The 72089-nt window shown below is 46.1% G+C and overlaps 1 protein-coding gene and 1 pseudogene across 1 annotated transcript; one reads left to right on the forward strand and one right to left on the reverse strand.

Annotated features, from left to right (window-relative positions):
* Positions 1 to 3563: 3563 nt before the first annotated feature.
* LOC100981146 (cytokine receptor like factor 2) lies at positions 3564 to 29485 on the forward strand. The gene is made up of 8 exons (XM_055107089.2): positions 3564 to 3992; positions 8036 to 8135; positions 10340 to 10506; positions 15135 to 15268; positions 19279 to 19441; positions 21211 to 21331; positions 26536 to 26620; positions 28521 to 29485. Exons 1-8 carry the CDS (start codon positions 3914 to 3916, stop codon positions 28782 to 28784), a joined length of 1113 nt encoding a protein of 370 aa, XP_054963064.1. The 5' UTR covers positions 3564 to 3913; the 3' UTR covers positions 28785 to 29485.
* A 15287-nt stretch (positions 29486 to 44772) lies between these two features.
* LOC100986759 (large ribosomal subunit protein eL6-like) lies at positions 44773 to 45900 on the reverse strand (annotated as a pseudogene).
* Between the last annotated feature and the right edge of the window lie 26189 nt (positions 45901 to 72089).

The raw sequence follows: 72089 nt of genomic DNA on the forward strand, positions 1-72089 counted from the left end.
ATTTTTGTATTTTTAGTAGAGACGGGGTTTCTCCATGTTGGCCAGGCTGGTCTTGAACTCCTGACCTCAGGTGATCCTCCCGCCTCGGCCTCGCAAAATGCTGGGATGACAGGCGTGAACCACTGAGCCCGGCAGGAGATGGTTCTTGAGGCTCACACTTCCTTCTTGTCCCCTACTCTCTACAGGGTTCCATGAGACATGGTATTCTGGTCAACGTTGTCATCTAACCTTTCATGCTGTATCATTATTTGGATTATTTTATCTCTTCCATGATGAACCATGGAGCTCAGAGCTCTCAATAATGAAAGCATTGGGCCGGGCGCAGTGGCTCATGCCCGTCATCCCAGCACTTTGGGAGGCCGAGGCGGGCGGATCACGAGGTCAGGAGATCGAGACCATCCTGGCTAATATGGTGAAACCCTGTCTGTACTAAAAATACAAAAATAAGCTGGGCGTGGTGGTAGGCGCCTGTAGTCCCAGCTACTCGGGAGGCTGAGGCAGGAGAATGGCATGAACCCTGAAGGTGGAGCTTGCAGTGAGCAGAGATCACACCACTGCACTCCAGCCTGGGTGACAGAGCAAGACTCCGTCTCAAAAAAACAAAAAACAAAAAAACAGAAAAACAAAAAAGTAGCCAGGTGTGGTGGCAGGTGCCTGTAATCCCAGCTACTCGGCAGGCTGAGGCAGGAGAACTGCTTGAACCAGAGAGGCAGAAGTTGCACTGAGCTGAGATTGCACCATTACACTCCAGCCTGGGCAGCAAGAGAAACTCCGTCTCAAAAAATAACCCCTCAAAAACAGAAAAACAAAAAATCAGCCAGGTGTGGTGGCAGGTGCCTGTTGCTTGAACCCAAGAGGCAGAAGTTGCAGTGAGCTGAGATTGCACCATTGCACTCTAGCCTGGGTGACAGAGGGAGACTCTCCACCTCAAAAATACATAAAACAAATGTTAGCGGTCTCAAACTGGTCACTCACGGTTAATCCGATCTTCCTGCCGTCAAGCAAAAGAACACCTAAAATTCTTTCAGTCACGTACTGGAGAAAGATCCTGCATTTGTGCTCTGAAAGTCCCCAAACCGCAACTCTAAACAGATCCCACAATCACTTCTGCTTTGCTTGTACGAAGGAGTGGTGGCAGCCAACAGGAATCACCTGCTCTGCCTGGCACACTTGTGTTTTGACCGCAAGGAATCTCCAGGCATGAGCCGAGATCTTTTAAGATGACATGTCTGTTCCAACCAGCTCTCTCCAGACTTTTATTTTATTTATTTATTTATTTATTTATATATTTTGAGACGGAGTCTCACTCTGTCACCCAGGCTGGAGTGCAGTGGCGCGTTCTCGGCTCACTGCAACCTCCGCCTCCTGGGTTCACGCCATTCTCCCGCCTCAGCCTCCTGAGTAGCTGGGAGTAGCTGGGACTACAGGTGCCCACCACCACGCCCGGCTAATTTTTTTTTTGTATTTTTAGTAGAGACGGGGTTTCACCGTGTTGGCCAGGATGGTCTCGATCTCCTGACCTCATCCGCCCGCCTCGGCCTCCCAAAGTGCTGGGATGACAAGCGTGAGCCACCGTGCCCGGCCCAGACTTTTATTTTTTTTGAGACGGAGTCTTGCTCTGTCGCCCAGGCTGGAGTGCCGTGGCGCGATCTCGGCTCACTGCCAACTCCGCCTCCCGTGTTCACGCCATTCTCCTGCCTCAGCTTCCTGAGTAGTTGGCATAACAGGCACCCACCACCACGCCCGGCTAATTTTTGTATTTTTAGCAGAGACGGGGTTTCACCGTGTTGGCCAGGCTGGTCTCGAACTCCTGACCTCAGGGGATCCTCTGGCCTCGGCCTCCCAGAGTGCTGGGATGACAGGCGTGAGCCACCGCGCCTGGCCCTCTACAGTCTTAAACTGGGGCCCCATCTACCCAGCATATGCTACCATCACAGTGTTTGTGGTGTTACGAGGAGAATGCCTACAAGCTTGAGTCCCTTGGTCTGGGAAGCTGGTCAGCGGCGAAGGTGAACTCTGCGTTTGTCTGAAGACAGATGAACTATGAAATCTCTGGATGTCCAGCCCAGCTTGGGTGCAGAGTATATCACAGAACACTGACCACACAACTGCACACTCATCCACGAGTCTCATCGTTTAGCAGAGAGCAAGAATTCCGGGCTTAGAAAGTTAGCATGTCATTTATTTTTTTTTTTTTGAGACAGAGTCTCGCTCTGTCAACAAGGCTGGAGTGCAATGGCGTGACCTTGGCTCGCTGTAACCTCTGCCTCCTGGGTTCAAGCGATTCTCCCCATCTCAGCCTCCCGAGTAGCTGGGATTACAGGTGCCCACCACCACGCCCGGCTAATTTTTGTATTTTTTTTTTTTAGTAGAGACAGGGTTTCGCCATGTTGGCCAGGCTGCTCTGTGATATGCTTTCAAGCAAAGCTCAGGCCAGGTGCGGTGGCTCACGTCTATAATCCCAGCACTTTGAGAGGCTGAAGCGGGCCGATCACCTGAGGTCAGGAGTTTGAGACCAGCCTGGCCAACATGGTGAAACGCCCTCTCTACTAAAAATACAAAAATTAGCCAGGCGTGGTGGTGGGCGCCTGTAATCCCAGCTACTCAGGAGGCTGAGGCAGGAAAATCGCTTGAACCTGGGAGGTGGAGGTTGCAGTGAGCCAAGATCGTGCCACTGCACTCCAGCCTCTGTGATGGGAGCAAGACTCCAACTCAAAAAAAAGAAAGGAAAAGAAAGGGAAAGGAAGGGGAGGTGGGGAGGAGGAGGGGAGGAGAGGGAAGGGGGAGGGAGAGGGGAGGGAGGAGGGGGTAGGGGGAGGGGGGAGGGGAAGGGAGGAGAGGTGAGGAGGAGGAGGGGAGGTGAGGAGGAGGAGGAGGGGAGGGGAGGGAAGGGGGAGGGGAGGGAGGAGTGTGTGGGGGGAGAGGGGGAGGGGAAGGGAGGGGAGGGGATGTACATATCTACATATCCATCTATGCATGCATCCATCCACCCATCCACCTATGTATCTGTTCATCCATTTATCCATCCATCCACTCCATCAACGCACCCATCCACCCACCATTTCATCCACTTATCCATCCATCCATACACCATCCATGGACGGGAGGGGAGGGGAGGGGATAGGTGGAGGGGGTGGGGGAAGGGAGGGGGACAAAAGGTGAGGGGATGGGAGGGGGATGGGAAGGGAGGGGGCGGGGTGGGGGAGGGGAGGGGAAGGGAAAGGAAGGGAAGGGAGGGGAGGAGAGGGAAGGGGGAGGGGAGGGAGGAGGGGGTGGGGGAGGGGAGGGGAGGTGGGGAGGAGGAGGGGAGGGGAGGAAAGGGAAGTGGGAGGGGGAGGGGAGGGAGGAGGGGGTGGGTGAGAGGCAGAAGGGAAGGGAGGGGAGGGGATGGAGGGGAGGGGAGAGAGGAGGGGGAGGGGAAGTGAAAGGAAGGGAGGGGAGGGGAGGGGAAAGGGGAGGGGGGGAAGGGGAGGGGAGAGGGGGGAAGGGGAGGGGAAGGGAAAGGAAGGAAAGAGAGGGGAGGGGAAGAGGGGAGGGGAGGGGAGTGGGGAGGAGAGGGGGAAAAAAGGGGAGGGAATGCAGGGGAGGGGAGAGGGAGAGAAGGGAATGGAGGGGAGGGGGAGGAGATGGGGGAGGGGGAGGGAAGGGGAGGGCTCAGCTCAGCAGTGTGCGTGGCAGTCCTGATCCTGGATTGATTGTGTGTGTGTGTGTGTGTGTGTGTGTGTGTGTGTGTGTGTGTGTTCTTGACCAGCGTATCTTTGAAAATCAACTGTCACTGTGCTTCCTGCCTGTAATCATTTCCCTAGTTTCCTTTCTGACTTTTTAAAATCGATGGTGACCTCTGCTTATGAGTCATGAGTGATCTGTTCGTGGTAGGCCCCTGAGGACCTCACTCTCCACTCCTGTTTCAGGCATGGGGCGGCTGGTTCTGCTGCGGGGAGCTGCCGTCTTTCTGCTGGGAGGCTGGATGGCTTTGGGGCAAGGAGGAGCAGGTAATTATTTAAACACCCTCTTCTTGTTGTATTTTGGTTTGTGGTTTCCTTTGCAACCAGGCACTCTTTATTTTGTAAAACTTAAACAATGAGCGTGGAGGTTTCTTTCTTCTTTTCTTTTCTTTCTTTTCTTTTTTTTTTTTTTGAGACGGAGTCTCGCTCTTGTTGCCCAGGCTGGAGTGCGGTGGCACGATCTCGGCTCACTGCAACCTCCACCTCCTGGGTTCAAGCAATTCTCCTGCCTCAGCTTCCCAAGTAGCTGGGACGAAACATATTTATAAGTAAATACATGAATAATAAGTATACTTATTGCTCCCGGAATATCCACTGCTTATATGCGCTTTCGGTGGCCAGAACTAGGAACTGTATGTGTGCGTGTGTGTGTTTATCTATTGATTGATTGATTGATATATTCATTTTTAATCTATCCATCAATGTATCTCATCTATCTTTTCCCATTAATCACCCATCCATCCACTATCCATCCATCTATTATTCATTGATCCATCCACTAATATATCCATCCACCCATCTATCAAACGATCCATGCACTCATACATTCACCCACCCATCAACCCACCCAGCCATCCGTCCACCCAACCTTTCATTCACTCATCCATCCATCCACCATCCACCCATCTGTTATCTATCCATCCTCCCATCCACCCATCTATCATCCATCCATCCATCCATCCACCCATCCACCCATCCATCCACCAATACATCCATCCATCCATGCATTCACCCACACTTTTATCCACTTATCCATCCATCCATCCATCCACCCATCCATCCACCAATACATCCATCTATCCATGCATTCACCCACACTTTTATCCACTTATCCATCCACCCATCCACCCATCCATCCACCAATACATCCATCTATCCATGCATTCACCCACACTTTTATCCACTTATCCATCCATCCATCCATCCACCCATCCATCCACCAATACATCCATCCATCCATGCATTCACCCACACTTTTATCCACTTATCCATCCATCCATCCATCCATCCATCCATCCACCAATACATCCATCTATCCATGCATTCACCCACACTTTTATCCACTTATCCATCCATCCATCCATCCATCCACCAATACATCCATCCATCCATCCACCCATCCATCCACCAATACATCCATCCATCCATGCATTCACCCACACTTTTATCCACTTATCCATCCACCCATCCACCCATCCATCCACCAATACATCCATCTATCCATGCATTCACCCACACTTTTATCCACTTATCCATCCATCCATCCATCCATCCATCCACCAATACATCCATCCATCCATGCATTCACCCACACTTTTATCCACTTATCCATCCATCCATCCACCCATCCATCCACCAATACATCCATCTATCCATGCATTCACCCACACTTTTATCCACTTATCCATCCATCCATCCATCCATCCACCAATACATCCATCCATCCATCCACCCATCCATCCACCAATACATCCATCCATCCATGCATTCACCCACACTTTTATCCACTTATCCATCCATCCATCCATCCATCCACCAATACATCCATCCATCCATGCATTCACCCACACTTTTATCCACTTATCCATCCATCCATCCATCCACCCATCCATCCACCAATACATCCATCCATCCATGCATTCACCCACACTTTTATCCACTTATCCATCCATCCATCCATCCATCCATCCACCCATCCATCCACCCACCCACCCATCCATGTACACATCTACATATCCATCTATCCGTGCATCCATCCATCCATTCACCTATGTATCTGTTCATCCATTTATTCATCCATTGACTCACTCATCCACCCACCTATCCTTTCATCCACTTATCCATCTATCCATCCATCCACCAACACATCCATCCACCCACCCATCAAACCATCCATCCACCTATGCATTCACCCACACTTTCATCCACTCATCCATCCATCCATCCATCCACCCATCCATGTACACATCTACGTATCCATCTATCCATCTATCCATGCATCCATCCACTCATCCACCCATTCACCTGTGTATCTGTTCATCCATTTATTCATCCATCCACTCACCCATCCACCCACCCATCCACTTGTCTTCCACCTATACACCCACCTGTCCATTGATTCATCCATCTACCTACCCATCCCTATCTATCTGTGTCTGTCTAACTATTTCTATCATCATCTATATAATTCTATCTATCTAACATTACCATTTATCTATCTCTATCTATCTATCCTCCAGATACCTCCACTTAGAACCCAACATGACAAGGTTCACTGTACCCCATCTTTCCAAACCTGTAACTGACTTCTTTGACAGTGAGAGACTTGGCCGGGCACTGTGGCTCACGCCTGTAATCCCAGCACTTTGGCAGGCCGAGGCGGGCGGATCACGAGGTCAGGAGATGGAGACCATCCTGGCTAACACGGTGAAACCCGTCTGTACTAAAAAATACAAAAAATCAGCCGGGCATGGCGGCAGGTGCCTGTAGTCCCAGCTACTTGGGAGGCTGAGGCAGGAGAATGGCATGAACCCGGGAGGCAAAGCTTGCAGTGAGCCGAGATCGCACCACTGCACTCCAGCGTGGGCGACAGAGCGAGACTCTGTCTCAAAAAAAAAAAAAAGAGACTTGGCTTTCATTATCCAAAATATCATTACATGTTTGCTCAATCCTAAAATATTTCCATTGTCCCCATTCGGAATTACAAACCCAGACCTCTTGAAACATCAAACCTACTGAAGTCTATGCAACCTTCCTAGCAAACGCAGAAAGTCTTCTTTACGGTTGGCCCATTTCTTTTCTTTTCTTTTTTTTTTTTGATAGGGAGTCTTGCTGTGTCACCCAGGCTGGAGTGCAGTGACACGATCTCGGTTCACTACAACCTCTGCCTCCTGGGTTCAAGCCATTCTCCTGCCTCAGCCTCCCAGGTAGCTGGGATTACAGGTACCCACCACCATGTCCAGCTCATTTTTTTGTGTTTTTAGTAGAGACGGAGTTTCACCATGTTGGCCAGGCTGGTCTCGAACTCCTGACCTCGGGTGATCCACCCGCCTCGGCCTCCCAGTGTTAAGATTACAGACGTGAGCCGCTGCACCTGGCCGGTCCATTTCTGAAGTTGGTGTGTGTGGTGTTTTGAGAAAGACAGTAAGGTGGATCGATGGGGACAGTTTCCGATGCCACCTTAGGTATCCACAGGGGATGTGTCGTTGGATACATGATTGATGTATACAGCTACATCTGTGCGTGGCACTAGTGGGTGAACTTACCTTTTGCAAAAACAAAAACAAACAAAAGCAGCCGGGTGCGGTGACTCACACCTGCAATCTCAGCACTTTAGGTGGATGAGGCGGGCGGATCACGAGGTCAGGAGATAAAGACCATCCTGGCTAACACAGTGAAACCCCATCTCTACTAAAAATACAAAAAATTATCCAGGCATGGTGGCGGGCACCTGTAGCCCCAGCTACTCCGGAGGCTGAGGCAGGAGAATGGCGTGAACCCAGGAGGCGGAGGTTGCAGTGAGCCAAGATTGCGGCACTGCACTCCATCCTGGGCGACAGAGTGAGAGTCTGTCTCACACAATACAATACAATAAAAAATACAATACAATACAATACAATGCAAAACAATACAAAACAATACAATACAATGCAATACAATGCAATACAATATGTCAGGCGCGGTGGCTCACGCCTGTAATCCCAGTACTTTGGGAGGCCGAGGCGGGTGGATCATGAGGTCAGCAGATCGAGACCATCCTGGCTAACACGGTGAAACCCTGTCTCTACTAAAAATCCAAAAAATTAGCCGGGCGTGGTGACAGGTGCCTGTAATCCCAGCTACTCGGGAGGCTGAGGCAGGGGAATCGCTTGAACCCTGGAGGCGGAGGTTGCAGTGAGCCGAGATCGTGTCATTGTACTCCAGCCTGGGCGACAGAGAGAGACTCCGTCTCACAAAGAAAAATAAATTAAAAAAAAAAAAAAATAAAAGAGTTGCCTCACCGTGAACTTCATGCGTCTATCTGTGTCTAGCAGGAGTACAGATTCAGATCATCTACTTCAATTTAGAAACCGTGCAGGTGACATGGAATGCCAGCAAATACTCCAGGACCAACCTGACTTTCCACTACAGGTAAGTGGCCCCCAGAAAGCGAACCCCACGCCCGGGGGGCTCAAAATCGCTCTTCTGAGCCGTCAGCGATTGGGAATGCTTGAGAACAAAAGTGTAAAGCATCAGACTGTGCAAGCCGGAATGTTTGTTCTGTGAAAGCCTCAGCCCTCCCCACAACCACAATCTCATTGCCCCAAACCTTCTTGCCAAGGGACGGCTGACTCACTCTCAAAATCACCTACATTCTTTTTTTTGTTTGTTTTTATTTGGAGTCGGACTCTCGCTCTGTCGCCCAGGCTGGAGTGCAGTGGCGCAATCTCGGCTCACTGCAAACTCTGCCTCCCAGGTTCAAGCAATTCTCCTGCCTCAGCCTCCCGAGTAGAGTAGCTGGGATTACAGGTACCTGCCACCAGGCCTAGCTAATTTTTGTATTTTTAGGAGAGATGGTGATTCACCATATTGGCCAGGCCAGTTTCAAACTCCTGACCTCATGTGATCCACCTGCCTCAGCCTCCCAAAGTGCTGGGATGACAGGCGTGAGCCACGGCATCCGGACTGAAAATCACCTAGATTCTTCACGGGAGATTAACAGAGAGTTTTGTTCACCCAGAGCTCTGGGTGAACCTGAAGTCTTATCCGCTAGGCAGCCGGGGAGGGAAAGACTCAGTCTCTGAAACATTCCACAGCCTTACCCGGGGCTACCCCCAACCCTGTGTCTCCCTGATGTGACTTTATTTTTATTTTTAGTTTGGCTTAGTTAGACACCCAGAAGTATGCGTGCGAACATTGCAGGAAGGGTTTTTCCAATAAATTTAGTCATGGGTGGATGATTCTTCAGTTTGATAACAAAAGAGAGATAAACGGCAAAGTGTACAGAACAGGGAAATTTTAAAACGAAGTTATTTGGAAAATAAGACTCACCGTTGGGAGACCGAGGTGGGTGGATCATCTGAGATCAGGAGTTCCAGACCATCCTGGCCAACATGGTGAAACCCCAACTCTACTAAAAATACAAAAATTAGCCGGGCGTGGCGGCAGGTGCCTGTAATCCCAGCTACTCAGGAGGCTGAGGCAAGAGAATCGCTTCAACCTGGGAGACGGAGTTCACAGTGAGCCGAGATTGCACCACCGCACTCCAGCCTGGCCGACAGAGCGAGACTGTCTCAAAAACAAAACAAAACAAAAACCTCACAAAAAGAAAAAAAAAATGCTGGATTTTGCACGTAGTTGCAGAATTCAGCTCAGTTTCTTCCTCTGTAAAAGGGGCAGTTCTTAGGGGGTGTGTTGGCTCATGCCTGTTATCCCAGCACTTTGGGACGCTGAGGGGGGTGGATCACCTGAGGTCAGGAGTTCAAGACCAGCCTGGCCAACATGGTGAAACCTCGTCTCTACTAAAAATACAAAAAAATTAGCCGGGCGCGGGGGCGTGCGCCTGTAATCCCAGCAACTTGGGAGGCTGAGGCAGGAGAATCGCTTGAATCCGGGAGGCAGAGGTTGCAGTGGGCCGAGATCACGCCATTGCACTCCAGCCTGGGCAACAAGAACAAAACTCTGTCTCAAAAAACAAACAAACAAATAAAAAAACGGCCGGGCGCGGTGGCTCACGCCTGTAATCCCAGCACTCTGGGAGGCCGAGGTGGGTGGATCACCTGAGGTCAGGAGATCGAGACCAGCCTGGTCAACATGGCGAAATCCCGTCTCTATTAAAAACACAAAAATTAGCTGGGGGTGGTGGTGCGTGCCCGTAATCGCAGCTACTCAGGAGGCAGAGGCAGGAGAATCGCTTGAACCCGGGAGGCAGAGATTGCAATGAGCCGAGATCGTGCCACTGCACTCCAGCCTCAGGGACAGAGCGAGACACCGTCTTAGAAAAAAAAAAAAAAGCCAGGTGTGGTAGCTCACACCTCTCATTCCAGCAGTTTGGGAGGCCAAGGTGTGTGGCTCACCTGAGGTCAGGAGTTCCAGACCAGCCTGGCCCCAACATGGTGAAACCCTGTCTCCGGTAAAACTACAAAAATTAGCTGTATATGGTGGCAGGTGCCTGTAATCCCAGCTACTCAGGAGGCTGAGACAGGAGAATTGCTTGAACGGGAGGCGGAGGTTGCAGTGAGCTGGGATCGCGCCACTGCACTCCAACCTGGGCGACAAGAGCAAGACCCCATCTCTAAATAAATAAGACATGCTTTTTTGTTTTGTTGCTGAATGGTCGTCGTTTTAAACCACAGATTCGACGGTGATGAGGCCTATGACCAGTGCACCAACTACCTTCTCCAGGAAGGTCACACTTCGGGGTGCCTCCTAGACGCAGAGCAGCGAGACGACATTCTCTATTTCTCCATCAGGAATGGGACGCACCCCGTTTTCACCGCAAGTCGCTGGATGGTTTATTACCGTAAGTATTGTAAAGCCAGCTCACCATGCTTTTCAGTACTTCCTTCAGCTTATTACCACAAGGACTGAAAACCAAGCTCATGCAAATCGCCGGATCCATCATTACCGTTGACTATTCAGAAGCAAGATCACCATGCCTTTCAGTACTTCCTGCAGCTTATTACTGTAAGTAACGAAAACCAAGCTCCAGCCAGTCGCGGGATCAATGATTCCCGTAACTATTGAAAAGGAAGCTCAGCATAGTTTTCAGTACTTCCTTCAGCTTATTACCGTAAGTACTGAAAAGCTCATGCAAATCGCCGGATCCATGATTACCGTAATAATTGAAAAGCAAGCTCTGAATGCTTTTCAGTACGTCTTTCAGCTTGTTACCGTAAGTAATGAAAAGCAAGCTCATGCCAGTCGCGGGATCCCTGATTACCGTAACAATTGAAAAGCAAGCTGAGCACGCTTTTTACTACTTCCTTCAGCTTATTACCATAAATACTAAAAAGCTCATGCAAATCACCGGATCCACGATTACCATAACTATTGAAAAGCAAGGTCACCATGCTTTTCATACTTCCTTTAGCTTATGACCATAAGTACTGAAAAGCAAGCTCTAGCAAGTCGCAGGATCAGTGATTCCCGTAACTATTGAAAGGCAGCCCAGCATCCTTTTCACTACTTCCTTCAGTTTATTGCCACAAATACAAAAGCTCATGCAAATAACCGGATCCATGATTACCGTAACTATTGAAAAGCAAACTCACCATGCTTTTCAGTTTATTACCATAAGGACTGAAAAGCACTCTCATACCAGTCGCGGGATCGATGATTACCGTTACAATTGAAAAACAAGCTGAGCACGCTTATTTTAGTAGTTCCTTCAGCTGATTACTATAAATACTGAAAACTGAAAAGTTCAATGCAAATTACCGGATTTACGATTGTCGCAGCTATTGAAAAGCAAGGTCACCATGCTTTTCGTACTTCCTTTAGCTTATGACCATAAGTACTGAAAAGCAAGCTCTAGCAAGTCGCAGGATCAGTGATTCCCGTAACTATTGAAAAGCAGCCCAGCATCCTTTTCACTACTTCCTTCAGTTTATTGCCACAAACACAAAAGCTCATGCAAATAACCGGATCCATGATTACCGTAACTATTGAAAAGCAAGCTCACCATACTTTTCAGTACTTCCTTCAGCTGATTACCATAAGTACTGAAAAGCAAGCTCTCGCAAGTCGCGGGATCAATGATCACCATAACTATTGAAAAGCAAGCTCACCATACTTTTCAGTACTTCCTTCAGCTGATTACCATAAGTACTGAAAAGCAAGCTCTCGCAAGTCGCGGGATCAATGATCACCGTAACTATTGAAAAGCAAGCTCACCATACTTTTCAGTACTTCCTTCAGCTGATTACCATAAGTACTGAAAAGCAAGCTCTCGCAAGTCGCGGGATCAATGATTACCGTAACGATTGAAAAGCAAGCCCAGCACACTTTTCAGTACCCCTTCATCTCCTTACCTTCAGTTACTTTCAGTAAGTTCTGAAAATCAAGCTCATGGACCACTGCAGCCCGGTGCCCAGCTCCTGACTCCAAGTGGGAAGAAACCGGCCTTCCAGGAAGTTTCCTCTTACACGCACACTGGTTGGGGATTGAATCTGCCCCCAGTGGGGAGACCAGATGACCCTGGGAGACTGTGATTTAAGGGAACGAATTAAAGGCGGGGAGCGGTGGCTCACGCCTGTAATCCTAGCACTATAGGAGGCCAAGGCGGGCGGATCACTTAAGGTCTGGAGTTCGAGACCAGCCTCACCAACATGGTGAAACCCCATCTCTACAAACAAACAAACAAACAAAAAATTAGCCGGGCTGATGGCGCATGCCTGTAATCCTAGCTGTTCGGGAGGCTGAGGCAGGGGAATTACTTGAACCTGGGAGGCAGAGGCTGCAGTGAGCCAAGATGGTGCCACTGCACTCCAGCCTGGGCGATTTATAAATTCATTATTTAAAAATAAATAAGGCCCAGGGTGGTGGCTCTCCCCTGTAATCCCAGTACTTTGGGAGACCAAGGCGGGCGGATCACTTGAGGTCTGGAGTTCGAGACCAGCCTTGCCAACGTGGTGAAACCCCGTCTCTATTAAAAATAATAAAAAAAAAAATCAGCCAGGCGTGGTGGCGCACGCTTGTAATCCCAGCTACTCGGGAGGCTGAGGCAGGGAAATTGCTTGAACCCGGGAGGCGGAGGCTGCAGTGAGCCAAGACGGTGCCACTGCACTGCAGCCTGGGCGATTTATAAATTTATTATTTAAAAATAAATAAGGCCCAGGGCGGTGGCTCTCCCCTGTAATCCCAGTACTTTGGGAGGCCGAGGCAGGGGGATCACGTGACGTGGGGAGTTCGAGACCAGCCTGACCAACATGGAGAAACCCCATCTCTATTAAAAATACATAATTAGCTGGGCTTGGTGGTGCATGCCTGTAATCCCAGCTACTCGGGACGCTGAGGCAGGAGAATCGCTTGAATCTGGGAGGCGGAGTTTGTGGTGAGCCGAGATCGCGCCATTGCACTCCAGCCTGGGCAACAAGAGTGAAACTCCATCTCAAATAAATAAATTCATTAAATTAAATAAGGGAATTAATTAGAGATGCCCTCTGGTGCCCTGCCTACGCGCACACACACACACACACACACACACACACACACACACACAGTGAGCTGGAAATATCCTCTCATCCTCATCCCACTCACTGGATTTTCTTTTTTTTTTTTTTTTTTTGAGAGAGAGGGTCTTGCTCTGTTGCCCAGGCTGGTTTTCTTATGTGCGTTGAGAACTGGCTGTTAAGTCTCGGGTGAGGAAATGAGGGACAAATGTAGGGAAACCCTGTTTCCAAAATGTTTATTCTTTATCCTAGAATTCTGTAAGTCTGTGTTTCTTTTTTACTTTTTTATTTTTTAGAGGTAGGGGAAACGGATCTCTTTGAGAATCCGGTGAGAACTATGAACTCTTTATTCGTGAAATTACTTATAGATACTGGGTGCGTTTCCTGGGCTATAATAGGTCACCACAAACTGGAGGCTTAAAACAGCAGAAATTTATTCTCTCCCAGTTCTGAAGCCCACGAGTCTGAGATGGAGATGTCTGAGAGCCGCATTCCCTCTGGAGGTTCTAAGGGAGGATCCTTCCTGCCTCTCCCAGCTCCTGGGGGCTCCAGGTGTCCCTGGGCTTGTGGCCGCATCACTCCAGTCTCTGCCTCCGTCTCCACGTGGCCTTCTCCTCTGTGTCTGTGTCTCCTCCTCTGTCTCTTACAAGGGCACCTGTCATTAGATTTAGGGGACACCCTACTCCAGGATCATCTCACCTCAAGGTCCTTCACCTAATTACATCTGCAGAGAACCTATTTCCAAATCCGGTCTCATTCCAGGTCCTGGGCTTTAGGATGTGGACAGATCTTTCTGGGGGCCACTGTTCCATCCGTTATAATTATATTCAGTTCCTTCCAGGGTTCTAGGGGAGGCTCCTTCCTTCCTCTCTCAGCTCCTGAGGGCTCCAGGCATCCCTGGGCTTGTGGCTGCATCACTCCAGCCTCTGTCTCCGTCTCCACGTGGCCTTCTCCTCTGTGTCTGTGTCTCCTCCTCTGTCTCTTACAAGGGCACCTGTCATTAGATTTAGGGGACACCCTACTCCAGGATCATCTCACCTCAAGGTCCTTCACCTAATTACATCTGCAGAGAACCTATTTCCAAATCCGGTCTCATTCCAGGTCCTGGGCTTTAGGATGTGGACAGATGTTTCTGGGGGCCACTGTTCCATCCGGTATAATTATATTCAGTTCCTTCCAGGGTTCTAGGGGAGGCTCCTTCCTTCCTCTCTCAGCTCCTGGTGGCTCCAGGCATCCCTGGGCTTGTGGCCGCATCACCCCAGTCTCTGCCTGCATCTGCACGTGGCCTCCTCCTCTGTGTCTGTGTCTCCTCCTCTGTCTCCGAGAAGGACACCTGTCATCGCATTTAGAACCCTTCCTTCTGCAGTATGACCTCATGCTAACTAACTGAATCTATAATGATCCTTTTTTTTTTTTTTTGAGACAGTCTCGCTCTGTCACCCAGGCTGGAGGGCAGTGGTTCAATCTCGGCTCACTGCAACCTCCGCCTCCCGGGTTCAAGCGATTCTCCTGCCTCAGCCTCACTAATAGCTGGGATTACGAGCGCCCGCCACCATGCCTGTATTTTTAGTAGAGACGGGGTTTTAGCATATTGGCCAGGCTGGTCTCGAACTCCTGACTTCAGGTGATCCACCCGCCTCAGCCTTCTAAAGGATCCTATTTTTAAATACAGTTCCATTCTGAGTTTCTGGGGAGTTGGGATTTGAACATATATTTTTGTGGGGGACTTAATTTAGCCCGTAACAGACACACGGGACATTTTCCGCAGAATTGTAGAGAGTTCGTTCCTTCACAACCCTACGGGTTCTCGGAGCTCTGGTGGAAGCTTCTCCTATAAAAGTAATGAGGACGGGTGAACCCCGAGACCCATAAGGTATTAAGGGGAGGAGGGGTACAGGCTAGAGAAAGGGGATGAGGTCAGCCTGTCACAATCAGCTCACAGAGGAGGGACGTCGCTTCCGTTATTTCTTCTTCTCAGTGAAACCCAGTTCCCCGAAGCACGTGAGATTTTCGTGGCATCAGGACGCAGTGACGGTGACGTGCTCTGACCTGTCCTATGGTGATCTCCTCTATGAGGTTCAGTACCGGAGCCCCTTCGACACCGAGTGGCAGGTGAGCCGGGCGGCCGCGACTCAGGGCGATGGTGGCTGAGCGTCCCGCAGGTGCGGGCTGTGGGATTCGCTGTTTCATCAGACCCCGCTCTCCTCTGTCTACACCTTCCTGAATTCCACTCTGCTGTATCTTCCTCAGAGAGCTCTAGTCCAGCTTGGCTTTTTCATGTTTCTCTCTGTGTCTCTGAGGGGTCTCCAGAGAAAGAGAACCAATAATATGTCTGTCTGTCTGTCTATCAATCTATTTATCTATCTATCAATCTATCTATATCATTCTATTTTATCTCTACCTCTATGTATCTATATCAATTTCTCTCTCTTTCAATCTATCATCTATCTCATTCTATTTTATCTCTATCTCTGTCTTTCAATCTCTCATTCTATTTTATCTCTCTCTATCTCTGTCTTTCAATCTTTCATCTATTTTATCTATTAACTCTCTTTGTTCTATCTATCTCTCTATGGCTCTATCCATGTCTATTTTATCTACCAACTCTCTTTTATCTATCTATGTACGGTCAATCTTCTATATATATCATCCCTATCTCTATGTAGTTCAACTATCTATCATCTCTAACTACCTACCCATTATCTCTATTCTACCATCTACTATCTTATCTATGTATTTATCTATCTATGTATGTATGTATACATCATCTATCCATCTCTATCTATCTAAGTATCATCTATCTATCTACTTCTCTGTATCATCTGTCTGTCTGTCTCTCTATCTATCTATTTGTCTATCTATCTATCTATCTATCTAATGTATCATCTATTTATCTCTCTATCATCTGTCTATGTATCATCTATCTCTCTCTCATCGCTCTATCATCTATGTATCATCTATCTCTCTCTCTATCATCTGTCTATGTATCATCTATCTCTCTCTCTATCATCTGTCTATGTATCATCTATCTCTCTCTCATCGCTCTATCATCTATGTATCATCTATCTATCTCTCTATCATCTATCTATGTATCATCTATCAACTCTGTCATCTCTCTGTTTTATCTATTTATCTATCATTTCTTTATCTGTCTACCTCTAGTCCTATCTCTATCTGTATCTCTACACACCTGTCTCTCTACACACACACACACACAGACACACAAACACAGGTACACAGACACACACAGACATGCACAGACACACACAGACACACACAGGCACACACACACAGTCATGTGCTGCCTAACGACCTTTCGGTCATCAGCAGACTGCATGTATCACGGTAGTCTCCTATGATTATCACACAGCTGTCCTATGCAGCTGTCCCAATTATTTTCTTCTATACCATATTTTTCCTGTACCTTCTCTATGTTTAGATACACAAATACTTACCCTCGCGTTAGGTTTGTCTGCAGTATTCAGTACAGTAACGTGCTGTATGGGTGTGTAGCTGAAGAGCAATTTACTATACAGCCTAGGTGTGCAGCAGGCTAGACCAGTTAGGTGTGTGTAAGTAAACTCTAGAATATTCTCATAATGAAGAAATCACCTCACAATGCATTTCTCAGAACATGTCCCCATCGTTAAGCAATGCATGACTGTATATCTACCTATATGTGTGTGTACACACACACATATACACACACATATGTACGTACCTTGTGTACACAGCTTATATATACATATATACACATGCATATACACACATATAGATACACAGCTTATATACACACATATATACATACCTTATATATGCATATTTATACACACATATATACACATCTTATATACACATATATACACACACACACAGCTTATATACACATATATATACCCACATATATACATACCTTATATACGCATATTTATACACACGTATATACACATCTTATATACACGCATATATACACACACACAGCTTATATACACATATATATACCCACACATATATACATACCTTATATATGCATATTTATACACATGTATATACACATCTTATATACACACATATATACACACACACAGCTTATATACACATATATATACCCACACATATATACATACCTTATATACGCATATTTATACACATGTATATACACATCTTATATACACACATATATACACACACACAGCTTATATACACATATATATACCCACACATATATAATATACACAGCTTATATACACATATATATACATGTATATATGCACCTTATATACACAGCTTATATACACATATTTATACACACGTATACACACACCTTATATACACACATATATACACACATATACACAGCTTATATACACATATATACACACACATATATACATACCTTATATACGCATATTTATACACATGTATATACACATCTTATATACACACATATATATACACACACATGTGCACAGCTTATATACACGTATATATACACATATATATGCACCTTATATACACAGCTTATATACACATATTTATACACACATATACACACACCGTATATACACACACATACACACATATACACAGCTTATATACACAGCTTATATACATGTATATACACACATGTATATACACACATGTATATACACACATGTATATACACACATGTATATACACACATGTATATACACACATGTATATACACACATGTATATACACACATGTATATACACACAAACTTTATATATATATACACACACAGCTTATATACAATACATATACACACATATATACACACCTTATATACACACATATATATACACACACATATATACAGAGCTTATATACACAGCTTATGTACACATATATATACACACGTATATACACACCTAATATACACAGCTTATATATACACATATATACACATACAAATATACACACCTTACATACACAGCTTATATATACACATATATACACACATATAGATACACAGCTTATATATACACATATATACACATCTTATATACACAGCTTCTATACACATAGATATATACACACCTTATACACACAGCTTATATATACACAATTATATATACACACCTTATATATACAGCTTATATATACACACATATATAAATATACATATAGAGATATCTTATTGGTACATATATCTACAAACATATATAAACTATATATGTATAAACTGATACATAGAATAGAACATTCATCTGTATCTTTATATCCATTTATATCTGTAAAGATATGTAGATACAGGCTGGATGCAGTGGCTCACACCTTTAATCCCAGCACTTTGGGAGGCCAAGGTGGGTGGATCACCTGAGGTCAGGAGTTCAAGACCAGCCTGGCCAACGTGGTGAAACCTCATCTCTACTAAAAATACAAAAATTAGCCGAGCATGGTGGTGCCTGTAATCCCAGCTACTCGGGAGGCTGAGGCACAAGAATTGCTTGAACCCGAGAGGCAGAGGTTGCAGTGAGCCGAGACCGCACCACTGCACTCCAGCCTGGGCAACAGAGCAAGACTCTGTCTCAGTAAATAAATAAATAATATATTAAAATAATAATAAAGTAAATACAGGCCAGGCACAGTGGCTCATGCCTGTAATCCCAGTACTGTTGGAGGCCAAGGCAGGAGGATTGCTTGAGCCCAGGAGTTGTTGACCAGCTTGGGCAACAGAGTGAGACCCCATCTTTTTTTTTTTTTAGACGCAGTCTCACTCTGTCACCCAGGCTGGAGTGCAGTGGTGCGATCTCTGCTCGCTACAACCTCCGCCTCCCAGGTTCAAGCGATTCTCCTGCCTCAGCCTCCCAAGTAGCTGGGATTACAGGCACACACCACCATGGCCGGCTAATTTTTGTATTATCAGTAGAGACGGGGTTTCTCCATGTTGGCCAGGCTGGTCTCGAACTCGCGACCTCAGGTGATCCACCCGCCTCAGCCTCCCAGAGCGTTGGGTTTACAGGCGTGAGCCACCGTGCCCGGCCTCGCGGCTCCATTCTTGAAGTCAGCGAGACTGCGAACCCTCCAGAAGGAAAACTCTGGACAGACAGGTTACATCACTAATCATTGTGTGTGTGTGTGTGTGTGTGTGTCTCCAGTCCAAACAGGAAAATACCTGCAACGTCACCATAGAAGGCTTGGATGCCGAGAAGTGTTACTCTTTCTGGGTCAGGGTGAAGGCTATGGAGGATGTATATGGGCCAGACACATACCCAAGCGACTGGTCAGAGGTGACGTGCTGGCAGAGAGGCGAGATTCAGGGTAATGCTTGTTACCCGGCAGTGTCCCATAGCCTTGTCGCCAGGCTGGAGTAGGCATAGCCACTGCCTTCCCGGGAGGTGGGAGGGAGGGTGTCCTGCCTTCCCGGGAGGTGGGAGGGAGGGTGTCCTGCCTTCCTGGGAGGTGGGAAGGAGGGTGTCCTGCCTTCGAGGTGGGAGGGAGGGTGTCCTGCCTTCCCGGGAGGTGGGAGGGAGGGTGTCCTGCCTTCCCGGGAGGTGGGAGGGAGGGTGTCCTGCCTTCCCGGGAGGTGGGAGGGAGGGTGTCCTGCCTTCCCACGAGGTGGGAGGGAGGGTATCCTGCCTTCCCAGGAGGGTGTGTCTGAGCAAGCTCAGCCTTCTGTCATCCCCCAGGGCCCCATCTGAAAGTAATTCCTCTCCTTGTTTCATTCTCCGGCTGCTTTCACTTGGGAGAGTTTTCTTTCTTTTGTTTTTTTGAGAAACATTCTCATGGTGCCCAGGCTGGAGTGCAGTGGCACGATCTCGGCTCCCTGCAACATCTGTCTCCCACGTTCAACCGATTCTCCCGCCTCAGCCTCCCGAGTGGCTGGGATTACAGTGTACACGCCACCACACCTGATTAAATGTTTTTATTTTTTATTTTTTTATTTTTATTTTTTTTAGAGGGAGTCTCAGTCTGTGGTCCAGGCTGGAGTTCAGTGGCACGATCTCGGCTCACTGCAACCTCCGCCTCCCGAGTTCAAGTGATTCTCCTGCCTCAGCCTCCCAAGTAGCTGGGATTGCAGGCACGCACCACCAAGCCCGGCTAATGTGTGTATTTTTAGTAGGGATGGCGTTTCCCCATATTGGCCAGGCTGGTCTCAAACTCCTGACCTTGTGATCCGCCCGCCTCGGCCTCCCAAAGTGCTGGGATTAAAGGTGTGAGCCACCGCGCCCAGCCTTCGACGTATGTTTTCAGGGGGCATGATTTAATGAGCACAGCCACCAACACACGAAAGCAAGCTCTCATATGCTGTAAACACCTCCAGCAACCAGAAGCCTCCGAAGGCTACATGTTGAACCTGCCCTTACTTCCTCGGGGTGGCTGTGGGATGCGTTGTCGTCCAGAGACACGGTGTCTCTTTCCAGGATATTTTCCATAGGAATCAAAATTTGCTGACACTAACATTCATTAAAAAAAAAAAAATAGGCCCATCTCTACTAAAAATATAAAAATTAGCCCGGTGTGGTGGCGGATGCCTGTAGTCCCAGCTACTCGGCAGGCTAAGGCAGGAGAATTACTGTATTAAAAATACCAGACTGGGCTGGGCGCAGTGGCTCAAGCCTGTGATCCCAGCACTTTGGGAGGCCGAGGTGGGTGGATCACGAGGTCCGGAGTTCGAGACCAGCCTGGCCAACATGGTGAAACCCCGTCTCTACTCAAAAATACAAAGAATTAGCCGGGCGTGGTGGCAGGTGCCTGTCATCCCAGCTGCTCGGGACGCTGAGACAGGAGAATTGCTTGAGTCCGGGAGACGGAGGTTGCAGTGAGCTGAGATGGCACCACTGCACTCCAGCCTGGGCAACAGAGTGAGGTTCTGTCTCAAAAAAAAAAAAAAGTAAAAGATTTGCTGACACGAATATTTACAAAAAACAAAAACAAAACAAAAAACAAACAACGAGAACCAAGAAAAAAAAAAAACGAACACCAAAAAATGAGGGAGAGTGGTCAGGGATGAGATGTAACATCATGTTGAAAACGTACAGCCGCACGTCATGTTGAAAACTGACAGCCGCCTTTTCGTTTTGTTTCAGATGCCTGTGCAGAGACACCAACGCCTCCCAAACCAAAGCTGTCCAAATTTATTTTAATTTCCAGCCTGGCCATCCTTCTGACGGTGTCTCTCCTCCTTCTGTCTTTATGGAAATTATGGAGGTAAGGATGACTCCTGCCGCCCGTGGGTGGAGGGACCTGCTTGCACAATGTCTGTGAAGTAGGAAAAAAGATTCATCGCCTGATAGAGTCATTTCCCTGGGCCTCAGTTTCCATACAATGCCCACTCTTCTGACGGTGCATTATAAGAAATTTCGGAGGGGCCGGGCATGGTGGCTAACACCTGTCATCCCAGCACTTGGGGAGACCGAGGCAGGCAGATCACGAGGTCACGAGTTCGAGACCAGCTTGGCCAATATGGTGAAATTCCATCTCTACTAAGAATATAAAAATTAGGGTCAGGCACGGTGGTTCACGCCTGTAATCCCAGTATTTTGTGAGGCCAAGGCGGTGAATCATAAGGTCAAGAGATCGAGAGCATCCTGGCCAACATGGTGAAACCCTGTCTCTAATAAAAATACAAGAAGCAGCCGGGCGTGGTGGCGTGCACCTGTAATCCCAGCTACTCGGGAGGCTGAGGCAGGAGAATTGCTTGAACCCGGGAGGCGGAGGTTGCAGTAAGCTGAGATCGCACCACTACACTCCAGCCTGGGCAACAGAGCAAGACTGTCTCAAAAAAAAAAAAAAAGAATCAGCCCAGCCGGGCGCGGTGGCTCACGCCTGTAATCCCAGCACTTTAGGAGGCAGGCGGATCACCTGAGGTCTGGAGTTTGAGACTAGCCTGGCCAACCTGGCGAAACCCCACCTCTACTAAAAATATAAAAATTGGTCGGGCGCGGTGGCTCATGCCTGTAATCCCAGCACTTTGGGAGGTCGAGGCAGGCGGATCACGAGGTCAGGAGATCGAGACCATCCTGGCTGACATGGTGAAACCCCGTCTCTACTAAAAATACAAAAAAATTATCCAGGCGTGGTGGTGGGCGCCTGTAGTCCCAGCTACTCAGGAGGCTGAGGCAGGAGAATGGCGTAAACCTGGGAGTCGGAGCTTGCAGTGAGCCGAGATCGCGCCACTGCACTCCAGCCTGGGTGACAGAGCAAGACACTGTCTCAAAAAAAAAAAAAAAAAAAAAAAAATTAGCCCTGCCAGGTGTGGTGGCTCATGTCTGTAATCCCAGCACTTTAGGAGGCCGAGGCAGGAGGATCACCTGCGGTCAGGAGTTCGAGACCAGCCTGGCCAACATGGCGAAACCCCACCTCTACTAAAAATATAAAAATTAGCCGGGCGCATAATTATATATATTTATATTTATATATAATTTATTTATTTATTTATTTATTTTTTTTAAAGTAGTCTTTTTTTTTTTTTCTTTTTTATTGATCATTCTTGGGTGTTTCTCGCAGAGGGGGATTTGGCAGGGTCACAGGACAATAGTGGAGGGAAGGTCAGCAGATAAACAAGTGAACAAAGTTCTCTGGTTTTCCTAGGCAGAGGACCCTGCGGCCTTCCGCAGTGTTTGTGTCCCTGGGTACTTGAGATTAAGGAGTGGTGATGACTCTTAACGAACATGCTGCCTTCAAGCATCTGTTTAACAAAGCACATCTTGCACCGCCCTTAATCCATTCAACCCTGAGTGGATACAGCACATGTTTCAGAGAGCACAGGGTTGGGGGTAAGGTCACAGATCAACAGGATCCCAAGGCAGAAGAATTTTTCTTAGTACAGAACAAAATGAAAAGTCTCCCATGTCTACCTCTTTCTACACAGACACAGCAACCATCCGATTTCTCAATCTTTTCCCCACCTTTCCCCCCTTTCTATTCCACAAAACCGCCATTGTCTTCATGGCCCGTTCTCAATGAGCTGTTGAGTACACCTCCCAGACGGGGTGGTGGCCGGGCAGAGGAGCTCCTCACCTCCCAGTAGGGGCGGCCGGGCAGAAGCGCCCCTCACCTCCCAGACGGGGCGGCTGGCCGGGCGGGGGGCTGACCCCCCCCACCTCCCTCCCGGACAGGGCGGCTGGCCGGGCAGAGGGGCTCCTCACTTCCCAGTAGGGGCGGCCGGGCAGAAGCGCCCCTCACCTCCCAGACGGGGCGGCTGGCTGGGCGGGGGGCTGACCCCCCCCACCTCCCTCCCGGACGGGGCGGCTGGCCGGGCGGGGGGCTGACCCCCCACCTCCCTCCCGGACAGGGCGGCTGGCCAGGCAGAGGGGCTCCTCACTTCCCAGTAGGGGCGGCCGGGCAGAGGCGCCCCTCACTTCCCCGACGGGGCGGCTGGCCCGGCGGGGGGCTGACCCCCCCACCTCCCTCCCAGAGGGGGCGGCTGGCCTGGCAGAGGGGCTCCTCACTTCCCAGTAGGGGCGGCCGGGCAGAGGCGCCCCTCACCTCCCGGACAGGGCGGCTGGCCGGGCGGGGGGCTGATCCCCCCACCTCCCTCCCGGACGGGGCGGCTGGCCGGGCGGGGGGCTGACCCCCCCACCTCCCTCCCGGACGGGGCGGCTGGCCGGGTGGGGGGCTGACCCCCCACCTCCCTCCCGGACAGGGCGGCTGGCTGGGCAGAGGGGCTCCTCACTTCCCGGTAGGGGCGGCCGGGCAGAGGCGCCCCTCACCTCCCGGACAGGGCGGCTGGCCGGGCGGGGGGCTGATCCCCCCACCTCCCTCCCGGACGGGGCGGCTGGCCGGGCCGGGGGCTGACCCCCCCCCACCTCCCTCCCAGACAGAGCGGCTGGCCGGGCAGAGGCGCCCCTCACCTCCCGGATGGGGCGGCTGGCCAGGCGGGGGGCTAACCCCCCCACCTCCCTCCCGGACGGGGCGGCTGGCCGGGCCGGGGGCTGACCCTCCCACCTCCCTCCCAGACGAGGAGGGAGGACGCTCCTCACTTCTCAGACGGGGTGGCTGCCGGGCGGAGGGTCTCCTCACTTCTCAGACAGGGCGGCCGGGCAGAGACACTCCTCACATCCCGGACGGGGCGGCAGGGCAGAGGTGCTCCCCACATCTCAGACGATGGGCGGCCGGGCAGAGACGCTCCTCACTTCCCAGATGTGATGGCGGCCGGGAAGAGGCGCTCCTCACTTCCTAGATGGGATGGCGGCCGGGCGGAGACGCTCCTCACTTCCCAGACGGGGTGGCTGCCAGGCAGAGGCTGCAATCTCGGCACTTAGGGAGGCCAAGGCAGGCGGCTGGGAGGTGGTTGTAGCGAGCCGAGATCACGCCACTGCACTCCAGCCTGGGCGCCATTGAGCACTGAGTTAACGAGACTCCGTCTGCAATCCCGGCACCTCGGGAGGCCGAGGCTGGCGGATCACTCGCGGTTAGGAGCTGGAGACCAGCCCAGCCGACACATCGAAACCCCGTCTCCACCAAAAAAATACGAAAACCAGTCAGGCGTGGCGGCGCACGCCTGCAATCGCAGGCACTCGGCAGGCTGAGGCAGGAGAATCGGGCAGGGAGGTTGCAGTGAGCTGAGATGGCAGCAGTACCGTCCAGCTTCGGCTCGGCATCAGAGGGAGACCGTGGAAAGACGGGAGAGGGGAGAGGGGAGAGGGGAGAGGGGAGAGGGAGCTCTATCTACCACACAGTCCTTCTCTCTCTATATAATTATATATAAATATAAATATATTATATATATTTAATTTATATAATATATAAATATATTATATATATTTATATATAATATATTTATATATTATACAAATTAAATATATATAATATATTTATATATTATAGATATTTAATTTAATATATATAAAATATATAAATATATATTTAATTTAATATATAAATATATATTTAATTTAATCTATATAAAATATATAAATACATAAAATTTAATATATAATATATAAATATATATAATTTAATATATAATATATAAATATATAAAAATATATATAATTCTATAAATATATATAATATATAAAAAATATATAAAATATATATAATTATATAAATATATATATTTATAAAAATATAAAAATTAGCACCTATAGTCCCAGCTGCTCTGGAGGCTGAGGCAGGAGAACCACTTGAACCCAGGAGGCAGAGGTTGCCGTGAGCTGAGATCACACCGTTATGCTCCATCCTGGGCGACAACGGTGAAACTCTGTCTGAAACAAAGGAAAAAATAAAATTAGCTGGGCGTGGTAGCGTGCACTTGTAGTCCCAGCTATTTGGGAGGCTGAGGTGGAAGGATGGCTTGAGCCTGGGAGTTTAAGGTTGCAGTGAGCTTTGATTGCACCACTGCACTCCAGCCGGGGTGACAGAGCACGATCCTGTCTCTCAAAAAGAAAACTAAAGAAGTCCAGGTAAGCTGGGCAACTTGGTAAGGGCAGCAAGAAGAATGGTCCAAGATCTAATATTGTCTTTGCTCCATCTCTCACTGAATTTTTCGCTTTGAATCCAGTGAGAGTTCTAGACGAAACAATATTCTTTCAGACTACAGAGAACTTTTCAAAAATGTGAGATTGAGTCATTTTCTTATTTATTGATTTATTTATGTATTTACTTTGAGACGGAGTCTCACTCTGTCACCCAGGCTGGAGTACAGTGGCGTGATCTCGGCTCACTGCAACCTCCGCCTCCCGGGTTCAAGCAATTCTCCTGCCTCAGCCTCCCCAGTAGCTGGGAGTTTGAGTCATTTTCTTATATATTTATTTATGTATTTATTTATTTTGAGACTGAGTCTCACTCTGTCACCCAGGCTGGAGTGCAGTGGCGCAATCTCGGCTCACTGCAACTGCCACCTCCCAGATTCAAGCAATTCTCCTGCCTCAGCCTCCCCAGTAGCTGGGATGTTGAGTCATTTTCTTATTTATTTATTTATGTATTTATTTTGAGACGGAGTCTCACTCTGTCACCCAGGCTGGAGTGCAGTGGCGCGATCTTGGCTCACTGCAACCTCCGCCTCCCGGGCTCAAGCGATTCTCCTGCCTCAGGCCTCCCGAGTAGCTGGGATTACAGGCGCCTGCCACCACGCCTGGCTAATTTTTGTATTTTTAGTAGGGACAGGGTTTCACCATGTTGGCCAGGCTGGTCTCGAACTCCTGACCTCAGGTGATCCACCCGCCTCAGCCTCCCAAAGTGCTGGGATTACAGGCGTGAGACACCGCGCCCGGCCTCCTGATGGGAACTTTATGAGGACCCCAGAGGCAGAGTCCCTGGGCAGTGGGAGGAGACACATGTGTCCATGTGGAAGGCTCCGCTCTGCCATTCTTGGTCTGTCCCTGGGGTCCATGCCCTGTAGGTGCTTCTTGCCACCCCTTCCTGCGGGGCTGTGGCCGACCTGACCACACTCTCCGTCTCTATTTCAGAATGAAGAAGTTTCTCATGCCCAGCGTGCCAGACCCGAAATCCATCTTCCCCGGGCTCTTTGAGATACACCAAGGGAACTTCCAGGTATCCGCCCTCTCCTTGTGTCTCTTCTCCTCTCCACCAAGCAGGTGCACCTCTGCCTGCATTCCTATCTCTCTGAGCGCGACCCTTTTAGAGAACGACATTAACAGCCAGGCGCAGTGGCTCACGCCTGTCATCCCAGCAATTTGGGAGGCCGAGGCGGCAGGCTCACTCCAGGTCAGGAGTTCGAGACCAGCCTGTCCAACATGTGAAACCCCATCTCTACTAAAAATACAAGAATTAGCCGGGCGTGCTGGCTCACTCCTGTAATCCCAGCGACTCTGGAGGCAGAGGCAGGAGAATCGCTTGAACTGTGGAGGCAGAGGTTGCAGTGAGCTGAGATTGTGCCATTGTGCTCCAGCCTGGGTGACAGAGTGAGACTCTGTCAAGAAAAAAGAAGGAAGGAAGGGAAGGAAGGAGGGAGGAAAGGGGGAGAGAGGAAGGAAGGAAGGAAGGAAAGAAAGAAAGAAAGAGAAAAAGAAGGAAAGAAAGAAAAATGGTTTGATCTCTGCTCACTGCAACCTCCGCCTCCCAGGCTCACGCCATTCTCCTGCCTCAGCCTCCCGAGTAGCTGGGATTACAGGCACCCGCCACCACACCTGGCTAATTTTTTGTATTTTTAGTACCGACGGGTTTTTTCACCATGTTGTCCAGGCTGGTCTCAAACTCAAGTCCACCCACCTTGGCCTCCCAAAGTGCTGGGATGACAGGCGTGAGGTACCGTGCCCGGTTTATGTGTCCTATGTGTTGATTTTAATGCTGGTCAGGTGTGTCTGAATTTCAAAGGGAAGAGGGTATAAAGAAGCATGTCCAACTCTGACTTCCCATTATGGCTCCAACTTGGTTTTTTTTTTTTTTTTTTTTTTAAGACACAGTCTCGCTCTGTCGCCCAGGCTGGAGTGCAGTGGCGCGATCTCGGCTCACTGCAAGCTCCACCTCCCGGGTTCACGCCATTCTCCTGCCTCAGCCTCCCAAGTAGCTGGGATTACAGGCGCCCACCACCACGCCCGCCTGATTTTTTGTATTTTTCGTAGAGACGGGGTTTCACCATGTTAGTCGGGATGGTCTCGATCTCCTGACCTTGTGATCCACCCGCCTCGGCCTCCCAAAGTGCTGGGATTACAGGTGTAAGCCACTGCGCCCGGCTGGCTCAAACTAGGTTTTAACTTAACTTTGGAATCACCTTGGCTGACTGGAGAGTCCGTCAGTCTGTTGGAAGGCTTAGAATTTTATTTTTGGGGGCCAGGCACGGTGGCTCACGCCTTTGATCCCAGCACTTTGGGAGGTCGAGTCGGGTGGATCACCTGAGGTTGGGAGTTCGAGTCCAGCCTGACCAACATGCTGAAACCCCGTCTCTACTAAAAATACAAAATTAGCCGCGTGTGGTGGTGGGTGCCTGTAATCCCAGCTACTCAGGAGGCTGAGGCAGGAGAATCGCTTGAACCGGGTAGGCGGAGGCTGCGGTGAGCCGAGATCACGCCGTTGCACTCCAGCCTGGGAAACAAGAGCAAAATGCCATCTCAAAAAAAAAAAAAATTATTTTTGGTTTACAAGGGTATTGGTGTCAGAGCTCCTGGATGCCCCAAACAAGAGCTTTGTAGGGGCTCAGACCTCCCAGATGAGAGGGCTTTCCTGTTCCATTGGGAATGGTGTTGTTTCTTGGGAAGAAAGAAAGAGAGAGAGAAAGAGAGAGAGAGAGAAAGAGAGAAAGAGAGAAAGAAAGAAAGAAAGAAAGGAAGGGAAAGAAAGGAAGGGAAAGAAAGAGAAAAGAAAAGAAAGAGAGAAAGAGAAAGAAAGAGAAAGATGTCCAGGGATGTCTGTGGTGGGTACCGTCTGTACGGATGCTCAGGATGCTGTCTGTGGTGTGTCCACTGTGTTTGAGCTAGAATGTTCTTCCTGGTAGGAGTGGATCACAGACACCCAGAACGTGGCCCACCTCCACAAGATGGCAGGTGCAGAGCAAGAAAGTGGCCCCGAGGAGCCCCTGGTGGTCCAGTTGGCCAAGACTGAAGCCGAGTCTCCCAGGATGCTGGACCCACAGACCGAGGAGAAAGAGGCCTCTGGGGGATCCCTCCAGCTTCCCCACCAGCCCCTCCAAGGCGGTGATGTGGTCACAATCGGGGGCTTCACCTTTGTGATGAATGACTGCTCCTACGTGGCGTTGTGATGGAGACACCACTGTCAAAGTCAACGTCAGGATCCACGTTGACATTTAAAGACAGAGGGGACTGTCCCGGGGACTCCACACCACCACGGATGGGAAGTCTCCACGCCAATGATGGTAGGACTAGGAGACTCTGAAGACCCAGCCTCACCATCTAAGGCAGCCACTGCCCTGCTAACTTTCCCCCACATGAGTCTCTGTGTTCCAAGGCTTCATGGCAGATGGGAGCCGATTGCTCGAGGAGCTTTACTCCCAGTTCCTTTTCGTGCCTGAACGTTGTCACATAAACCCCAAGGCAGCACGTCCAAAATGCTGTAAAACCATCTTCCCACTCTGTGAGTCCCCAGTTCCGTCCATGTACCATTCCCATAGCATTGGATTCTCGGAGGATTTTTTGTTTGTTTGTTTGTTTTGAGACGGAGTCTCGCTCTGTCGCCCAGGCTGGAGTGCAGTGGCGCGATCTTGGCTCGCTGCAAGCTCTGCCTTCCGAGTTCAAGCAATTCTCCTGCCTCAGCCTCCTGAGTACCTGGGATTACAGCTGCCCGCCACCACGCTCGGCTAATTTTTGTATTTTTAGTAGAGATGGGGGTTTCACCACGTTGGCCAGGGTGGTCTTGAACTCCTGACCTAAGGTGATCCACCTGCCTTGACCTCCCAAAGTGCTGGGTTTACAGGCGTGAGCCACTGTCCCCAGCATTTTTTTTTTTTTTTTTGAGACAGAGTCTCACTCTGTTGCCCAGGCTGGAGTGCGGTGGCTCAATCTCGGCTCACTACAACCTCCACTTCCCATCAAATGATTCTCCTGCTTCAGCCTCGCAAGTAGCTGGGATTACAGGTGCCTGCCACCATGCCTGGCTAATTCTTCTGTTTTTAGTCGATATAGGGTTTTGCCATGTTGGCCAGGCTGGTCTCAAACTCCTGACCTCAGGTGATCCTCCTGCCTCGGCCTCCCAAAGTGCTGGGATTACAGGCGTGAGCCACCACGACCAGCTCTCAGAGGAATTTTTTTTTTTTTTTTGAGACGGAGTCTCGCTCTGTCGCCGAGGCTGGAGTGCAGTGGCATGATCTTGGCTCACTGCAAGCTCCGTCTCCCGGGTTCACGCCATTCTCCTGCCTCAGCCTCCTGAGTAGCTGGGACTACAGGTGCCTGCCACCACGCCTGGCTAAGTTTTTGTATTATTAGTAGAGACAGGGTTTCACCATGTTAGCCAGGATGGTCTCGATCTCCTGACCTCGTGATCTGCCTGCCTTGGCCTCCCAAAGTGCTGGGATTACAGGCGTGAGCCACCACGCCCGGCCAGCAATCTTATAGTATATATATACACACACTATATATATATACACACTATATATATACACACACTATATATATACACTATATATATACACACACTATATATACACTATATATAGATGTATATATATAGTGTATATATATACACACTATATATATAGATGTATACATAGATGCTAATAGTGGATCGCAATCTTATAGTGTGTGTTAACAATGTTACAGAGTGCATATATATGTATACATATACAAATACATGTACATATACATACACAAATACATATACATATGCAAATACATATACATATACAAATACATATACATATACAAATACATATGCATATACATACACAAATACATATACATACGCAAATACATATACATATGCAAATACATATACATATACATATACAAATACATATACATATACATATACAAATACATATACATATACAAATACATATATATATACATATACAAATACATATACATATATACAAATACATATACATATACAAATACATATACATATACATATACAAATACATATACATATATACACAAATGCATATACATATACAAATACATATACATATACAAATACATATGCATATACATATACAAATACATATACATATACAAATACATATACATATATACACAAATACATATACATATACAAATACATATACATATACATATACAAATACATATACATATACAAATACATATATATACACATATACATATACAGCTTCTACTTATAAATTGAGAACCTGCGGTATTTGGTTTTCTGTTCCTTTGTTAATTCTCTTAGGATAATGCCCTCTAGCGGCGTTCAGGTTGCTGCACAAAACCTTATTTCCTTCATTTTTATGGCTGTGTAGTGTATTCCACAGCGTATAGGGTGGAAGGAAAACATCTTGGGCCCCTTCCAGATCAGGAAGCTAAAAGGAAAATTCAAGCTGGGAGCTGCTACAGGCAAACCTGCCTCCCATTGTATTCAAAGTCACCCCTCTGCTCAGTGAGATAGACCCACATCTGATCTTCTGCTTCGGAAAAGGTTATCAGAAACTCAAAACAGTGCAACCATCTGTCTCCCACCTACCTGTTACCTGGAAACCTGCCCCTGGCTTTGTGCTGTCCCTGCCTTTCTGGGTGGAAACAAAGGTTCTTTTTTTCTGTTTTCTTTTATCTTTTTTTCTGAGACAGAGTCTCACTCTGTCACCCAGGCTGGAGTGCAGGGGCACGATCTTGGCTCACCGCAACCTCTGCCTCCCGGGTTCAAGCGATTCTCCTGCCTCAGACTCCCAAATAGGTGGGATAACAGGTGCCCGCCACCACACCTGGCTAATTTTTGTAGTTTTAGTAGACACGGGGTTTTGCCATGTTGGCCAGGCTGGTCTCAAACTCCTGACCTCAGGTGATCCACCTGCCTCAGACTCCTAAAGTGCTGGGATGACAGGTGTGAGCCACCACGCCTGGCTAATTTTTGTATTTTTAGTAGAAACGGGGTTTCACCACGTTGGCCAGGGTACTCTCGAACTCCTGACCTCGTGATCCACCTGTCTCGGACTCCCAAAGTGCTGGGATGACAGGTGTAAGCCGCTGAGCCCGTCCTGTACTTCTTTTTTTTTTTTTTTTGAGACGGAGTCTCAGTCTGTCGCCCAGGCTGGAGTGCAGTAGCGTGATCTTGGCTCACTGCAAGCTCCACCTCCCTAAAATGTATAAAACCAAGCTGTGGCCGGGCACGGTGGCTCACGCCTGTCATCCCAGCACTTTGGGAGGCCGAGGCAGGCGGATCACTTGAGTTCAGGAGTTCAAGACCAGCCTGGGCAATGTGGTGAAACCCCGTCTCTACTAAAAATACAAAAATCAGCTGGGCGTGGTGGCGCGTGCCTGTAATCCCAGCTACTCGGGAGCAGGAGAATTGCTTGAACCAGGACCCGGGAGGCGGAGGTGGCAGTGAGCCGAGATGGTGCCCCTGCACTCCAGCCTGGGCTACAGAGCGAGACTCCAAACCACCCCTACCCCTACAAAAAAAAAAAAAAAAACTCAAAACAAAAAAACCCAAGCTGTGCCCCGACCTGTCTCAGATTTTCTAGGTTTATACATTGTTGCAAATGAAGCCGAGATCGTGCCACTGCATTCCAGCCTGGGCGACAGAGTGAGACTCCCCTAAAAAAAAAAACAAAAAACAAAAAACAAAAAATTACACACACAAAAAGAATTAACGCAGAAACAAATGATCGCTACTCAATAGTTGTCCAGCCACCAGAGTGCACTGAACAAAGGAGACAGAGTTATTTACAACCTGACACGTCTAACCTACTGCTGCATCCACTTTCCATTGACTGGAATAGGACCTCAGATTTCATACTTTACCCAATTGGCTATTAGTTTAAAACTTTTTTTTTTTTTCTTTTTTCTGGGACGGAGTCTCACTCTGTCACCCAGGCCGGAGTGCAGTGGTGCGATCTCGGCTCCCTGCAAACTCCGCCTCCCGGGTTCAAGCAATTCTCCTGCCTCAGCTTCCCGAGTAGCTGGGATGACAGGCACACACCGCCCCACTCAGCTAACTTTTTTTGTATATTTTGCATGTAAGTGTATATTTAAAAGTAAGTGTATATAATATACACTATGTATAAAAATAAGTGTATACAGGCGCAGTGGCTCACGCCTGTCATCCCAGCACGTTGGGAGGCCGAGGTGGGTGGATCTCCTGAGCTCATGAGTTCGAGACCAGCCTGGCCAACATGGTGAAACCCCGTCTCTATCAAAAATATAAAAATCAGCCAGGCAGTGGTGGCGAGCACCTGTAATCCCAGTTACTCAGCAGGCTGAGGCAGGAGAATCGCTTGAGCTCGGGAGGCAGAGGTTGCAGTGAGCTGAGATCTTGCCACTGAATTCCAATCTGGCGACAGAGCAAGACCCTGTCCCTCCTCCCCCCCCAAAAAAATAAAATAAAAATAAATCTCTATTCTACCCATGGCGGGAGTTTATGCAGTTGTTTCTCCAGGGCATCCGTCTTTTTTTTTTAGGTGGATTTTTGCTCTTGTTGCCCAGGCTGGTGTGCAGTGGCACGATCTTGGCTCACTGCAAGCTCCGCCTCCCGGGTTCACGCCATTCTCCTGCCTCAGCCTCCCAAGTAGCTGGGATGACAGGCACCCGCCACCACGCCCGGCTAATGTTTAAAGATAAAAGTCAGAAAAGTGATTAAATGGGAACCCAGGGACTCAGGTTTAGGGTCACGATGACAGTGTTCACCCCACAGCAAGCCGATGACCACGTTGTCTTTTTTCCTCAGTGGGGTACTGGAAATTGAGTTTTAAGGCTGTCCGCAGTGGCTCACGCCTGTAATCCCAGCACTTTGGGAGGCCGAGGTGGGTGGATCACCTGAGGTCAGGAGTTCAAGACCAGCCTGACCAACATGGAGAAACCCTGTCTCTACTAAAAACACAAAAATTAGCCGGGCGTGGTGGCGGGCACCTGTAATCCCAGCTACTCAGGAGGCTGAGGCAGGAGAATGGCATGAACCCGGGAGGCGGAGGTTGCAGTGAGCCGAGGTGTCCCAGCTACTCGGGAGGCTGAGGCAGGAGGATTGCTTGAACCCGGGAGGTGGAGGTTGCAGTGAGCTGAGGTCACACCATTGCACTCCAGCCTGGGCAACAAGGGCGAAACTCCGTGCCCCCCCGCACCCCCCCCAAAAAAAACCCCAGCAGAAACAGCCCCGCAGAGCATGTTCTAGAGAATTAGTCATGAGTCACAGATGCTATCTCTCCTTTGGGGAACATTGTGAATCAGAGGGAGGCCCCTGTCCCTCTCCTCTGAAATAATCATTACTTCTGATCAGTAGCAGACATGGCAGGTTCACACCCGAAAGCCCTAGGTGAAAACCTGGGTGTTCCCAGCCCTGAGTGTGACTTAAAAAGGCAGATAAAAAAGAACCGAGAAGCCAGGTGCAGTGGCTCACTCCTGTCATCCCAGTACTTTGGGAAGGCTGGGCTGGGAGGATCCCTTGAGCCCAGGAGTTCAAGACCAGCCTGGACAACACGGCAAGACCCCATCTCTACAAAAAATAATAATAAAAGAAAATTAGCTGGGTGTGGTGGCTAATTTTTATGATACACTCAGTATTGTCTAAAGATTTTTGCAAAAAAAAAAAAGTATTTTCAAATGAGCAGATTCCATCTCATAAAAGAAACCACTGGCTGGGCGCAGTGGCTCGCGCCTGTCATCCCAGCACTTTGGGAGGCTGAGGCCGGTGGATCACGAGGTCAGGAGTTCAAGACCATCCTGGCTAACGGGGTGAAACCCCATCTCTACTAAAAATACAAAAATTAGCCAGGTGTGGCGGTACCTGCCTGTAATCCCAGCTACTCGGGAGGCTGAGGCAGGAGAATCGCTTGAACCTGGGATGCAGAGGTTGCAATGAGCCGAGATCGTGCCGCTGCACTGCAACCTGGGCAACAGAGCAAGACTCCATCTCAAAAAAAAAAAAAAAAAAGATATCTTAGTGGTCAGGTGTGGTGGCTCACGCCTGTCATCCCAGCACTTTGGGAGGCCGAGGTGGGTGGATCACTGGAGGTCAGGAGCTCAAGACCAGCCTGGGCAACACAGTGAAACCCCGTCTCTACTAAAAATACAAAAAATTAGCCGTGCGTGGTGGTGGGCATCTGTAGTCCCAGCTACTCGGGAGGCTGAGGCAGGAGAATTGCTTGAACCTGGGGCAGAGGTTGCGGTGAGCCGAGATCACACCACTGCACTCCGGCCTGGGCGAGAGTGAGACTCTGTCTCAAAAAAAAAAAAAAAAAAAGATTTAGTGGTCAAGTGCGGTGGCTCATGCCTGTAATCCCAGCCCTTTGGGAGGCCGAGGCAGGCGGATCACTTGAGGTCAGGAGCTCAAGACCAGACTGGCCAACACGGTGAAACCCCGTCTCTACTAAAAATACAAAAATTAGCCGGGCGTGGTGGCAGGTGCCTGTAATCCCAGTACTCAGGAGGCTGAGGCAGGAGAATCGCTTGAACCTGGGATGTGGAGGTTGCAGTGAGCCGAGATCGTGCCACTGCACTTCAGCCTGGGCGACAGAGCCAGACTGTCTCAGAAAAAAAAAAAAACACCCCTATGGCAGAGATATAATCACTGGCATACACCTAAAAGTTGTGGAAAGTTCTGTGAATCACGATCAACATCATGGAGTATTTGTAGATTTTTTAACTCACTGTGTCAAAGCAGTGGGTTATACAATATCTCCTTCCTCAAATTCATGTTCATGCTGTCCTTAAGAATGAGAGTTTATTTAGAAATAGGGTCTTTGCAGGTGTTATCTTAAGGTAAAGATCTTGAGATGAGATCATCTTGGAGTTGGGTGGGTCATAAGTGCAATGACAGGCGTCCTTCTAAGAGACAGAAGAGGAGACACAGACACAGAGGAGGAGGCCACGTGGAGATGGAGGCAGAGACTGGAGTGATGTGGCCTCAAGCCCAGGGATGCCTGGAGCCCCCAGGAGCTGGGAGAGGCAGGAAGGATCCTCCCCTAGAGCCTCCAGAGGGAACTGGATACACCTGTAGTGAGTTGAACTGTGGTCCTCCCTAAAGAGGTGTTCATGTCCTAATCCCCAGAACCTGTGAATGGGACCTTATTTGGAAAAGTGGTCTTTGGAGATACAGTTAAATGTAGGATATCGAGATAATCATTCTGAATTATCTGGGTGGACCCTAAATCTAATGACAAGCGTCCTTGTAAGAGACAGAAGAGGAGACACAGACACAGAGGAGGAGGCCACGTGGAGATGCAGGCAGAGACTGGAGTGATGCGGCCACAAGCCCAGGGATGCCTGGAGCCCCCAGGAGCTGGGAGAGGCAGGAAGGACCCTCCCCTAGAGCCTCCGGAGGGAACTGGGTACAACTGTACTGGATTGAATGGTGACCCCAAAACATATGTTTATGTCCCACCCCCCAGACCTATGAGTGGGACTTTATATTTGGAAATAGGGTCTCCACATATGTAAGAAAGTTAAGGATCTTGACATGAGACCATCCTGGAGTAGGGTGTCTCCTAAATGCAATGACAGGTGTCTTTCTAAGAGACAGGAGACACAGACACAGAGGAGAAGGCCACGTGGAGAGGGAGGCAGAGACTGGAGTGATGCGGCCACAAGCCCAGGGATGCCTGGAGCCCCCAGGAGCTGGGAGAGGCAGGAAGGACCCTCCCCTAGAATCTTCAGAGGGAACACAGCCCTGTCCACACATTGCTCTCAGACTCCTGGTCTCCAGGACTGGGAGAGAATAAATGTGTGTTGTTTTAGCCCCTAGTTTGTGGTCTTTTTTTTTTTTTTTTTGAGACAGAGTCTTGCTCTGTTACCCAGGCTGGAGTGCAGTGGCTCAATCTTGGCTCACTACAACCTCCACCTCCCGGGTTCAAGTGATTTTCCTGCCTCAGCCTACTGAGTAGCTGGGATTACAGGCACCCGCCACCACGCCTGACTTATTTTTGTATTTTTAGTACAGATGGGGTTTCGCCGTGTTAGCCAGGATGGTCTCGATCTCCTGACCTCGTTATCCACCCACCTCGGCCTCCCAAAGTGCTGGGATGACAGGCGTGAGCCACCGTGCCCGGCCACACCTGGATAATTTTGTATTTTTAGTAGAGATGGGGTTTCACCATGTTGGCCAGGATGGTCTCGAACTCCTGACCTCGTGATCCACCCACCTTGGCCTCCCAAAGTGCTGGGATTACAGGTGTGAGCCACCGCGCCCGGCCTTTTTTTGTTTTTTTTTGTTTTCTTGAGACAGAGTCTGGCTTTGCTGCCCAGGCTGGAGTACAGTGGCTTGATTTCAGCTCACTGCAACCTCTGCCTCCTGGGTTCAAGCGATTTTCCTACCTCAGCCTCCTGAGTAGCTGAGATTACAGGCAACCGCCACCACGCCCAGCTAGTTTTTGTATTTTTAGAAGAGATGGGGTTTCACCATGTTGGACAGGCTGGTCTCAAACTCCTGACCTCTGGTGATCCACCTGGCTTGACCTCCCAAAGTGCTGGGATTACAGGTGTGAGCCGCTGGGCCTGGCATATTTTATTTTTTTTCTTGAGACAGAGTCTCACTCTGTCGCCAGGCTGGAGTGCAGTGGCTCAATCTCGGCTCACTGCAACCTCTGCCTCCCAGGTTCAAGCGATGCTCCTGCCTCACTCTCCCGAGTAGCTGGGATTACAGGCATGCACCACCACACCTGGCTAATTTTTGTATTTTTAGTAGAGACGGGGTTTCACCATGTTGCCCGGGCTGGTCTCCAACTCGTGACCTCAGGTGATCCACCTACCTCGGCCTCACAAGGTGCTGGGATTACAGGCATGAGCCACCATGCCTGGCCACTGTTTTCTTTGTTGTTTAAATGGAGATGAAATTTGCATCAGGGAAATGCAGATTAAAATCACACTGAGACACCATCTTGCCCCAGGCAGAATGACCATTATTAAAAAGTTAAAAAAAAAAATTGGCGTGAGTGTGGTGAAAAGAGAATGCTTTATATATTCCTGGTGGGAACGTAAATTAGTACAAGCTCTATAAAAAACAGTATGGAGGCCGGGCACGGTGGCTCACCGCTGTCATCCCAGCACGTTGGGAGGCCGAGGTGGGCGGATCACCTGAGGTCAGGAGTTCGAGACCAGCCTGACCAACATGTGGAAACCTCGTCTCTACTAAAAATACAAAATTATCCAGGTGTGGCCGGGCACGGTGGCTCACGCCTGTCATCCCAGCACTTTGGGAGGCTGAGGCGGGCGGATCACGAGGTCAGGAGATCGAGACCATCCTGGCCAACATGGTGAAAACCCGTGTCTACTAAAAATACAAAAATTAGCCGGGCGTGGTGGTGGGTGCCTGTAGTCCCAGCTACTCGGGAGGCTGAGGCAGGAGAATGGTGTGAACCCGGGAGGTGGAGCTTGCAGTGAGCCCAGATCACACTACTGCACTCCAGCCTGGGCGACAGAGCGAGACTGTGTCACAAAATAAATAAAAATAAAACAAAAATTAGCCTGTTGTGGTGGGTGCCTGTAGTCCCAGCTACTCAGGAGGCTGAGGCAGGAGAATGGCTTGAACCTGGGAGGTGGAGGGTGCAGTGAGCTGAGATTGCACCACTGCACTGCAGCCTGGGCGACAGAGCGAGACTGTCTCACAGAAAAAAATAAAAATAAAAATAAAACAAAAATTAGCCAGGTGTGGTGGCATGCACCTGTAATCCCAGCTACCCAGGAGGCTGAGGCAGGAGAATGGCTTGAACCTGGGAGGTGGAGGGTGCAGTGAGCTGAGATTGCAGCACTGCACTCCAGCCTGGGCGACAGAGTGAGACTCCATCTCAAAAAAAAAAAAAAAAAAGAAAAGAATAGATTGAAATAAGAGATTTCTACGAAACACCGCTGGATGAAGGCCTCAACCCTGTTTTGGGACTTGGTGACCATTGCTTGTGTCCATCTTCAATTGAGTTCAAATTTAATATTTAACTTTTCCTCCACACAGCTGTGACAACCTTTTGACATTTTCTTCAACTGAAAAAAAAAAATCTCATAAAATGAGTATTTAGGGGCTAGAGACGGTGCCCCCACGCGCTTGCCGAAAACTCCATGAATTTAAGATGAAAAAAAAAAATCGCATAAAATGAGTATTTAGAGGCTAGAGACGGTGCCCCCACGCGCTTGCCAAAAACTCCATGAATTTAAGATGAAAAAAAAAATCGCATAAAATGAGTATTTGGAGGCTAGAGACGGTGCCCCCATGCGCTTGCCAAAAACTCCATGAATTTAAGATGAAAAGAAAAATCGCATAAAATGAGTATTTAGGGGCTAGAGACGGTGCCCCCACGCGCTTGCCAAAAACTCCATGAATTTAAGATGAAAAAAAAAATCGCATAAAATGAGTATTTGGAGGCTAGCGACGGTGCCCCCACGCACTTGCCAAAAACTCCATGAATTTAAGACGTGCTGAGCTCTGTGGGTTGAGAGATTCCCTCCTAGGCTGAATTAAAATCGCTTTTTACCAAGTTCTTAGAGGCAAAGTCCACTTAGACACACATACTCACGCATTCATGTTATTAAAAAAAAAAATCGTGGCTCCTGCCATTGCAAAGAACAGTTAAATTTTACAAGCGAGCAAGCAATTTTCTATTTTCTTCTTGTCCGAGCCTTATTTCTGGACCCTCTGTGGATCTTTCCAGGGCTGCTGAAGTCACGCACGCTTTGCAGAAAGAAACTTCTGCCTCCTCCTTGCCCTGGCTCTGTGCCTGGCTTTTGCAACTGGGTGGTCGCGACCTGTAATGCTGGAAACACCAGCTTCAAAAAAAAAAACCAAAAAAACCCCTCAGTTGCACAGGGGACGTGGAGAACCTTTTAATTTCTGCATCGTTAGCCTGTATGCGTTTGCATCCGAAAGCCCTTGGAGGGAAAGGGTCGTAAACGTGGCTTGGAAGATTGTGTTTTTCCTACAGCAAAGGTATTAGTGCATATGTCGTTTCATGCTCACACACGTCTTAGGAATTCTGCGGCAATTACACACGTCTCTGGATTTCCTCAAACATAAAACGTGCAGGGTGATGACGGATGAGCTGCCTCGGTGGCCTTCAGCTATTTTTCTGTGATATAATAATAATAATTAATAATATTAAAAATAGTATAATAATATATAATTATATATAATAGCATAATATAATTATAATATATAATATATAGTATATATAATAAAATATAATTATAATTATATACAATAATAAAATAATTATAATTATATACAATAATAAAATATAATTATAATTGTATACAATAATATAATTATAATTGTATACAATAATATAATTATAATTGTATACAATAATATAATTATAATTGTATACAATAATATAATTATAATTGTATACAATAATATAATTATAATTGTATACAATAATATAATTATAATTGTATACAATAATATAAGATAATTATATTATATACAATAATATAATATAATTATAATATGCAATATATAATTATATACAATAATATAATATAATTATACTATATAATTATGTACAATAATATAATTATACTATATAATTATGTACAATAATATAATGTAATTATACTATATAGTTATGTACAATAATATAATGTAATTATACTATATAGTTATGTACAATAATGTAATTATACTATATAGTTATGTACAATAATATAATGTAATTATACTATATAGTTATGTACAGTAATATAATGTAATTATACTATATAGTTATGTACAATAATATAATGTAATTATACTATATAGTTATGTACAATAATGTAATTATACTATATAGTTATGTACAATAATATAATGTAATTATACTATATAGTTATGTACAATAATATAATGTAATTATACTATATAGTTATGTACAATAATATAATGTAATTATACTATATAGTTACGTACAATAATATAATATACTATATAATTACGTACAATAATATAATTACACTATATAATTACGTACAATAATATAATTATACTATATAATTACGTACAATAATATAATTATACTATATAATTACGTACAATAATATAATTATACTATATAATTATATACAATAATATAATTATACTATATAATTATATACAATAATATAATTATACTATATAATTATATACAATAATATAATTATACTATATAATTATATACAATAATATAATTATACTATATAATTATATACAATAATAATCTAATATAATTATAATACATAATATATAATTATATATAATAATATAATATAATATAATTATAATATATAATGTAAAATTATATATAATATAAATATAATATAATTATAATATATAATATATAATAATATATATAATATAATATAATATATAATAATATATATAATATAATATAATATATAATAATATATAATATAATATAATATATAATAATACATATAATATAATGTATAATAATATATAATAATATAGTATAATTATAATATATAACATATAATAAAATATAATAATATATTATAATATATAATATATAATAATGTATTATAATATATTATGTAGAATAATATATTACATTATTATATATTATGTAGAATATATAATATTATTATTATATTATATAGAATATATATAATAAAATAATATAATTTTAATAATATATAAAATAATATAATATAATAATAATAATAATTTTTTTGAGACAGAGTCTCGCTCTGTCACCCAGTCTGGAGTTCAGTGACATGATCTTGGCTCACTGCAACCTCCGCCTCCCGGGTTCCAGTGATTCTCCTGCCTCGGCCTCCCGAGTAGCTGGGATTACAGGCTGCCACGCCACCTGGCTAATTTTTGTATTTTTAGTAGAGATAGGGTTTCACCATGTTTTCCAGGCTGGTGTGGAACTCCTGACCTCAGGTGATCTGCCCACCTCGGCCTCCCAGAGTGCTGGGATGAAAGGTGTGAGCCACTGCGCCCAGCCGATTATTATTATTATTTATTTTGAGATGGTGACTTACTCTGTCAGCCAGGCTGGAGTGCAATGGTGCGATCTTGGCTTCCTGCAACCTCCGCCTCCCGGGTTCAAGCCATTCTCCTGCCTCAACCTCCCCAGTAGCTGGGATTACTGGCGTGCACCACCACGCCTGGCTAATTTTGTATTTTTAGTAGAGACGGGGTTTCACCGTGATGGTCAGGCTGGTCTCGAACTCCTGACCTCGGGTGATCCACCTGCCTCGGCCTCCCAGAGTGCTGGGATGACAGGCGTGAGCCACCGCGCCCCGGCCTGTCCTCTGTTAATAAACGTGCTTTTGCTTTGCACTGTCTTGCCTGGCCTTGAATTCTTTCTTGCACGAGATCCAGGAACGTCTCTTGGGGTCTGGACCGGGACCCCTCCTTTCCTGTCACAAAACCAGGCACAGGAGTCCCTGAAACCGTAGGAAGACGAGTCGCAGACAAAACTCCTCAGACACCGGATTAAAGAAGGAAGAGGTTTTTTATTCGGCCGGGAGCGTCGGCCGACTCGTGTGGTAAGAGCTGAGCTCCCCGAAATAGAAAGTCCTAGCACTTTTAAGGGCTTACAACTCTAAATGGTCCATGTGAAACGGTCATGATAGATCAAGTAAGCGTGAGGAACGTGACTGGGGGCTACATACATCAGCTAACAGAACAGAAAGTTTCACAGTGCTTTCTCATACGATGTCTGCAATTTACAGATAGCGCCAGTAGTTTTGGTCAGCGGTTAATATTATATTATTTTAAAATAATCATATATTATTATTATTTTATAATAATTTTATAATATATAATATTTATAAATATTATAAAATTATTATATTTTATAATAATTTTATAATATTTTATAATAATGATATTTTATTATTATTTTATAATAATGATATTTTATTATTTTATAATAATGATATTTTATTATTAGTTTATAATGATATTTTATTATTATTTTATAATAATATTTTATTATTAGTTTATAATAATGATATTTTATTATTAGTTTATAATAATGATATTTTATTATTAGTTTATAATAATGATATTTTATTATTAGTTTATAATAATGATATTTTATTATTATTTTATAATAATGATATTTTATTATTATTTTATAATAATGATATTTTATTATTATTTTATAATAATGATATTTTATTATTTTATAATAATGATATTTTATTCTTATTTTATAATAATGATATTTTATTATTTTATAATAATATTGTTATTATTTTATAATAATGATATTTTGTTATTATTTTATAATAATGATATTTTGTTATTATTTTATAATATTTTATTATTTTTAATATTTTATTATTATTTTGATAATATTTCATTATTATTCTGATAATAATAAAATATAGATATTATATTATAATATATTCTAATATAATATATCATAATGTTATAATATAATGATAATATAATATATCATAATATTATATTATTTTATATATTATATTATTTTATATATTATTATATTATAATAAATATTATATTTATTATAATATAATATATTATAATATGTGTAATATTTATATTAAATATCGCTAATATTTATATTAAAATATTACAGGTAATATAGATATTATTACATAACAATAAAATATTGTAGTAAAATATTATAAATAAAAAAGGTCATCTGGCTATTTATGTTACTTCTGTTTCTTTCCAACTTTTTGCTTTTTTCCTTTTGCCCTGTCTTATAAACTAGGGAAAAGGGGAGGCTGGGGAGAAGCTGGGAAGGACAACAGGAGAAGTGGTGGTCTCATTTCATAAAACCAGGCACATGAGTCCCTGGTCCCTGGTAAGACAAGGTGTGATGAGGAAGTGGCTTAATTGGGAAGAGGTTTTCTTATCTATCCTTCTTCTCACTGGCTTTCGTTTCAGAAATCTTTGTGACAAAGCCCCATGTTTTGAGGCGGTGTGTTCCGCAGCCTTTGCAGGGCAAAGGAAAGCAGGTGAGAAGAAGGAGAGATGAGGAAACCTCTTCCCAATTAAGGTGCTTTGATTCCAAGGAAGTTCCCGCTACGGAACCTGCTCCTTGTTCCAGGTATATTCCTTTTTTTTTCTTTTTTTTTTTTTGTAGTCAGCTATTTAATGAGGTTCTTAAGACATTTAGAACACCAATTTGTGAGGATAGATTCCATTGGTCAGGGCAAACACAGATCCTAGGTAGCCCTGGAGCTGAGGAATAGCTTTGATTTTTGGTAAAATCTGTGCGTCCACAGCTTTCTGATCAATCTCGCGCTGCTACGTAATCTCATATGTCTCTTTTTCTGTGTTGACGATGGCACCTTCCTGGTGTCTGGGCTTCTGCAGCTGCTGCTTCTTGAAGTAAGCATCAGTAAGATGTTTTGGGATTTTTACATTGCTGATACCGATTTTGGTTGAGGTGGCAGTGACAAATTTCTGCTGCGTTCTTTGTGGAGGGACTCGATTGAGGACCAGAGGTCCAGTCACGAGTAACAAGCCACTAGCCAGCTGCTTCAGGAAAACCATCACCTTCCTGGTGTCTGGGCTTCCGCAGATGCTTCTTCTTGAAGTGGGCATCAGTAAGATGTTTTGGGATTTTTACATTGCTGATATCGATTTTGGTTGAGGTGGCAGTGACAAATTTCTGCTGCGTTCTTTGTGGAGGGACTCGATTGAGGACCAGAGGTCCAGTCACAAGTAACAAGCCACTAGCCAGCTGCTTCAGGAAAACCATCACTCTTGCCCATGTGGCCTGCAGTGAGGAGGATCCGAATGGTCCCGGGCGTAATGCTGGCTCGCCGTTTTCTCACGTGCTCACTGGTACATCTTCAGTAGGATTGTCGTACCCAGGCGAGTTAGTGAGAACGCCACACTTTGAGACGAATTAAGAGTCCTTTATTAAGCCGGCGGCCAAAGAGACGGCTAACGCTCAAAATTCTCTCGGCCATGCGGAAGGGGCTCGATTAACTTTTATACCTAGGTTTAGGAAGGGGAGGGGGACTCAAATGTAATAATTCTACAGAAGTAAAAACATGCAAGAATGAAAAAAATCAAAAGGGTTACAGAGTGATAAACAAAAGACAAATGGTGACAAGAAGAGCAACGGTAGCAGGTGCAAGGTTCTAAATCTTTCATTATAATTAGATATATGGTCTATGCAGGACACAAACTGAAGGTTTTATGTTGTTATCTCTTGGAGGAAAATTCCTGGGAACTTCATACATTGTGGGTGCCAGTACCTTATTAGTTAATTGGGCTCGTTTGAAATGCTGAGGATCTGTTTACCCAGGCCAACTCCTTAGGAAAGGGGGTTGGGTGAGGAGCCCTTAGAGTCTTGTAAATTAAGTGGTCAATTGGAGTTTGTCCGGCCTTCCCAGCTAGAGAGAGTCTTATTTACATGAGAAGCAGGGCTAGGTGATTAAAGAGACAAGCAGAACAAAATTCAAAGTAACGAGTTAAAGTAAAAACAAGGGTAGGCATTTCAGGATAATATCTAGGCATTTTGCGAAGTTTAACCACGCGGGTACCTCCGTCCTTGTCACCGGCAACTGGTTTTGTAACGGTTGCAAGAACCTTCTCCTTTTTCTTTTGAACCTTGGATTCAGTGGCTGAGTACTTCCTCTTGTACACGGCCTTTCCGGAATACACGGCAGATATAGGGATTGCCTGCCAATTCCTCTGACAAGGACACGGTGGTGGCTGCAATGGGGCTTCCTCTTCTTGGGCCTTTTAGCCTTGAGGTGACGCTTTTTCACCTCGCCACCAGCATCAGCCTTCTTGGCCTGAGATGTCTTCTCTTTAGTATCTGCCTTCTCAACTTTTTCACCTGCCATCGTGCAAGATGGGAAAGAGAGTTTCCAGGGATATTCTTAAGGAAGGAGACCAGTACTCCCCCTGCTGCCCTCGTCCCCTCACCTTGCCTAGCTCACAAGACAGGAGGAGAGAAAAAGCAAGAAGTTGGAAAAAAAAAACAAAAAAAACACACACAAAAGTAATGTAGCAGGACGAGCCTCAGACAAAACCTCTCAGACAGCAAGTTGTAGAAGGAAGGGCTTTATTCAGCTGGGAGCATCGGCAAGCTACTGCCTTAAAATCCCAGCTCTCCAAATGCACAATTTCTGTCCCTTTTAAGAGTTCACAACACTAAAGATTTCACATGAAAGGGTCATGATTGATTTGAGCAGGCAAGGGGTACGTGACAGGGGCTGCGTGCACCTGTGGTCAGAGAGAAACAGAACAGGCAGGGAGTTTCCCAGTGTTCTTCTATACGATGTCTGGAGTCTATGAATAACATCGGTTTCTAAGTTACGAGTTGATTTTTAACTACTGGGTTTAGGGCAGGCAGGCCCAGGCCTGGTTTCGGGCCTGGCACCGGGCTGCCTGTCTTTGATCTCACTTCCTTGTTTTTCTCTTAAAACAGGTAATGAGTATAAAACAACATAAAACAATATGAGAGGGTCTCTCTCTTCCCTCAGTGAAGGGGTGGCCTGACCCTCCACACCTGTGGGTATTTCTAGTCGGGTGGGACGGAGACTGAGAAAAGAAATAAGACACAGAGATAAAGTGTAAAGATACAACAGTGGGCCCAGGGGACCGGCGCTCAGCACACCAAGGACCTGCACCGGCACCGGCCTCTGAGTTCCCTCAGTTTTTATTGATTATTATTTTCATTATTTCAGCAAAAAGGAATGTCGTAGGAGAGCAGGGTGATAGTAAGGAGAAGGTCAGCAACCAACATGTGAGCAATAGAATCTATGTCATAATTAGGTTCAAGGGAAGGTACTATGCCTGCATGTGCACGTAAGCCAGATTTATGTTTCTCTCCACCCAAATATCTCAGCAGAGTAAAGAATAACAAGGCAGCATTACTGCAAACATGTCTCGCCTCCCACCATAGGGCGGTTTTTCTCCGATCTCAGAATTGAACAAACGTACACTCGGGTTTTATACCGAGATGTTCAGTTCCCAGGGGCAGGCAGGAGACAGTGGCCTTCCTCTATCTCAACTACAAGAGGCTTTCCTCTTTTACCAATCCACCTCAGCTCAGACCCTCTACGGGTGTCGGGCTGGGGGACGGTCGGGTCTTTCTCATCCCACGAGGCCATATTTCAGACTATCACATGGGGAGAAACGATACCCCGCTTGGACAATTGGACAATACCCGGCTTTCAAGGGCACAGGTCCCGGCAGCTTTCCGCAGTGCATCGTGCCCCTGGTTTATTGAGACTAGAGAATGGCGATGAGTTTCACCAAGTATACTGCTCGTGAACATTTTCTTGACAAGGCACGTCCTGCACAGCCCTTGATTTCATAACCTCGATTTCATAAACCTTGATTTCATACAACACATGTTTTTGTGAGCTCCAGGTTGGGTCAAAGTGGCTGCGGCCAAGCTACAAATGAACAACATCTCAGCAAAGCAATAGTTGAAAGTACAGGTCTTTTTCAAAATGGACTCTCTTATGTCTTTCCTTTCTATATAGACACAGTAACAGTCTGATTTGTCTTTCTTTTCCCTACACCTCAGTAAGGTAAGTAGCCAGACACCCTTGGCACCACCGCCCGGCCCTAGGAGGTAAAAAAATAAGTAAAAATGATAACATCAACCCCTGACCTAAACTATTTGTATTGTCTGTAAATTCCAGACACTGTATGAAAAAAACATTATAAAACTTTTTGTTCTGTTAGCTGATGCATGCAGCCCCAAGTCACATTCCCCACGCTTGCTTCATATATCACGACCCTTTCACGTGGACCCCTTAAAGCTGTAAGCCTTTAAAAAGGCCAAGAATTTCTTTTTCGGGGAGCTCAGCTCTTAAGACGCGAGTCTGCCGACGCTCCCGGCCGAATGAAAACCTGTTCCTTCTTCAATCCGGTGTCTGAGGAGTTTTGTCTGTGGCTCATCCTGCTACATTCTTAGCATGCTGGGCACACAGCAGGGGACAGGAAAGCTGTAGACCCGGGTGGGCTTCTGAACAAGCACATCTGTCTTGAGGCACGTGGGACACTGTACTGTAAAATAATGCCAAGGCTGGGCGCGGTGGCTCACACCTGTCATCCCAGCACTTTGAGAGGAAGGGGCAGGTGGATCACCTGAGGTTGGGAGTTTGAGACCAGCCTGACCAACATAGAGAAACCCTGTCTCTACTAAAAATACAAAATTAGCCGGACGTGGTGGTGAGTGCCTGTAATCCCAGCTACTCTGGAGGCTGAGGCAGGAGAATTGCTTGAATCCGGGAGGCGGAGGTTGCAGTGAGCCCAGATTGTGCCACTGCACTCCAGCCTGGGCAACAAGAGCGAAACTCCGTCAAAAAAAAAAAAAAAAAAAAAAGATTTCCCAAAGGAAGGAAGACAGTTCAGCAAATATTAAATAATAAAAGGATCAAATAAAAATGTTAAACAACCAGGGGGAGGGGGAGGGATAGCATTAGGAGATATACCTAATGTTAAATGACGAGTTAATGGGTGCAGCACGCCAGCATGGCACATGTATACATATGTAACAAACCTGCACGTTGTGCACATGTACCCTAGAACTTAAAGTATAATAATAAAATTTAAAAAAATAAAAGCTGCACATACACTGAAAAAAAAGTTAACCAAAATTAGAGCAGAAGCACCTAGCGAATTATTTTATGCTGCCATTCACCAGGAAAGCAAGAAATGCATTTGAAAGACAATTATCACAGAAGCAAGAAATGCATTTGAAAGATAATTTCCAAGAAAGCAAGAAATGCATTTGAAAGACAATTATCACGGAAGCAAGAAATAAATTTGAAAGACAATTTCCACGGAAGCAAGAAATGCATTTGACAGACAATTATCACAGAAGCAGGAAATGAATTTGATAGACAATTTCCGCGGAAGCAAGAAATGCACTGGAAACACAATTTCCCTTCCCTCTTCCTCCTCCCTTCCCCCTCCCCCACTTCTCCTCCTCCCACTCCTCATCCCTCCTCCTCCCTTCTCCTTCTCCTTTTCTTCTCCACTTCTCTTCTCCTGCCCCTCCTCCTCCTACCTTCCTCCTCTCCCATCCTCTTCTCCCCCTCCACCTCCTCCTCCCTCCCCCGCCCTGCCCTCCTGCTCTTCTTCTCCTCCTCTTCCCTTCCCCTCCTCCTCCCTCGTCCTCACTCCCTCTTCCCTTCTCCTCCCCCTCCTCCCACCTTCCTCTCCTCCTATCCTCTTCTCCTGATCCCCCTCCTCCTCCCTCCACCTCCTCCTCCTTTCTCCTCCTCTTCCCTTCCCTTCCTCCCTTCCCTCCTCCTCCTCCCTTCCCCTCCTCCTCCCTTCCCCCTCCCCCACTTCTCTTCCTCCCCTTCTCCTCCCTCCTCCCTCCTCCTCCTCCCTTCCCCTCCTCCTCCCTCGTCCTCACTCCCTCTTCCCTTCTCCTCCCCCTCCTCCCACCTTCCTCTCCTCCTATCCTCTTCTCCTGATCCCCCTCCTCCTCCCTCCACCTCCTCCTCCTCTTCTTCTCCTCCTCTTCCCTTCCCTTCCTCCCTTCCCTCCTCCTCCTCCCTTCCCCTCCTCCTCCCTTCCCCCTCCCCTTCTCTTCCTCCCCTTCTCCTCCCTCCTCCTCCTCCCTACTCCTCCCTTCCCCTCCTCCTCCCCCTCCCCCTCCCACTCCCCTTACTCCTCCCTCCTCCTCCCTTCACCTGCTCCTCCCCACCCTCCCCCTCCTCCCTTTCCATCCTCCTCCTTCTCCCTCCTCTTCCCCTCCTTCCCTGCTCTTTCTCTCCCTCCTTCTCTTTCCCCTCCTTTCTCTCCCTCCCTTTCCTCTTCCCCCTTCTCATCCTTCTCCTCTTCCTCCTCCTTCTTCCCCTTCTCATTCTCCCCCTCTGCCTCCTCCTTCTCCTCCTCCTCCTCTTTGTCCTCCTTTGCTATCTTCCCCATCTCTGCCTTTTCCCCTCTTCGTCTCCCTCCTCTTCCTTCTCCCCTCCTCCTCCATCTCTCCTTCCTCCTTCTCCCCTCCTCCTCTTCCTCTTTCTCCTCTTTCTCTTTCCCTCCCCCTCCTCTTCCTCTCCCTCCTCCCCTCCTCCTCCATCTCTCCTTCCTCCTTCTCCCCTCCTCCTCTTCCTCTTTCTCCTCTTTCTTTTTCCCTCCCCCTCCTCTTCCTCTCCCTCCTCCCCTCCCCATTCCCTTCTCTTTCTAGTGCCATTCCCATTTACATTTTACAAACAGTTCCTCCAGTTCCACAGAAAAAACTATTGAAATGTTGATTTGAATTACATGAGACCTACAAGTGAATCTGAAGACTCCATCAGCCGCCTTAAAATATTGAGTCTCTTAATCGTTATGCACGTGTATTGCACTTTCTCTCCCTTTATACGACTTATTGTAAAGTTTGTTTTTAAGTATCTATTGAGGCCGGGTGTGGTGGCTCACACCTGTAATCCCAGCACTTTGGGAGGCCGAGGTGGGTGGATCACCTGAGGTCAGGAGTTCGAGACCAGCCTGGCCAACATGGCGAAACCCCATCTCTACTAAAAATACAAAAATTAGCCAGGCGTGGTGGTGGACACCTGTAATCCCAGCGCTACTCGGGAGGCCGAGGCAACAGAATCGCTTGAACCCAGGAAGGAGGCGGAGATTGCAGTGGACTGAATCATGCCACTGCACTCCAGCCTGGGCGACAGAGCGAGACTCTGTCTCAAAAGGAAAGAAAGAAAGAAAGAAAGAGAGAGATGGAGGGAGGGAAAGAGAGAAAAGAAAGAAAGGAAAGAGAGGAAGGAAGAAAGGAAGGAAGGAAAAGAGAGAAAAAGAAGGAAGGAAGGAAACAAAGAGAGACTGAGGGAGGGAGGGAAAGAGAAAAGAAAGAAAGAAAAGAAAGAAAGGAAGAAAGAAAGAAGAAAGAGAGAGAAGGAGGGAGGGAGGGAAAGAGAGAAAATGAAAAGAAACGAAGGAAGAAAGAGAGAGAAAAAAGAAAGAAAGAAAAGAAAGAAAGAAAAAGCAAGAAAAGAAAGGTATTGGTTCGGTCCACAAAGGTGAGACAATTCAAACTGGGGCCTTCCAGGCTATCCGTGAATTGAAACATTGTCTGGTTGACAACTGGTTGAGTTTGTTTAAGACCTGGGATCCATAGAAAGGAAATGTTTGGGTTAAGATAAGAGATTGTGGAGACCAAGGTTCTTTTGAGGTCTCATAGTGGCTGCCCTTAGAGACAGCAGAAGACAAATGTTTCCTATTCAGACCTTGACAAGCTTGCTAGACTCCTAGATAATCTCTTTAGGATTGGGAGGGCCTGGAAGAAAAAGATCTCGCTGTGTGAATACAGATTCTCTGCAGATGTGAGTTTCCCCCCACAAAGAACCGCCTTCCAGGGCCATTTCGAGATATGGCAATGAAATATATTTTGGGGATAAGTATTTTGATTTTCTTTCTTGTCTTATAATGTCATGCTGGAGTCAGGTTGGAAAGTAAGTCATGGTATATAAGGTTAAATAAAACCCATCTGATGAGAATGGATGGTTTGTAGGGCACCACTCCCCAGACCCCTTAGGAATGTGGACAAGATTTAAAAATATGTATACATTAACTATATATATTTAATATATATAAAATATATAATATGTACTTTATATATAATTATATAATTATAATATATAATATAACATATAATAATATATAATATAACATATATTATATAATATATATTTATATATAATATATTATATAATATAACATATATTATATAATATATTATATATTTATATACAATATATAATATATTATAATATAATAATATATATTATATTATATATAATTATATAATATATTATGTATAATAATTATATTATATTATAAGTATATATTATATATAATATGTATTATAATTAATATATATTAATTATATAATATATAAATATCTTAATATATATTAATTATAATATATATTAATAATGCTATATAATATAATATATTATATATATTTTATTTAATATATAATATGTATAATATATAGTAGCTATAGATAATAGATAATATATAATGTATAACATATAATATATAATATATAATATATATCTGTATAATAGATATAATAATATATATATTATAATATAATATATTATAATATATATTATATTTTATATTATAATATATATTATCTTATATATATTATATTATATAATATATTATATCATATATAGTATATATGATATATTATATTATAATATAGTATATTATAATATATTACATATTATATTATATTATACTATATTATATATTATATTATATAATATATTATATGATATATAATATATATGATATATTATATTATAATATAGTATATTATAATATACTATATTATATTATAATATAGTATATTATAATATATTACATATTATATTATATTATACTATATTATATATTATACTATATAATATATTATATTATATTATATATTATATAGTATAATATATAATATAATACATAATATAATATATTATATAGTATAATAATATACTATATCATATATAGTATATTATATAGTATTATATATCGTTATATATAATATAACATATATTATTATGTATAATATATTATATTATACTATGTAATTATATATTACATAGTATAATATAATATAGTATATATTAATATAGTATATAGTATATATAATATAGTATGTATTAGTATATTATATAGTGTATATTAGTATATATAGTATATATTAGTATATACTATATATATTAGTATATATAGTATATATTAGTATAATATATAGTATATTATATAGTATATATATTATATAATATATATGTTTTGTATAATATATAATATATAATATATATTTAATATATATTTAATATATATTTTATATTTATTTATTTATTTATTTATTTATATATATCAAGAGCCAGGCCTGTAATTCCAGCTACTCGGCAGGCTGAGGCAGGAGAATCGCTTGAACCCGGTAGGCGGAGCTTGCAGTGAGTTCAGGTTGCACCATTGCACTCCAGCTTGGGCAACAAGAATAAAACTCTGTTTCAAAAAAAGAAAAACAAACAAATAAACAAACAAACAAATACGCCGGGCACGGTGGCTGATGCCTGTAATCTCAGCACTTTGGGAGGCCGAGGCGGGTGGATCACCTGAGGTCAGGAGTTCGAGACCAGCCTGACCAATATGGTGAAACCCCGTCTCTACTAATAATACAAAAATTAGCTGGGCGTGGTGGCAGGCGTCTGTAATCCCAGCTACTTGGGAGGCTGAGGCAGGAGAATCGCTTGAACCCGGGAGGCGAAGGTTGCAGTGAGCCCAGATCGCGCCGTTGCACTCCAGCCTGGGTAACAAGAGCAAACGCCCGTCTCAAAAAAAAAAAAAAAAAAAAAATCAGAGCTTCATTCTCAGAACATTTATATACATAGTTTTATCAGTTTTTATTTCTCACGAAGTTTTGCCCAGCAGCGCAATTGTGGGTCCTATTTTATTTTAAAGACGGCTTTGTTATCAGAGAACAAATACCTCTCTGACTCTGGCAAGCTGCAAGAGTGGGAAGTCCCAGGTAACGGGATTATCCATAATTCTGCAAGCAGCCTTCATGAGCCAGGCTCCAACGCTTTGCACAAAAGCATCGCTTAAATCTCGCTGGCCCCAAGCGACGTTCAGCTACAAGAGCAAAACCAGACAGCAGGAAGCCCTGTCTTCCGAAGAAAGGGGGTTGGGGGGAAGCAAAAATGCCTCATATTTCCCAGCGTATGAAAGAAAAAAATTACAACGTGTGGACTGCTCACTGACAGATAAAATAGGGTTCCCATTGTTAAAGAAAAACAGCACTTCCTCTGAGAAGGCCTGCAAGACATTTAGGAATTACTAAATTCGGAGTATGTGGTGTTTCTTAAAGACACGTGTATGAGATGTAGGAATCATCCCAAATTAATTAATAAATTTAAGTAATTTATTAAACACCTCATGCACTTATTAATTAAATCAATTAATAAACTTAATTTAATTAATAAAACAATTAAATCAATTAATAAAGTAATTTGATTAATAAATCATTTTATTATATAATTAATTATAAGTAATTAATAAATAATTAAATTTATAAATAATTAAATCTATCGATTATTTATTGATTAATACTTATCAATAATTAAATTTATCAACTAACTTATGAATATACAATTAATTAACATTTATATAATTAATATTTATAAATAATTATTAATAGCTATAAATGTTTATATAATTAATTTTATATAAAATTATATATAAATTTATATATAAAATTAATTATATATAAAATATATAATTAATATTTATATTTATAAAATTAATATTTATAAATAGTTACAAACATTTATTTGTTTATTAAATTAATATTCAATTATTTATTTATTTATCTATTTATTTATAATTAATTTAATATAAATTAATAAATTTATTTATTGATTAATTTAATAACTTCATTAATTAAATTAATTGATAAATTTAATTATATTAATTAATAAATTTGATTATCCTTATAAATTTAATTATCTCAATTAAATTTAAATTAAATTCTAATTAAATTAATTGGAATAATAAACCACCTAAATGCATTTATCTGGAACTGGCATCTCCCGCCCGGAGTGGAAGTCCCTTGAACTGCAAAAAGCAAAAGGCGTTCTCAGATTCTCAGAGCCTGGGCAACATTTGTGCGAGACATTTGTGCCGTCACCTGCCTGCTGCGAGAGGGCTGACCAGGAGCAGGCGGCCGGGTCCGGCTGTAAATCACTGGCCCGTCTGGTTGTCAAACAAAAGCAACCCCTCCTTTTAGAATTTCCTGTTTTCAGACTTTCTGTGAGCATTTGCAACAGGCTGGCGGGTGCAGGCAACCAGGCGTTAGGATGCTGTGGCTGTTGCAGAATTTAACTCTGCGTCCGAAGAATGAATGACGTTCATTCTCAGTTTCTGCCAGTTCTGCAAAAACAGCCATTCAGAGATGAAGAAAACCGGGGGCAGATACTTGAACTTGATAGTTTTTTTTTAATTGTATTATTTTTATTTGTATTTTTTAGTTTTTATTTTTATTTATTATTTTTTAATTTATTTTTTATTTGTATTTTTAAATTGTTTTTTAAAATTGTATTATTATTATTATGCTTTAAGTTTTAGGGTACATGTGCACAACGTGCAGGTTCGTTACATATGTATACATGTGCCATGTTGGTGTGCTGCACCCATTAACTCATCACTTAACATTAAGTATATCTCCTAATGCTATCCCTCCCCACTACCCCCACCCCACGACAGGCCCCAGAGTGTGATGTTCCCCACGCTGTGTCCAAGTGTTCTCATTGTTGAACGATAGTTTTAAAGTGAGGTGAGACAATAGAACTAGGAATACGGCTCAAGGACCCTGAATTTGAATGATAGTTATTTTATTGTATTTTTGAGATGGAGTCTCGCTCTGTCGCCCAGGCTGGAGTGCAGTGGCACGATCTCAGCTCACTGCAACCTCAGCCTCCCGGGTTCAAGCGATTCTCCTGCCTCAGCCTCCCGAATACGTGACATTCCGGGCGACTGCCACCAAACCCGGCTAAGTTTTGTATTTTTAGTAGAGATGGGGTTTCGCCGTGTTGGTCAGGCTGGTCTCGAACTCCCAACCTCAGGTGATCCAACCGCCTCAGCCTCTCAAAGTACTGGGATTACAGGCGTGAGCCACTGCACCTGGCCTCTTTTCTCTGTTCTGTTCTGTTCTGTTCTGTTCTCTTCTCTTCTCCTCCTCTCCTCTCCTCCTCTTCTCCTCTCCTCCTCTCCTCTCCTCTTCTCCTCTCTCCCTTCCCTCCCTCCCTCCCTTCTCTTTCTTTATCTCCTTCCTTCCTTTCTCTCTCTTTCTTTCCTTTCTTCTTTCTCTCTCTCCCTCCCTTCCTCCCTTCCTTCCTTCCATCTCTTTCCTTCCTTTCTCTCTCTCTCTTTCCTTTCTTCCTTCCCTCTCTCCCTCCCTTCCTCCCTCTCTTCCTTCCTTTCTTCTCTTTATCTCCTTCCTTCCTTTCTCTCTCTCTCTTTCCTTTCTTCTTTCCCTCCCTCCCTCCCTTCCTTCTATCTCCTTCCTTCCTTCCTTTCTCTCTCTTTCCTTTCTTCTTTCCCTCCCTCCCTTCCTTCCCTCCTTCCTTCCTTCTTTCCTTCCTTCCTTCTTCTTTCTTTCCTTCCTTCTTCTTTCTTTCCTTCTTTCTTCCTTTCTTTTTCTTGTCTTACTCTGTTGCCCAGGCTGGAGTGCAGGGGCACCATCTCGGCTCACTGCAAACTCCGCCTCGTGGGTTCGAAACATTCTTTTGCGTCAGCCTTCAAAGTAGCTGGGACTATACAGGTGCACGCCACCACATCTGAATAATGTTTTCATTTTTTGTAGACACAGGTTCTTGCTATGTTGACGAGGCTGGTCTCAAGCTCCTGGGCTCAAGGGATCCGCCCTCCTCTGGCCTCCCAAAGTGGTGGGATTAGAGGCGTGAGTCATGGAGCCCGGCCCTACTATCAATTTCTACAGTTACATACTTATGTCCCAAAAAGGAAACACTGGGAAATATCCTTTGCATCGTGGCTGGGTCTGCAATGATTGTACCTGTGTGTCAATGGGGTCAGTTTTTATTTATTTTATTTTATCTTTTATTTTTATTTATTTATTTATTTCGAGACGGAGTCTCCCTCTGTCACCCAGGCTGGAGTGCAGTGGCACAATCTCAGCTCACTGCAACCTCCGCCTCCCGGGTTCAAGTGATTCTCCTGCCTCAGCCTCCCGAGCAGCTGGAATTACAGGCACCTGCCACCACGTCTGGCTAATTTTTGTATTTTTAGTAGAGATGGGGTTTCACCATGTTGGCCAGGCTGGTCTCGAACTCGTGATCTCAGGTGATCCACCCGCCTCGGCCCCCCAAAGTGCTGGGATGACAGGCGTGAGCCACCGCGCCCGGCCACCAGGGAGTCTATGCTTGTCTGTAAAACTGGTCTGCGACCTCTCAGAAAAGCCTTCAGTTTTACTGGTAACTTGTTTTGTTTCACAAACCGGGTAGACGGTGAAGGCGTTGCTCCTCAAATTGCCACTTGGTGGCAGCCAATACCTACAACTTCCAGTGTTGCTTTTTATTTTTCTCTCTTTTTGAGATGGAGTTTTGCTCTTGTCACCCAGGCTGGAGTGCAGTGGTGCGATCTCAGCTGACTGCAACCTCCGCCTCCCGGGTTCGAGCGATTCTCCTGCCTCAGTCTCCCGAGTAGTTGGGATTACAGGCGCCCACCACCACGCCTGGCTAATTTTTGTATTTTTAGTAGAGACGGGGTTTCACCATGTTGGTCAGGATGGTGTCGAACTCCTGACCTCAGGTGATCCGCCTGCCTCAGCCTCCCAAAGTGCTGGGATTACAGGCGTGAGCCATCACACCAGGCCGAGTGTTGCCTTTTGGTAATACAAGTGTGAAAACTCAGAACCGCAGAGCTTCTCTAGCTGCCCTGACAGAAACACACCTCCATGGCCCCAGTCTCAATGGTGTAGGGACTGTTGGAAGAGCTTAGTGATAAGGAAATGATTCCAAATGAAGTTCCATCTTCTTAAAACTGCAATTCCGATTCTGATGTGACTTTTTTTTTTTTTTTTTTTGAGATGGAGTCTTGCTCTGTCACCCAGGCTGGAGTGCAGTGGTGTGATCCAAGCTCAGTGCAACCTCCGCCTCCCGCGTTCGAGCGATTCTCCTGCCTCAGCCTCCCAAGTAGCTGGGATGACAGGTGCCCGCCACCATGCCTGGCTAATTTTTTTAAAAATTATTATTATCTTTCAGACGGAGTCTCACTCTGTAGCCAGGCTGGAGTGCAGTGGTGCCATCCTGGCTCGCTGCAACCTCCGCCTCCTGGGCTCAAGTGATTCTCCTACCTCAGCCTCCTGAGTAGCTGGGATTACTGGCGCCCACCACCACAGCTGGCTGACTTTTGTATTTTTAGTAGAGACCGGGTTTCACCATGTTGGCCAGGCTGGTCTCGAACTCCTGACCTCAGGTGATCCGCCCGCCCCGGCCTCTCAAAGTGCTGGGATGACAGGCGTGAGCCACCGCGCCCGGCCCAATTAAGAGAGGTTTAATTTTGTAGGTGGGTCCTATCGGCCACAGGCATGGATGCTGCATAGTTGTTTGGTTTCAGAGATTGAAATGGGCATCCTTTTATTGGGGCAAGAGGAGTGTTTCGGAGGTAAGAACCTTCACTGAGGGTTTGTCCTGCACCCTGTCTGACCCTTACGACTTTTTTTCAGGCCGGTTGCGGTGGCTCATGCCTGTCATTCCAGCACTTTGGGAGGCCGAGGCGGGAGGATCACGAGGTCAGGAGATCGAGACCAGCCTGGCCAACACGGTGAAATGCCGTCTCTACTAAAAATACAAAAAATTAGCCAGGTGTGGTGGCGGGCGCCTGTCGTCCCAGCTACTCGGGAGGATGAGGCAGGAGAATCACTTGAACCCGGAGATGGAGCTTGCAGTGAGCCGAGATCGCACGACTGCACTCCAGTCTGGGCGACAGAGCGAGAGTCCGTCTCAAAACAAAACAAAAAGTTTCTTTTAGTGCTGAAGCAAAACCACAATTGAGAATTGATCACCATCATTGTATGCACTCAACAGAGAACCAGGAGAGGCCAAATGCAATAAAAGGACAGAGGTCTTTACCTCTGCGTTTGCAGTTTAGGGCTTTGGATAATCCAAGGAAATAGCACCTGTTCAGAATTTTCCAGGAGAGGGAAACTTTGCAGTAGAATTAAGCCCCATAAAAATATTATTAAAAATCATGTACAATGAAATGTCCCCTTTTCTTCAGACTTAAATAATTCAAAGTTTCCTTTTTTTAAACACACACACACACACACAGAGAACACAATCACGTACAGGTTAACCAAATATTGCATAAAGTTTCTGCAATTCAGAGTCTGCTGTAATTTACCTAATACAGGTAAAACTCATTAATGCTCAAATTCTACAGGTGGGATTTACGGTTATATAATTTCTTAATGCCCTGACTCTTTCCAGTTAAAATGCTGAAGATTTGTTCCTAGTCTTCTTGGGGACCCTTGTCAATGGCTTTGGTAAAAGTCATGTGATGGCATTTTTTTTTTTTTTTTTTTTCTGAGATAGAGTCTTGCTCTGTCACCCAGGCTGGAGTGCATTGGTGCGATCTGGGCTCACTGCAACCTCCGCCTCCCGGGTTCAAGAGATTCTCCTGCCTCAGTCTCTTGAGTAGCTGGGATTAAAGGCACCTGCCCCCACGCCCACCTAATTTTTTGTATTTTTAGTAGACACGGGGTTTGAGTATATTGGCCAGGCTGGTCTCGATCTCCTGACCTCGTGATCCGCCCGCCTCGGCCTCGCAAAGTGCTGGGATTGCAGGCGTGAGCCACCGCGCCCGGCCTGTGATTGTATTTTTAACATCTCGACGTTTCTCAAAGCTCTTCTCTTCCAGCCCATTGGTTTCTGAAGGTTTCCTAAAAAAAATCAGCCGGGCGTGGTGGCCGATGCCTGTAAACCCACTTACTCAGGAGGCTGAGGCAAGAGAATCGCCTGAACCCAGGAGGCAGAGGTGGCAGTGAGCTGAGATCCCACTACTGCACTGCAGCCTGGGCGACGGAGTGAGACTCTGTTTCAGAAAAGAAAAGAAAAAAAAAAAACAGAAGAAAAGAAAGGGGAGGGGAGGAGAGGAGAGGGGAGGGGAGGAGAGGAGAGGAGAGGGGAGGGGAGGAGAGGGGAGGAGGGGAGAGGAGAGGGGAGGAGGGGAGAGGAGAGGGGAGGAGGGGAGAGGAGAGGGGAGGAGGGGAGAGGAGAGGGGAGGAGGGGAGAGGAGAGGGGAGGAGGGGAGAGGAGAGGGGAGGAGGGGAGAGGAGAGGGGAGGAGGGGAGAGGAGAGGGGAAGAGGGGAGAGGAGAGGGGAGGAGGGGAGAGGAGAGGGGAGAGGAGAGCATCTAAGCAACTCAAGTGGTGTGATGGGGAAGCAGCAAGGGGAGGGGAGAGGAGGGAGGGGAGGAGAGGAGAGGAGGGGAGGGGAGGAGGGGAGAGGAGAGGAGAGGAGGGTAGGGGAGGAGGGGAGAGGAGAGGAGAGCATCTAAGCAACTCAACTGGTGTGATGGGGAAGCAGGGAGGGGGGAGGGGAGGGGAGGGGAGGAGAGGAGAGGGGAGGGGAGGAGAGGAGAGGGGGAGGGGAGGAGAGGAGAGGGGAGGGGAGGGGAGGAGAGGGGAGGGGAGGAGAGCATCTAAGCAACTCAAGTGGTGTGATGTGGAAACAGGGAGGAGAGGGGGGAGGGGAGGAGAGGGAAGGAGGGGAGAGGAGAGCATCTAAGCAACTCAAGTGGTGTGATGGGGAAGCAGGGAGGGGGGGAGAGGAGAGGAGGGGAGAGGAGAGGGGAGGAGAGGAGGGGAGAGGAGAGCAGAGCAGCCAGATGCCCACAGCAGGAAATCTAGGTGCAGTCTCAGGTCAGCACAACCCCAGAACCAAAGTTGTCACGATGTCTCTGTCCATATTAGGGATCCGTGAAAACTCAAAAACAGAAGTAGCTACATTCCTGCAGGGTGGTTCCAGACATCAAAGCTTTCAACAGGAGGAATTCCTGACTCGGGGACTCCAGCCTCATTCCGCGTACGGCCAAATTCCCGCAGGAAAGAAGGTGGTTTATATTATTCTTAAGTAAGGTTTTATTGCATCCTGAGGGCAACTGTGATTCAGAGGGGGCTTGCTTTATAGCAGGAATATTACAGTGAACGTTAGTGAACAATGAAAGAATCAGATGAACTTTTGCATATAAACTTCTTTTTAAAAATGATGGTCAAAAATACATCATGTAAACTTTACCGTCTTAACCACTTTGAAGTTTATACCTTTGTGGCATTAATGACATTCACATTGGCCAGCCGCGGTGGCTCATGCCTGTCATCCCAGCACTTTGGGAGGCCCAGCCGGGCGGATCATGAGGTCAGGAGTTCAAGACCAGCCTGGCCAACATGGTGAATCCCCGTCTCTACTAAAAATACAAAAATTAGCCGGGCATGGTGGCAGGTGCCTGTAGTCCCAGCTACTCGGGGGGCTGAGGCAGGAGAATCGCTTGAACCCGGGAGGCGGAGGTTGCAGTGAGCCGAGATTGCACCACTGCACTCCAGCCTGGGAGACGGAGGGAGACTCCATCTCAAAAAATAAAAAATAAAAAAGGATGTTCACATTGTTGTACAACCATCACCACCATTCACGTCCAGAAGCTTTTCATCATCACAGACGGAACCTCGGTACCTGTTTTGTTTTGAGATGGAGTCTTGCTCTGTCCCCAGGCTGGAGTGCAGTGGCAGGATCTCGGCTCACTGCAACCTCCGCCTCTTGGGTTCAAGCGATTCTCCTGCCTCAGCCTCCCGAGTAGCTGGGACTACAGGCGCCCACCACCACGCCCAGCTAATTATTTTTATTTTTATTTTTAGTAGAGACGGGGTTTCACCATGTTGGCCAGGCTGGTCTCGAACTCCTGACCTCGTGATCCACCCTCCTCGGCCTCCCAAAGTGCTGGGAGGACAGATGTGAGCCATCATGCCCAGCCTGTACCTGTTTTAAGAAAATAATAATCCTAACGAAATGTATCCAGGAAAAGCAATGTCAATGGACTCATAAGGCCTGAAATACATTCAAAATGTGGTCATAATTCTGGGAGGGATTCATCTTTTTTTTTTTTTTTACAAGAGACATTTACAATGAGAAATAAAGGTTTAAATGAATTAAACAGGCTGGGCACAGTGGCTCACGCCTGTAATCGCAGCAGTTTGGGAGGCTGAGGTGGGTGGATCACGAGGTCAGGAGTTCGAGACCAGCCTGGCTAACATGGCAAAACCCTGTCTCTACCAAGAATAGAAACATTAACCGGACGTGGTGGCGGGCGCCTGTAGTCCCAGCTACCTGGGAGGCTGAGGCAGGAGAGTTGCTTGAACCTGGGAGGCGGAGGTTGCAGTGAGCCGAGATCACGCCACTGTACTCCAGCCTGGGTGACAGAGCAAGACTCTGTCTAAACAATAAAATAAAATAATGAAATAAAAATAAATAAATGAGTTAAATACTCTACTTCTCGGTATACATTTATGGATTTATTATTATTATTATTATTTTAGATCAAGTTTCAGCGATTCTCCTGCCTCAGCCTCTTGAGTATCTGGGATTACAGGTGCCCACCACCACGCCTGACTAATTTTTGTATTTTTAGTAGAGATGGGGTTTTGCCATGTTGGCCAGGCTGGTCTCGAACTCCCGACCTCAGGCGATCCGCCTGCCTCAGCCTCCCAAAGTGCTGGCATTACAGGCTACAGGCGTGAGCTCCTGCACCCAGTGTCATAGAATCTTAACTTTTTTTTTTTTAGATGGAGCCTTGTTCTGTGGTCCAGGCTGGAGTGCAGTGGTGCGATCTTGGCTCACTGCAACCTCTGCCTCCCGGGTCCTGGTTCAAGCAATTCTCCTGCCTCAGTCTCCTGAGTAGCTGGAATTACAGGCACACGCCACCACACCCAGCTAATTTTTGTATTTTTAGTAGAGACGGGGTTTCCCTATTTTAGCCAGGCTGGTCTTGAACTCCTGACCTCAAGTGATCCACCCTCCTCAGCCCCCCAAAGTGCTGGGATGACAGGCGTGAGCCACCGCGCCCGGCTAATCTTGTATTTTTAGTACAGACAGGGTTTCCCTATGTTGGCCAGGCTGGTCTCGAACTCCCAACCTAAGGCAATCCACCTGCCTTGGCCTCCCAAAGTGCTGGGATGACAGGCGTGAGCCACTGTGCCCAGCCTGTTTAATTCATGTAAACCTTCATTTCTCATCCTAAATGTCTCTTGTAAAAAAAAATACACTCTCAGAGAGCCAGCTGGAGAGATTGAAGACACGCAGAGCAAAAAAGCCAATGTGGCTTTGGAGGTCGAGGCACAGACTCCTGTGAATCGATTTTGGTCGTGCCTCGATTGGCCAGCTGTGATGGGGAAGCTGTGACCCTCATCATCTCGAGACAGAGGGGTTCCCAGAAGGCAGGCTCTCCTGCCCCAGACTCCAAGGCTGCAAGTTCTGAATCCAGGAAAAGTGGAGGCGTTGCCAGGGTGAAAGGCACCCTCTCCGTCAGCCCCAGTTGGCACGGCCTCCAGAGGCTGGAGAGAGACCACGGTCTCCCTCCCTCCCTCCTCCCAGCTCCCTCCTTCCTCCTTCCAGGCACAGTGGCCCTTTTAGGACTCACTTTCCCTCACCCCACCTCCTGGAGGCCTGCGGAGGCCCTGACAAGCCCCAGCTGTTGCTGCTGTGTGCACCGAGGCAGGACCAGCCAGGAAAGGTCTTTAGCGACGGCCAGGGCTCATAATTAATGACCTGACCACCAAGGTGAGAAGCCAGGGACGCACTGGCTAAATAGTTGATTGTTTTGGGGAAAATAAATAAAAGAACTGTTCTGTGGTTACCTCCCCCTCTCCCCCTACTTTTTTTTTTTTTTTTTTTTTTTTTAGAAGTAAGGTTGGAAGATGTTAGTGAAAGGGAAGCTTCTGTACCAACCCTGCTAGAAGGGCCGTCTGTGAAGCGGGAAATTTGCCCCCCCGGGCCTATGGACCCTGTGCAGGAGAAAATGATGATTTCCCAAATGGCATCTGGGTTGCAGACACGGGCTCAGCCTCACTGCAACTGGAAGGCCAGCCTCAATGTGCTGTTTTCCGGGTGCAAAATCCTGATTTCAGAAACAGGGAGAAAGAGGTGGGTCTTGCTCTCTCTCTCTCTCTCTCCTCTCTCTCTCTTTCTCTCTTTTCTCTCTCCTCTCTTTCTGTCTCCTCTCTCTTTATCTCTCCTCTCTCTCCTCTCTTTCTCTCTCCTCTTTCTCTCTCTCTCCTCTTTCTCTCTTTCCTCTCTTTCTCCTCTCCTGTCTCTCTCCACTCTCTATCTCCTCTTTCTCTCCTTACTCTTTCTCCTCTCTCTTCTCTCTCTCCTGTCTCTCTTCTGTCTGTCTCTCCTCTGTCTCTCCTCTCTCCCCCTCTCTCCTCTCTCTCCCTCTCTCTCTTCTCTCCTCTCTCTCTCCTCTCTCTCCTCTTTCTCCTCTTTCTCTCTCTTCTCTCTCTCTTCTCATTCTCTCTCCCCTCTCCTCTTTGTCTCTCCCCTCTCCTCTTTCTCTCTCTCTTTCTCCTCTCTCTCCTCTCTCTCTCCTCTCTATCTCTTTCTCTCTTTCCCTCTCTCCTCTCTCTCTTCTCTCTCTTTCTCTCTCCTGTGTCTCTCCTCTTTCTCTGTCCTCTCTCTCCCTCCTCTTTCCCTCTTTTCTCCCTCTCCTCTCTTTCCTCTTTCTCTGTCCTCTCTTTTTCTCTCTCCTCTCTCTTTCTGTCTCCTCTCTCTTTCTCTGTCCTCTCTCCTGTTTCTCTCTCCTCTCTCTTTCTGTCTCCTCTCTCTTTCTCTGTCCTCTCTCCTGTTTCTCTCTCCTCTCTCTCTCTCCTCTTTCTCTGTCCTCTCTCTCTCTCCTCTCTTTCTCTTTCTATCTTTTCTCTCTCTTCTCTCTCTCTCTCTCGTCTCTCTTCCGCTTTCTCCTCTCTCTTCCTCTCTCTCCCTGGGACATAAATGGCTACAGGATATTCTGAGTTCCAAAGTGTCATCACCCATGGGTAAAACTCTCCGAGTCAAGGAGACATCAGTGGTGAGAGGTCCTTTCACACCTAAGGTTCTCAGCCAGGGGCGATTCTGCACCCCCAGAGGACACTGGACACTGTCTGGAAATTACCTTTAGTTGTCAGAACTGGGACAGGGGGTGCTCCTGGGGCCTGGTGGGCGAGCCCAGAGATGCTTCTCGGCATCCTACAGGGCACAGGACGGCCCCATCACAGACTCAGTCGTCCAGGCCTAAATGTCAGCAGTGCTGAGGCTCAGACACAAGACACTCCGTCTCTGCATCTATCTCCCTATTTTTCTTTTTCTTTTCTTTCTTCTTTCTTTCTGTCTTCTTTTGTCTCTTTCTTTCTTTCCCTTCCTTCCATCCTTCCTTCCTTTCCTTTCTCTCTCTCTCTTTCTTTCTTTCTCTTTCTTTCTTCCTTTCTTTGATGGAGTTTCACTCTCATCTTCCAGGCTGGAGTGCAATGGCACGATCTCGGCTCACTGCAACCTCCTTCTTCCAGGTTAAAGCGATTCTCCTGCCTCAGCCTCCCGAGTAGCTGGGATTACAGGTGTCCACCATCATGCCTGGCTAATTTTTGTATTTTTAGTAGAGACGGGGTTTCACCATGTTGGCCAGGCTGGTCTCAAACTCCTGACCTCGGGTGATCCGCCCGCCTCAGCCTCCCAAAGTGCTGGGATTACAGGCATGAGCCACCACGCCCAGTCCCTGTTTATTTTTCTGTCATTTATTTATCTATCATGTATCTATTTTTTTCTATCTATCTCTATCCATCTATTTTTCTATCTTTGTATCATCTATCTCTATCGATCTATCCATCACCTATCATCTATTTATGTATCTGTCATCTATCTATGTATCTATCTCTATCCATCTATTTTTCTATCTTTGTATCATCTATCTCTATCGATCTATCCATCACCTATCATCTATTTATGTATCTGTCATCTATCTATGTATCTATCTATGTATCTATCTCTATCCATCTATTACATATCCATCTATTATCCATTTCTCTATTTTTCTATATTATCTATCTATCTATCTATCTATCTATCTATCTATCTATCTATCTATCATCTCCATCATCTATCTATCTATCTATCATCTATTTTTTGTATTTTTCTACCTATGCATCCATTTTTCTTTACTTTCTTTTTTTTCTTTTCTTTTTTCTTTTTTTTTTTTTGAGACAGAGTCTTGCTCCTGCCACCCAGGCTGGAGTGCAGTGGCATGATCTTGGCTCACTAAAACCTCTGCTTCCTGAGTTCAGGTGATTTTCCTGCCTCAGCATCCCAAGTAGCTGGGACTACAGGAACCTGCCACCACACCCAGCTAATTTTTGTATTTTTAGTAGAGATGGGGTTTCATCATGTTGGTCAGGCTGGTCTCGAACTCCTGACCTCAGGTGATCCGCCCGCCTCGGCCTCCCAAAGTGCTAGGATGACAGGCGTGAGCCACCGTGCCCGGCCTATGCATCCATTTTTCTATGTATCTATTTATCTATCTGTTTGTTATCTACTATCTCTCTATCTATATTGATACTGACTCCCAACTGCGGATAATTCTGCTCTAAGATACCATCAGGCAGTATTTACAGTCATTTTTCATTTTTTGTTGCCCTCACTGGGGAGTGGGTGGTTTTGGGACCTGGTGGGTGCAGCCCAGGGACGCTGCTCAACACCCTCCAGTGCCCAGGATGGCCCCACAGCAAAGAATCTTCCAGCCGCAAATGTCAGCAGTGCTGAGGCCGAGAGCCCCCTCTCCAGCTTAGTTTGATCTGAGTACATCTCAGCAACTAGCAATCCTGTCTCCGAGTGAAGTTTCTCTCTGTGTGTAAAGGTAGCTTTTGCACCCAGTCTTTAAAGAAGTTTGCTTTAGAACTGAATCTACTACTAGAAAAAGAATTATTATTATTATTTTTTGGCTCTTCCCCACTGTCATTTAAAACAATGTTCTGGGCTGGGCATGGTGGCTCACAGCTGTCATCCCAGCACGTTGGGAGGCCGAGGTGGGTGGATCACTTGAGGTCGGGAGTTCAAGACCAGCCTCGCCAACATGGCAAAACCTTGTCTCTACTAAAAATACAAAAATTAGCTGGTCATGGTGGCAGGTGCCTGTGACCCCAGCTGCTCAGGAGGCTGAGGCAGGACAATCGCTTGAACCCGGGAGGCGGAGATTGCAGAGAGTCAAGATTGCGCCACTGCACTCCAGCCTGCGGGACAGAGTGAGACTCCATATCAAAATAAGTAAGTAAATAAATAAATAGATAAAATATGGCCGTGCGCAGTGGCTCACACCCATAATCCCAGCACTTTGGGAGGCCGAGGCGGGCGGATCACCTGACGTCAGGAGTTCAAGACCAGCCTGGCCAACATGGCAAACCCCGTCTCTACTAAAAATACAAAACCGGGCATGCTGGTGGCAGGTGCCTGTAATCCCAGCTACTCGGGAGGCTGAGGCAGGAGAATCGCTTGAACCTGGGAGGCGGAGCTTGCAGTGAGTCAAGATCGCGCCACTGCACTCCAGCCTGGGCAACAGGAGTGAAACTCCGTCTCAGTAAATAAGTAAATAATAAATAAATAAACTACAATAAAATAATAAACTGAAAGCACTTTCTGCCCGGCACCACTGCACTGCAGCCTGGACAACAGAGTGAAACTCCGTCTCAAAAATATATATATATATATATATATATATATATATGAAAAATAAGTAAATAAATAAAATAAAATAATAAAAATAAAATAAAAGCACGTTCTGCTTCACACCACTGTACTCCAGCCTGGACAACAGAGTGAAACTCCATCTCAGAAAAATAAATAAATATATAAAATAAATTAATTAATTAAATAAATAAGTAAAATACAATAAAATAATAAAAATAAACTAAAAGCACATTCTGCCCGGCACCACTGCACTCCAGCCTGGACAACAGAGCGAAACTCCATCTCAGAAAAATAAATAAATATATAAAATAAATAAATAAATACAATAAATAAAATAAAATAATAAAAATAAACTAAAAGCACATTCTGCCCCGCCCTGGCTGCCCCAGTGGTCATGTGGACTTCAGAAACCGTCCCCCTGCAGAAGCATCTTCTGTGTCTTTCCGCCCCCATGAAGCCAGTTGCTCAGAAACGCAGCCGCCGCTGCCCACAGGAGGGAGGGAAGAGGAGGAACGGGCTCGACATGAAAGAGAAGGCCGGTTGGAAAAGGCTGTTTTTGCAGCATTGGTGAAGACAAGCCCCTGGTGTTTGACTTCCGTTGTGAGAAAGCTGACCGGGCTTTGGAACGTGGGAGGAAGGGTGGTGGCAGGTATGCAAACGCTTCACGTTGAAGTTCAAGAAGGGAATCTAGACAAAGAAGCCAGGAGGGCCAGTGTGGACGTCGCTGGGCCCCAGGAAACCAGGAGGCGGTTAGCGTCCACCCAGGAATAATAAAAAAGCAGGATCATGTTGCCTCGTAGACCATGAGGATGAAGGCAGAGACTCGCAGGCCCCAGAGAGCTGGTGAATGGCGTTATTCAGAGGTGATCCCCCCTGGTTAATTCTCTCCTGAAAGCAATGAACAGACGTGAAGTGAGACAGAGGAATGGCATTGAAGGGGCGTACATAAGAGGAAGAGAAATGCAGAGTCGGGGCAGGTGCAGCCTGCAGTCTTGGGAGAGGGGCAGATGTTGCCTCAGCCAGGCTCACGAGAAAGGGAAGACAGGGGAGGATGGAATGGATCCTGGGACAGAGTGAATGGTGGGGGGATAAATAACGTCACTCCCAAAGATGTCCACGTCCTAATCCCCATGTGATAGACAGAATAATGTCCCCAAAGATGTCCACATCCTAATCCCATGTGGGAGACAGAATAATGTCCCCAAAGATGTCCACGTCCTAATCCCCATGTGATAGACAGAATAATGTCCCCAAAGATGTCCACGTCCTAATCCCCATGTGATAGACAGAATAATGTCCCCAAAGATGTCCACGTCCTAATCCCCATGTGGGAGACAGAATAATGTCCCCAAAGATGTCCATATCCTAATCCCATGTGGGAGACAGAAGAACAGCCCCAAAGATGTCCACGTCCTAATCCCCATGTGGGAGACAGAATAATGGCCCCAAAGATGTTCACATCCTGCAATTAGCCAGGTGTGGTGACTCAGGTATGCGGTCCCAGCTATTTGGAGGCTTAGGTGGGAGGATTGCTTGAGCCCAGGAGTTCAAGGCTGCAATGAGCTGTGATTTCACCAGTGCTCTCCAGCCTGGGGGACAGAGTGAGATGTTGTCTCAACAACAACAAAACATAGAACGGGCTCAGTCTGGTCTCAGACTCCTGAACTCCAGTCATCCTCCTGCTTCCCTCTCCCAAAGTGCTGGGATTACGGGCATGAGCCACCAAACCCTGCCAGAAGGAAACTCTTTTTTTTTTTTAAGATGAAGTTTTGCTCTTGTTGCCCAGGCTGGAGTGCAATGGCGTGATCTCAGCTCACCACAACCTCCGCCTCCTGGGTTCAAGCGATCCTCCTGTCTCAGCCTCCAGAGTAGCTGGGATTACAGGTGCGCACCACCACGCCTGGCTAATTTTGCATTTTTAGTAGAGACGGGGTTTCACCATGTTGGCCAGGCTGGTCTCGAACTCCTGACCTGAGGTGATCCACCTACCTCGGCCTCCCAAAGTGCTGAGATGACAGGCATGAGCCACCAAACCCTGCCAGAAGGACACTCTTATCAGACAGAACATTCCAAGGACTCCAGGAAAAACGTCCACATTTGCCCGGGCGTCTTGGGCCATGCTGGGTGGTCTGGGCCACACCAGGTTACTTAAGCTGCCATGTGATCTGTGGCGGGGTTTGAGGCAAACATGGATTCACCTTCACCTCTGGAAGGGCTGGATACTGAAGTCAGCCAAGCAGGAGGTTCCTTCTGTGTAGGAGACCATCCCCCCAGTAAAGACCCTGGAATTCCAGACTTGGATGAACTTATCTACTTGGCAATATCTTGCATTTGCTGTCACACATCATGGCTGGGAGAAGCTGGGTCTACCCTTCCACTGGGAAGAGACAAGAAGAAGCTTGTGCCTGCCTCTCCTATACTCTGCTCCATGTATCTCTTCTCTTGGATAATTTTTTTTTTTTTGACATGGAGTCTCCCTCTGTCTCCCAGGCTGGAGTGCAGTGGTGCAATCTCAGCTGACTGCAACCTCCGCCTCCTGGGTTCACGCCATTCTCCTGCCTCAGCCTCCCTCCTGAGTAGCTGGGATTACAGGTGCCCACAACCATGCCCAGCTCATTTTTGTATCTTAGTAGAGATGGGGTTTCACCGTGTTGGCCAGGCTGGTCTCGAACTCCCAACCTCAGGTGATCCGCCTGCCTCGGACTCCCAAAGTGCTGGGATGACAGGCATGCACCACCACGCCTGGCTAATTTTTGTATTTTTAGTAGAGACGGGGTTTCTCTGTGTTGGCCAGGCTGGTCTCAAACTCCTGACCTCAGGTGATCCACCTACCTCGGCTTCCCAAAGTGCTGGGATGACAGGCGTGAGCCACGGTGCCTAACGTAATTTATTAATAATTTTATACTATCTGTTCCCTTCTCATTTGCTCAGAAAAATTTGCAATGCTGATGTCATCCGTGTACTGTTTAGATACACTTTTCCATTACCAATCTTTTATTACCAGGATACCACGAGGCTATAAATAATCTCTCAAGCAGGTATAATCCACCCTAATAAAGACGGGAAGGACGGCCAAGCTATCCTGTGATATTGTATTTCAATTACTTGACTAACCTAATTATCTCTGCTGCTCTGGGCCCAAACAGCCTCCGAGGACTCATTTCCTGTGTGTTGTGTATGTTTACGATACTTAAAAATGGAGAAAATTCCTGTCGCTTTAATGAAAATCCCCTGCGCACCTGTTTGTCTTTGTAGCTGGAGTCTCCCCACTGCCTTGGAGACGATGCGGTTTTCTGTTTTTGTTTTTGTTTTTGTTTTTGTTTTTGAGTCGGAGTCTCGCTCTGTGGCCCAGGGCTGGTGGAACATGGTAAATAGTCTCAGCTACTTGGGACTTTACTTGGTGAGTCTATGGTCATTTTGTGTGTGTGTGTGTGTTTGAGACGGAGTCTCCCTGTGTCGCCCAGGGCTGGTGGAACATGGTAAATAGTCTCAGCTACTTGGGACTTTACTTGGTGAGTCTATGGTCATTTTGTCTGTGTGTGTGTGTGTGTGTGTGTGTGTGTGTTTGAGACGGAGTCTCGCTCTGTGGCCCAGGGGTGCTGGAACATGGTAAATAGTCTCAGCTACTCGGGAGGCGGAGGTGGGAGAATCAATTGAGTCTAGGGGGTGGAGGCTGCAGTGAGTCATGATTGTGCCACTGGACTCCAGCCTGGGTGAGACAGTGAGACCTGGTCTCTTACGTACACACACAAACACACACACTCAACAATTATCCACCACCCAAGCCCTATATACCTGATTTGAGCTATTTAGGAATCACAAACTCTGAATCACGCACTTTACTTGGTGAGTCTATGGTGATTTGTGTGTGTGTGTGTGTGTGTTTGAGACAGAGTCTCTCTCTGTCACCCAGGCTGGAGTACAATGGCACGATCTTGGCTCACTGCAACCTCCACCTTCCGGGTTCAAGAGACTCTCCTGCCTCAGCCTCCCGAGTAGCTGGGACTACAGGCGCCCGCCACCATGCCTGGCTAATTTTTTTGTATTTTTAGTAGAGACGGGGTTTCACCATGTTGGACAGCCTGGTCTGGAACTTGTGAACTCAGGTGATACACCCGCCTCAGCCTCCCAAACTGCTGGGATTACAGGCGTGAGCCACCATGACCGGCCGGAAGACTCTATTTTTATTTTTTTACTTTTTATTTTTATTTTTTTACTTTTTATTTTTATTTATTTATTTTTAAGATGGAGTCTTGCCCTGTTGCCCAGGCAGGCGTGCAGTGGCACGATCTCAGCTCCTTGCAAACTCCACCTCTGAGGTTCAAGTGATTCTCCTGCCTCAGCCTCCCGAGTACAGGTGCCCGCCACCACGCCCAGCTAATTTTTGTATTTTTAGTAGAGACTGGATTTCACCATATTGGCCAGGCTGGTCTCGAACTCCTGACCTCAGGTGATCTGCCTGCGTCGGCCTCCCAAAGTGTTGGGATTACAGGTGTGAGCCACTGTGCCTGGCCGAAAGAGTCTACTTTCAATTTTTTATTTTTATTTATTTATTTTTGAGACGGAGTCTTGCCCAGGCTGGAGTGCAGTGGTGTGATCTCAGCTCTCTGCAACCTCCACGTCCCGGGTTCAAGCGATTCTCCTGCGTCAGCTTCCCGAGTAGCTGGGACTACAGGTGCCCGCCACCACGCCTGGCTAATTTTTTGTATTTTTAGTAGAGACGGGGTTTCACACATGCTGGACAGCCTGGTCTCGATCTCCTGACTTCAGGTGATCAGCCCACCTTGGCCTCCCAAAGTGCTGGGATGACAGGCGTGAGCCACCGCGCCCAGCCGGAAGATTCTGTTTTTAAATGTTCCTTCCTGACTTAAACTCGGGGACACTCCCACAGACTTTGCAAATGAAAAAAAGCAACGTAATAATAGTTATCAGCTGGCCATTTTCACAGGGGCCTCCTCTGCAGACCTGGCATCGGCTTTTGGCCTACAGTTGGGGGTCTCTGGGAGTATTCAAGATCCAGGAGCAAAGGAACCCTCAGGAGGGTGGATATCATTCCTGTTGATCCCTGAGACCTGTTTGCTTAGTTTGGAGACAGTTTCCGTGATGGCAAAAAGGCAGAAGATGACCAAAGGCAGAAGATGACCAAAGGCAGAAGATGGCAAAAAGGCAGAGATGCGTGCCAAGGCGGGGAGAAAGATGCCTCTCTGACTGACACGTGTCTGCAGCCGCGCTTTCTCTCAGCCGGCACAGCAGCTAATTAGCACCAATAATAGCTTGACTGA

The sequence above is a fragment of the Pan paniscus genome, chromosome Y (genome assembly GCF_029289425.2).
Source record: "Pan paniscus chromosome Y, NHGRI_mPanPan1-v2.0_pri, whole genome shotgun sequence".
In the NCBI taxonomy this organism is placed as follows: domain Eukaryota; kingdom Metazoa; phylum Chordata; class Mammalia; order Primates; family Hominidae; genus Pan; species Pan paniscus.

Coding starts and splice junctions, on each gene's coding strand:
- LOC100981146 (XM_055107089.2), top strand. CDS start 3,914: ATGGGGCGGCTGGTTCTGCTGCGGGGAGCTGCCGTCTTTCTGCTGGGA. Junction 19,442..21,210: donor GCAGAGAGGCGAGATTCAGG/GTAATGCTTGTT, acceptor GTTTTGTTTCAG/ATGCCTGTGCAGAGACACCA. Junction 21,332..26,535: donor TCTTTATGGAAATTATGGAG/GTAAGGATGACT, acceptor TCTCTATTTCAG/AATGAAGAAGTTTCTCATGC.